General features: G+C 39.4%; 1 protein-coding gene and 1 long non-coding RNA gene across 9 annotated transcripts; one reads left to right on the top strand and one right to left on the bottom strand.

Annotated features, from left to right (window-relative positions):
- Positions 1-13,319: 13,319 nt before the first annotated feature.
- LOC135187587 (uncharacterized) lies at positions 13,320-15,585 on the bottom strand. Its single transcript, XR_010307380.1, has 2 exons — positions 15,149-15,585; positions 13,320-14,828 (listed from the first exon to the last, which is right to left on the bottom strand). It is a non-coding gene; the product is annotated as an uncharacterized LOC135187587 (long non-coding RNA).
- Positions 15,586-15,804: 219 nt separating this feature from the next.
- SLC35F5 (solute carrier family 35 member F5) lies at positions 15,805-52,131 on the top strand. 8 transcript variants are annotated; one of them, XM_064156186.1, is made up of 17 exons: positions 15,805-15,864; positions 18,815-18,882; positions 20,929-21,002; positions 26,204-26,356; positions 27,484-27,627; positions 30,673-30,735; positions 32,221-32,302; positions 33,602-33,792; positions 34,410-34,491; positions 35,227-35,314; positions 35,828-35,892; positions 36,253-36,357; positions 36,835-36,994; positions 41,095-41,185; positions 42,288-42,442; positions 43,435-43,558; positions 44,331-52,131. In XM_064156186.1, the coding sequence occupies exons 4-16, from the start codon at positions 26,222-26,224 to the stop codon at positions 43,514-43,516; spliced, it is 1,443 nt and encodes a 480-aa protein (XP_064012256.1). In that variant the 5' UTR covers positions 15,805-15,864; positions 18,815-18,882; positions 20,929-21,002; positions 26,204-26,221; the 3' UTR covers positions 43,517-43,558; positions 44,331-52,131. The 8 variants fall into 8 exon arrangements, with proteins under 8 accessions (XP_064012256.1, XP_064012291.1, XP_064012281.1 ...); XM_064156221.1 differs by having other exon boundaries at positions 15,810-15,864; positions 18,812-18,882; positions 43,435-43,523; positions 44,336-52,131; XM_064156211.1 differs by having other exon boundaries at positions 15,810-15,864; positions 18,812-18,882; positions 43,435-43,523.
- The last annotated feature ends 1,056 nt before the right edge of the window (positions 52,132-53,187 follow it).

Raw genomic sequence — 53,187 nt, 5'->3', positions numbered from 1 at the left:
CAGCCTGATGTGGGGTGGTACTGTCAGGCCAGCTGAGCATGCAGCTTTTCCCAGCCTTCTACCAACGCTGGCTGCATGTACCTGGCTTTGCCACCTGCTAGCACACTGCCGCTGCTGTTGTTTCCATGCCATGCTCCCACGTAACCACAGCAAAGAACCATGGCCCTGCCCTGATCAGACATCCCAACACACCTGCTGATGGGCTCAGTGGTGTCTATCACTTCCTGAGCTCAGCCTTGGGCTTCCATCCTCTTTGACGGGTTTTTGGCTCCCAAGGGTGCAAGGGTATGTGCTGTTTGGACTCTTGTGCTTAGATGAACAAAATAAACCCCTCCGTTTTCGAGCTCGCTTTCTCTCCACCTTTCAGAGCCTTTGAAAGACAGGCTGCTGTGCCGACCAGTCCCTCAAGGTGTGCCACAACTACGTGTTATTTTGTGGATTTTTTGCGAGTATTTAAATGTTTTAACAGTTCTAGCACTGAAGCTTTCAGGTATTTTCAGTCCTGCGCTGCTACCACCTTGGTAAGGTGAGGATGTTGGACGTGGCACTTGGTGCCATGGTCTAGCCTTGAGCTCTGTGGTAAAGGGTTGGACTTGATCTGTGAGGTCTCTTCTAACCCTGATGATACTGTGATACTGTATAAATACTGTGATGTGTTTGATGCTATAATCCATTATCATGCTAAGGACAAATGCTGTAGTCCGCCAAAAGGGGTAATTGTCAGGGCTCAGCATGCACTAATGGGCCTTAATGGCCCTAATCAACCTCGCTGCGAGCCTCCACCCCACAGTCCCTGCTCAAGAGCACAGAAGATCCATTTAAACTCAGCCCTGGGCCTTCAGCTTTTGTCTGACCTGTGCCTTGGGTGTGTGTTTTCCTAGCCATGCTGCCTAGTTTGCTAATAGAGTTGTTTTGTCCCTTTGGACCTCTTTAGTTGCCATTAGGGGTCGTTGTCCTGGTTTGCAGACTGGTATCCTGGCTTCATTTTGAATCTCTTTCACCACCGTGTACTTGTTTGATGGCTTTGACTCTTGGTTAAACCTGACTGCTATATTTGGGTCTGCCCACCTCAGTCTTCTATTGTGGGACGTGCCCGGGCCTTGCTGAATATGTTACTGTAGGTGGCTCCATGTGCCTTAGGGATCCACCAGTTCTCAAGGTATCCTCAGAGGTCTTCTTTCTTCAGGCTCTTCAAGCATTGTTCTTCCTTACTTAGTTTAATCTGTCTCTAAGTAATAGGCTCATTCTCTGAGTTCACCGTAGGGCCACACAAGGGCAAGTGCCGGTGCAAAGGACTGGGTACAAGCCCTTCAGGTTGAGGTAGGAGAGGGCAGGAACTTCTCTTTTTGTAGCAGCAGCTACAATTCAGTTGTGAAGTTCAAGCCACCATCTGGCTTCTGTGGGCTGCCAGATCTTCCTGAGAAACATAATGAAGGGAAGGAGATATTGAGAATAGTAACATTTTTATGTTAATGCCAAAGCCAATTATGTATAGGACATTATGAGGTGGTTTACAGATAAAAAGATTTCTGTAGGATCTTGTCTAACCTGTGAACTATGCTGTGCTAGAATATGAAAGACAAATATCTGAAAGCCATTCAGAGGAAGTGCAAATAGCTCTTTTTTAAATGTACATGCCCATGTATGCATAGGTACATATTTATCTAAAATAAATACACTTAGTATATAAAGTACTATGTGGACTTTTCACTTTACTCTTGGTTTTATAACCTGGTATTCAGGGTTACACATGCAGCAGGTTCAACTACTGTGTCTGGCAGATGGAGCTCTGGAATGAGAGTGGTTTAGCACTCCCGTTGTAGGAGTACAAGTAACCCCCTGAGGCACATAAGCCAAGGGCCAAAACACTGGCATGCAGAAAGTGTGGAGCTGGCAGGTCTTGTCCCGGCTATACAGCTCATAGAGCCATCACAGAGATCAGCTCTGCTGAGTATGCCCAGCCACAGTGAGTTCTGAACAGTGTTATCACAAGTGTACCCTACCTGATTGTTCTTTACTACCGAATATTTCCAAATAATGCTCCCGATTGGTCTAGCTAAGCTTTAATAGTGAAGTAAAAAGACAAACAGTAGGACAGATAAAAGCACAATGCTGACTTTTTGCTAGCGTTTCACTTCAAAACAGTCACACTCACAAGGATTTACTCTAATGCACTCTACAGAAAATACCCCATGGCTGGATTTAATTTTTTCCTTGTGGGTAAGAGTTTTTTTCTGTGAAATGACACTGAGCAGGAACAAAAATTAGTGCTCTTCATATGGAAAGTGAAACAAATCTGTTAAGCAACATTGTGATCTCTTGCGCTCAGTTTGTGTTATTTCTGAGTCTGCATTAAGAATGACACTGGAAAAGGGCAGTGCTGGTACATTTTATTTTGCTGAATTATATCGAAATTTACACTTGAGGACCAAAAAGCATAAGATTTCTCTCAGTACCAAGATGCCAAGTTATCGTAGTTTTGCTAGGGAAGGATTTGAAAGACAAATTCCTGGCCACTTCCTGTTTCATTTTATTAGTCTTGTCAGATCATAGAATCACAGAATCAACCAGGTTGGAAGAGACCTCCAAGATCATCCAGTCCAACCTAGCACCCAGCCCTAGCCACTCAACTAGACCATGGCACTAAGTGCCTCATCCAGGCTTTTCAGATCTTCAGATGCAGATCTTCATGTGGCTGTGGACCCAGGCACCAGTCCAATAAAATGAAAGTGCAATATTTCTCTTTAGGCAATATTATCTCATGTTGTTGTACCATAAACACAAATTTGGTGTATTATTGAAATTCAAATAGCACAATCTAAATTTCAATGCTGCTTCCTCTGTAGATTCTTTATAGTTTTGTGCATTGGCTTGTAGATTATCTCAGCTAAAAACATTGTGCTCAAATTAAATATCTGAGCTTAGAATACTAACATTCAGCTAGATTCAGCAGGACTGTAGTGTTGACTGATACATTTCAAAACTTCCTTGCATTGAAATGTGTTCCAGGCATTACTTAATTTCGTCAGCACAGGATCAGTAGGAAGAGCCTAATGCTTGTTTTCATGGTGTAGTTTTCTGAATGTTTTTGCCCTCACTTGGCCAGAAAACAGTTCCAAAATTTTCACTATTTCATAGTGTACCAGAAATCAAAGTTTTAACATGTAGAGGTAATATCTTAGTATGTTTTCAGTCTTACCAATGGAATAGGAGAGAATAAAACCCTAAACTGCCTTTATCTGGTACCATCCTATACAGCATACATCACCCAGCAATATCATCCTTCTGTGATGCATCACAGTCCGTCTTTTATAAGCACAGTTGAGTTGCAGGTGGTTTTTTTCTTGAATACCCATGATAACCAAAGTAATTACCATTACAGGGCATCCTTCTTCTGTTGCCATGTGCCCCCAGGCAGTTTACAATGTAAATATAAAAGAGGAAATGCAGATTAATACAAATGCATAAGGAATCAGAACAAAAAAGCTCACATGGAAAGCATCTCTATTGGTCAGCAAAAACACAGGAGTCCTCTAACCATTGGACTCAGATGGAGGGTATTTTCAGACAAATTCCCATATTTTTTATCTAAGCATCTTGGGGTTCCATACTTTTCCATGATGCAGGTATGATTGACTAGCTCCAGTGATACTATATATTAAAATTTCACAAGTCCTTCAGCCTGAAGAAGTGCATAGCTAGACAAAAGCATTACAAATCACTTGCTGAGCTATGTGAGAAGCTTTTCAGCGTCGTGCTCATTCTGGATCGTTTTCATGCAGTTAATGGCCTGCCCTTGAGCATTCGGAAAGAACAACTCCGTGAATCCATATATAGATCAAGCCCTGGGAAGCACAGTCAAGTGCAAGGAACAAGGTAAAACAAAAGGAAGTAAAAGTTGCAGGGTAAAGGGACTTTGTAAATGCCAGTGAGGGTTAAGAATATGATCTTTCCTCAATCCTTGTTGCCATTTATACTGGTATAAACTGAGTTTAAAAGGTAGGTTAATATCCAGTACATCACACTGAACATCCCATAAGCCCAAGTAAAGCTGAGAATGAAGCTAGAGAAACAGTTAACGAAAATCAGATCTAGGATATTGCAGAATTGCAGAATGCTAGGGGCTGGAAGGGACTTCAAAAGATCATTAAGTCCAACTCCCCTGTCAGAGCAGGATCACCTAGAATAGGTCACACAGGAAAGCATCCAAGTGGGTATTGAATGTCTCCAGAGAAGGAAGCTCTACAACCACTCTGAGCAGCCTGTTCCAGTGGTCCGTCACCCTCAGTGAAAAACATTTTCCTTATGTTTATCTGGAACCTCCTATGCTCCAGCTTGCACCCATTGCCCCTAGTTCTGTCATTAGAAGAGAAGAGCCTGGCTCCATCCTCCTGAGACTCCATTAGATATAGCCATTAGTCAATATTCACCATTTTGTATTGTTTGTATTATTGTAAATATTTATTACAGAGTAATAAATTGCTTAGTCATCCATCATATTCTGATGGATATATATCTTAACATAGATAAATGTTGCCAACTAGTTGCTGGAATACTACAGAGAACTAAAGAAGAAAACCTTTTGTCTACCTTGATATATGATGTATGTAGATATCTTCCAGGAAGGGCCACAAGCAATAATAGTGTTATTGGTTGCTTTTGGCATAGCTATAGCAACAGCCATATGGGAAGCATGTAATGTCATGGAGCTGCACATGGTGAAGTCATGGCAGATTACCAGGATCTCATTTGATGTGGCAATGCTCCAACTCTTCTGAGTTAGATCAACTAAAACAATTAACTTTCAAAATATAATTAGTACATGCCTTTTTGGGGTTTGTTTGTTTGTTTGTTTGTTTGTTTTAATAAAGGAGCAGGGGAGGGAAACCAAGACCAAACAACTACAATTCTTTGTACACTGAAACAATATATGTGAGGAGGGAGGGAAACTTTTACACTGAGGTTTGTTTATATCCTTGGACTATTTATGATGATAACAACAATGCTATGATGGCAGGCACCCACAGGTGCTGAAGGAGCTGTCACAGGTCGTTGCCAGACCACTCTCCATCATCTTCAGTAAGTCATGATGGACAAGAGAGGTGCCTGGGGACTGGAGGAGGGCAAGCATCACTCCAATCTCCAAAAAAGGGAAGAAGGAGGATCCAAGTAACTATAGACCAGTCAGCCTCACCTCCATCTCTAGAAAGGTAGTGGAAAAATTTATCCTTGGTGCTGTCCTTAGGCTTATCAAGGACAGTGGGGCCATTAGGACCAGTCAACACGGTTTTACCAAGGGGAAGTCATGTTTGACCAACCTGATAGCCTTTTATGAGGACATAGCCAGGTGAATTGATGATGGTAGAGCAGTGGATGTGATTTCTCTTGATTTCAGTAAAGCATTTGACACTGTCTCCCATAGTATCCTTCTGGCTAAACTGAGGCAATGTGGCCAGATGATCAGGTAGTTAGATGGATTGGGAGCTGGTTGAGGGGAAGAAGTCAGACAGTTGTGGTCAATAGGATGGGGTCAAGTTGGAGGCTTGTAACTAGTGGGGTCCCCCAGGGTTCAGTGCTGAGACCAGTTCTGTTCTATATACTCAACAATGACTTGGATGAGGACACAGAGTGCACTGCCAGCAAGTTTGCATATGACACCAAATTGGGTGGAGTGACTGCCGCACCAGAAGGCTGTGCTGCCATTCAGCCAGACTTGGACAGGCTGGAGGGCTGGGCAGGAAGAAATTTAATGAAATTCAACAAGGGCAGGTGTAGAATCTTGCACCTGGGAAAGAACAACCCCAGGGATCAGTGTAGGTTGGGACTGATCTGTTGGAAGGCAGCGAAGGGGAAAAGGATTTGGGGGTCCTAGTTGATGGCAGGTTGACCATGAGCCAGCAATGTGCTCTTGTGGCCAGGTGGGCCAGTGCCATTCTAGGGTATATTAGAAAGGCTGTGGCGAGTAGGTCGAGAAAGGTTCTCCTGCCTCTCTACTCTGCCCTGGTGAGGCTCCATCTGGAGTACTGTGTCCAGTTCTGGGGACCCCAGTTCAAGAGGGCCATAGAACTGCTTGAGAGTGTCCAGCACAGAGCCACAAAGATGATCAAGGGAATGGAACATCCTTAAAGACCTGGGGCTGTTTATCTTGGAGAAGAGGAGACTGAGAGGTGACCTCATGAATATTTACAACTATGTAAAGGGTGAGTGCCAGGAGAATGAATCCAGGCTCTTCTCAGTGATGCCTGATGACAGGACAAGAGGCAATGGGTGGTAAGATGAAGCATGGGGAGTTTCATTTAAACATGAGGAGGAATTTTTTCACTGTGAGGGTGACAGAACACTGGGACAAGCTGCCCAGGGGGGTTGTGGAGTCTTCCTCTCTGGAGATATTCAAAACCTGCCTGGATGTGTTCTTGTGTGATGTGGTATAGGTGATCCTGCTCTGGCTGGGGGGTTGGACTGGATGATCTTACAAGGTCCCTTTCAGCCCCTGACATTCTGTGATTCTGAAACACCATTATTGCCCATTATATTTGCTAGGAATAACAGGAAAATATGTGAAAAGATAAACCTAGAAAATATAAAAGAAGAATTTGACTGAAAATGGGATGATTTAAATAGGAACTTGATCTTCTGAGCAGAGACAAACTCCACAAAAGTCATGCTGTCCAGAGAAGCACTGCATTCCCATTTACACTTGCATTTCCATACAAAATTGTTTATGCTGCAATTCTGTGGGGTTTTTTTCATAACAAATCTTGGTCCTTTATAAAGCTTCTAAAAATGATTTAACAGAAAGCTGGTAGCAGGACTCCTACTCCAGCAAAGCAGGATACAGACCTTTGCCTTTTTGTTGTACCTGTACTGCACAGGCTGCACAGTCACACCTAGGAGGCAAGTTAACATATATGACAGCTTAGCCATGATCAGAAAATCTGTGCTTTTTCTTGTAATAGAAACATTATTATTTGTTTTCAGTTGTCCCTGTCTACTTTCTTGCTACCTTTTTTTATGACTTATTATATACTTCAGCAGAACAGAGAACCTAAATCAATCACAGCTGTAAGTATTTGACTTGTCTTGGCAGTTGTGCTTTGGCATCAACTTTCATGTTCACCATGTCATGAACCATTAATTTGAGTAAATATCCATGATAACTCGCAAACATATGTAAACCCACCATTTAATTCAGTGATTTTTTTTTGGTTGTTGTTCAAAGAGATCATCCATGTGCTAAATCAAATCAGTATGTCACTTAGTTGCAGTTTAGTAGCTAATTCAGGTATCTGTAACCAGTGAGGCTTCCAGCAGAGCACAGTTCACAGGGGTAAAATCAAGACTTAAAAGCAAGAGCAAGAAAAGTACGATATTAGTGATACTTAGAGTGTCAAGATGATCCAGATGGGTTATTTCACAGAAGTAGCAGCAAGAAGAATCACAGAGCATCCAATGGTTCCATGGATTTTTGAACTATTCAGGCATTTCAAACTGTTATCTATGTCATGTAAGCAAATTATCTTCTCTTCTGAGTCACTTGTTGAGGCGTTAGCAGATGTTTACCAGGTTTTGAGAGAGTTATGGTGCTAATATTTTAACTTCTCATTCTAAGTGGCTTTTCGTAAAAGGAATTTTTAGAAACATTTGTATTAAATATTAATTACTATTTACATGTTATTTGTTTTTGTGTATAACATTTCATATATGTCTACATATAATTATATAAGTATGATTAATTGTATGCATTATTTATGTTTTATGTATTATAATTTATGTGTTATTTTATCACAGTATCACAGTATCATCAGGGTTGGGAGAGACCTCACAGATCATCAAGTCCAACCCTTTACCACAGAGCTCAAGGCTAGACCATGGCACCAAGTGCCACATCCAACCTTGCCTTGAACTGCCCCAGGGACGGCGACTCCACCACCTCCCCAGGCAGCCCATTCCAGTGTCCAATGACTCTCTCAGTGAAGAACTTTCTCCTCACCTCAAGCCTAAATCTCCCCTGGCACAGCCTGAGGCTGTGTCCTCTTGTTCTGGCGCTGGCCACCTGAGAGAAGAGAGCAACCTCCTCCTGGCCACAACCACTCCTCAGGTAGTTGTAGACAGCAATAAGGTCACCTCTGAGCCTTCTCTTCTCCAAGCTAAACAATCCCAGCTCCCTCAGCCTCTCCTCGTAGGGCTGTGCTCAAGGCCTCTCACCAGCCTCGTCGCCCTTCTCTGGACACGCTCAAGCATTTTGATGTCCCTCCTAAACTGGGGGGCCCAGAACTGAACACAGTACTCAAGGTGTGGTCTGACCAGTGCAGAGTACAGGGGCAGAATGACCTCCCTGCTCCTGCTGGCCACACCATTCCTGATGCAGGCCAGGATGCCACTGGCTCTCTTGGCCACCTGGGCACACTGCTGGCTCATGTTCAGGCGGGTATCAATCAGCACCCCCAGATCCCTCTCTGTCTGGCTGCTCTCCAGCCACTCCGACCCCAGCCTGTATCTCTGCATGGGGTTGTTGTAGCCAAAGTGCAGCACCCTGCACTTGGAGCTATTGAACCCCATCCCATTGGACTCTGCCCATCTGTCCAGGCGGTCAAGGTCCCGCTGCAGAGCCCTTCTGGCTTCCAACTCAGTCACATCTGCCCCCAGCTTGGTGTCATCTGCAAACAAGCTGATGACTGACTCCATGCCCTCATCCAGGTCATTTATGAAGATGTTAAAGAGGATAGGGCCCAGCACTGATCCCTGAGGGACACCACTAGTGACAGCCGCCAGCTGGATGTGGCACCATTCACCACCACTCTCTGGATCCGGCCCTCCAGCCAGTTCCTAACCCAACACAGAGTGTTGCCATCCAAGCCATGGGCTGACAGCTTAGCCAGCAGTTTGCTGTTATGTATTATTATTTATTGATTAGATATTGTTTTATATATATATATATATATATATATATATGGATTTTTTTTCCTTGTATTGTGAATTTTGACAAAAATGTATTCTCTTGAATTGATTCAAACCATTGACTCCTCACTTTAGCTTTAGAAGACAATAGGTGTTAAGGGCTTGTAAATCACAACTGTGATCATTGCGCTATGTTAATCATTGTATATGTTTACCTCAAGGTAACACAGGGAGGAGATGAGAACCAGGAGAATTTGGAGTTCACACAGACAGATGTGATCTCTCCATGCAGCAGCATGCTGCTGGAAAATGGTACCCACTTTTCTAGTCAGCTGGATATTATAGCATGAATAAGCACTCCCTAACTGTCTCCAGAAAAAAATGTTACATAAGTAAAAATATCATCACTGATAGGTTAAATTGTTTGGCTACCTTCTTTCTAGCGGGATAAGGAATGTTTCTTCTAGCAGAATAAGGAATACTCTCTCATCAGAGCTGGGGGATAGCAATGAGCAGCTCATGCTGTATCTTTTCAGATTATCACAGCTTTTTTCAGTTGTCACAATCTGGAGCCCAAGCTTCTTATTAAGATGCATGGTTTATTTAGAAATAATGAACAATAATAGTCAAGTCAGTCCACAGAGGAAGCACTTTAAAAATACTGTATTACTAAATAGATAAATAAATTTCTAGTGATAATACTGCATACATTTTGAAAAATGAAAGCAGTTTCAAAGTACTGTTTCTGAATGCTGGCTACATCCACACTAGCTTTGTTCAGTCTATTCAAAGACAGCATACAGAGAAAGAAACTGTTGACTCATTTCTGTAAATCTTGGAATCCTGCTGAAAAACTATAGGAACATTTTCTGAAATAACAACTTAATGGATCATCAAAAAGCTGATTTATAACTCTCTCAGGCGCAGTAAGGGTTATATGGATATCTGCAGAAGACCACAGTTTGTGAGGTGTGCTCTTCAGATGCCTAATATCAGAAATACATCAAAACTAACAGAAAATTGTACCTACATGTTTCAAGCACTCTACTGCTTTGAAAAACCACTAAAAGTAAACACTGGCAAATGATGCTAATGAATATGTAAACTGGGAAAAATCTGATAGAGATTGCATGAATTGCGTCAGTCCAGTTCTGGGCTCCTCAATTCAAGAGAGATCTTGAGATACTGGAACGTGTCCAGAGAAGGGCGATGAAGCTGGTGGAAGGCCTTGGAGCACAAACCCTATGAGGAGAGGCTGAGGGAGCTGGGGTTGTTTAGCCTGGAGAAGAGGAGGTTCAGGGGTGACCTCATTGCTGTCTACAACTACCTGAAGGGAGGCTGTAGCCAGATGGGTGTCGGTCTCTCCTCCCAGGCAACCAGCAACAGAACAAGGGGACACAGTCTCAAGTTGCGCCAGGGAAGGTCTAGGCTGGATGTTAGGAGGAAGTTCTTTACAGAGAGACTGATTGGCATTGGAATGGGCTGCCCAGGGAGGTGGTGGAATTGCCATCCCTGGAGATGTTCAAAAGACTGGTTGATTGGCTAGGGCTGGGTGCTAGGTTGGGCTGGATGATCTTGGAGGTCTCTTCCAACCTGGTTGATTCTATGACTCCTTAATGTGAGAAGAGGGGAATTCAAGTACCTGTTTGGATGTCTTTTCAGATTGGTGTGCCATCCTAACAACACAACTTGATGTGTGAGGATGATGTGTTTTGAAAGCTTGCTATGAAAAGCACATACTGCAAAGTCCAAAATCAGTAGCTCTGTCAGTGTACCTTCTCACCCGATAAACTTTCTTTTCTGGTGCAGTTTAAGAGCACCTGCACTGAGTAGACTGTATGTATTTGTTAGCATTATGACATGTGTAAAACAGAAACTTTCCCTCCTGTAGAGTAACTTCCAGTTTAATTCATCGGGATGCTCTCTATATAGAACCTGTATGTACACAGTACTCCTCCCACACCAATACTGTAAGAATCAATGTGGGAAAATTGTTCCTTTGCTTTAGGCCTTTCTTATGAGAATACATGACTTATCTTGAACATTATGCATGCCCAGCAGGGGACCAGTTAACGATTACCATATTGGGCAATACTGCCATCCACGTTGAATAGTACCTTATGTTGCAATGAGCCTCGCTGAATCATTGTGATTATTCATACAGGAATGTGAAAAAAAGTAGAAATATAAAAATCTGTTCTGTTCTTCTGAACATACAGGGTCATATGACATGTAATTCCAGCTGCTTAGCCTTATGCTGGGAAAACTGACTGATGATCTTTATAAAGTTGCTTTTATGGGAATATTCGGTTTGAGTAATGCTTACTTTTGACTCTGCATTAAGGCCTGTTTGTCTTTTTTGATTGCACCTTCAGATAGAGCAGGTACTCATGCTCACACATGCATTTCTGCTAGCTATGGCACTCAAATAGACACTCTACTTGTCAACACACATGAAAGTTACAAGGGCAGTCCCCTCTTGAATGTAATTTTTTGCAACACCATGTTAACTCTGTAATTTGGAACACTTCTGAAGGTTTACTTTCCATTTACTTTTGGTTTTGCTTGTACAGGCTTCCAAACTGTTTTTTAAATTGTCTTAAAAAAAAAAATATGACCACAGTTCACCTACTGAAAACAATTGAGCAACTGCAATTTAGTAATTTTCATCCTGAGAAATCCCCTTGCCAGATAAGATTCCTGTTTTCTTTACCATTATAAATAAACAAACTAAAAGGACTAAAGTAAGTGATGACAAGTTCCCCAAATGAGTTGTTTTACTAATCTGTGATCTTATTACAACCTCATATTTGCAAGTAATGTTCAGTAGGGAGCAGAAAAAGCTCTCAATTCTAGTCCCTTCTCTACAGCTATTAAAAATAATGATTGATTTTAAAATGCATTGCAAGAGTATTTGTGGAGTTTGCATCAAATAAATTTGCAGTGTAGCACTAGACCTGTAAGTACTGGTAGTTTTCATAGTAATCAGCATAAATTTAATTCAAAATAACACAGTTTTCAGCACTTAGGTTTGTTAGAGCTTTGTCATAAAGTAAACCAGATAAGAAACCAGTCACAGAACAGCTCAGCGAGGGTCAAAAATACAAAATGTTTCTAAATACACAAAGGAGGTCTATGAACAAAATGGAAATTGTAACTATTGCAGTCTAACTCATGATATACCCAAATTTTGATGTTTTTGCTTCAGCATCTCAAGAACTGTATTGGGAACAGGAGAAGGCATTGAGGATAATCAAACAACAGAACCATCCCCACAACCACAAGGGCAAAGCAAACTTAGTGAGGACATTCTGAGAGCAGCTGAAGGACAACTATAAAACACATTAAAACTCAAATGGTGCAAAGAAGGTGAAGTGGAACCACTGTTAAAAATTATGTGATAAGATTATTAACCAGAGGGCTAAACCCAAGCAAAATTAAATACTGCTTCAAGACTTTGCCAAAATGCCACAAGACCTACCCTAAATAAATGCTTAACAGCTTATGTTTTACAGTGCAACTGGGTTCACAGAAGCTGTTAGCCAAGTTCATAGGTCCATCAAGAACTATTAAATATACTGGCTGAATTACAGCCTTCTGGGTAGGGATGCTGTTAACCATCAGTTTCTAAAAACCACAAGGATGTGCCATAGAAACAACTACTCTGTAAGTGCCTTGTTTCCAGTACACTTTACCCAGACATCCATTATGACTTATCATGGGGATACAGTTCTGAGCTAGATGGACTTTAGGTCTAACTCAGCAGAACAAGGAAAACTGTTGTTGGGCACTCTACAAGTTGTCTAGTCCTTTAACACTTAGACTGCATCCTTCCATAAGGAGGACAGAAGTTGATCAAAAGTGACTCTATCAGTTTAAATTGTAACATAATTTCCTTTGCTGCTTTGTCTTGTTCATTGTTCATCAACATCTTGTTCATAAAAAATTTAATCCAAATCCCTCTGAAGGAAGAATTTCTCTAAAATTAGTAGATTCAATTCCTTTGCAAAGATCTATTATGACACCTGTGAATTTCCTTCTTGGGATCTGATCTGTTTCATCCAAATCAGCTATTACATTCTCACAACTAGAATATACATGAGTAGAAATGAAATTCTAATTTTATCAGTGCCTTTTAGTAGGTCTGTAAAATAAAACTGAAGATCTTTTCTCACCTGAAAATATTACAGTGCTGCTGGGAAGTAGATATAATTTTGGTTTGCTTATAAAAGTGATATTTATATTACTAAAATGTTCACAGCAAGAAAAATAAAGCTGCAGTATATGTTTATATGCAATATAGATACAAGGCAGGGGAGTTTTCACATATGATTACTGAAACAAATTCTTAAAAAAATAACTTTAAAAAAAAAAGAGGGAAAAGGAATTTCTTACAAGTTTTTTTCAGAGAAGACACAAGATCATCATGAGAACTTTTACTAACAAATTACTTAATGAAGAGGTAAAAATACAGGAGTCCTGACATATTTCTGATTGTAAAAAGTACAAACTTCTGGACCTCTGACAATATTGCCCCATTTTTCTTCAAATGCCTCAGGAACCATGGGATAAGTGCCTTCTCCTGTGATGCAGAGAAGCTTGGTGCTCCATCGTAAGAACTGTAGTTTTCTCCTGCTGGCCCTCCTCAGTCATGATGTTTAAAATCAAAGCATAAGGAAGTTGGATTTATCTGTGTGACTGCATTGAGAGGCACACTTCATAGCCTCATGAAAACTAAAAAAAGCTCACATACAAGAGAGGACATGTGGAGCTACACTCAGGAAGAAGGTTTTGATTTACAGTTGGGAGTTCATACGCTTTCCACAGTTGAAAGAGTCTAAAGGTAAAAATATATAAAATCTGCACAGCTCCAGATATTTTGTCATCCTTAGCTGCTGCCTCGCACAGTGGGACAGCACTTGCCAGGGCAGCAAGAATAAATGGCCTCTGGTTGTGCCAGGGACGATTTAGATTGAATATTAGGGAAATTTTCTTCACCAAAAGGGTTGTCAAGCCCTGAACAGGCTGCCCAAGGAAGTGGTAGAGTCACCATCCCTGGAAGGATTTAAAAGATGTGTAGATGTGGTGCTGAGTGATATGGTTTAGTGGTGGACTCTGTAGTGCTGTGTTAATGGTTGGACTTGATGATCCTAAAGGTTTCTTCCAACTTAAATGATTCTATGATTCACCTTTCCACTCATCTGTATACATCACTATTATTTCTTAGCAGTTTTTACTTTTAAAAGTCCTGAAATAGGTAATAGCTGACTTTTTCAAAAAAGAGCATCTATGTTAGCAGTTGAATACTGAATAACTGCTATTAAAAATGTGTCGATAGTAAAGCAGACCTCTATTTTGACAATGTAATTAGTTGCCAGTTCTCCGTCCTGTGGCATTTTGTGTTGCAGTATAAAAATTACAGTAACTGTGAAACAAAGATTCCACCACCACTACATGTTAGGACGTTTCTCACGGGTTTTGTTCACTTGGGTTTTTCTTTCTTCCCCTTTTTTTGACAGACTAGTTTCGAGCTCCATCCCACTTCTCTATCTCCAGTTCTTCAGCTTTTCAGCTTTAGCTCTCCAGCTCTCTTCCTCAGTGTTCTCTGTTCCTCCATATTTTAGGTTTATTTTTTGACTGGCTTATGTCATTGCTTTGAAAAAGACTGGCAAAGGTAGGAGATGGCTTGTCTGTCCGAAGGAAGTTCTCCATCACAGCTACGCTATCCACCCTCGTTACAGATGGTCAGAGCAGACGGCACAGCGGGTGCTGCTGCTGTGCGCTGCCGGAACCGCTCCGTAGAGCCAAGGCACAACTGCCCCACCGCCGGCGCATGGCTGAGGCTTCTCTTGAAACCGGCAAACCTTCGGCTTTGCCACATTTCTTCCCAGCCCACTTGCTGCTTTTCGCCATTGTAAGGAGCAGTAGTGCTGTCGAAAGAAAAGTGTTAAGTTACAGAAATTCCAGGGTTTGCCCAGGGCGAGGCGACGGTGGGGTGGGGGCAACGAGCCTTGGTAGCGCCGGATCTATCTCAAACAAGGATAGCAGTCTGGAGGTAAGAGAATGGGCAGCTGTGTCTGGGTTCCTATGTAAAGCTGGGTGTGGCAATGACTAACCACTCCTTTGGTTTAGTTTCTCCTTCGTTGTCACTCAGTATGTGAGACCTGGCATATTACTGAAGAGGTGGCGCTAGCTTTGCCAGTTATCGCCTCCCGCCCTTTTCTGCCCAGAACCGCAATAAAACAAGTACCTCGACTCTGTGCGACGACTGGTTTTTTGTACACCGGGTAAATAACACAGGGGCGCACGACAGTAACCACGCCGGTGACAGCCCCGGTGCCCTGCCCTCCTCGGGCAGGACCTCGCCGCCGTCTACCAGCGGCTGCCTGAGCTAGCAGGGTTCCTCTGCTGCCAGTCTTCTGGAGGCCAGCCCAGCCCAGCACCGGCGTGGTCAGCAGCGGAACGTTCCGTGTTTTCCAGTGAGACGTGAGGCGAGTCGCGTTCCGCCGCCTCACGGCCCTAGGGGTTGCTCATGGCCGCGGAGCGGGCCGCCGTGGCCACCTACACGGCAGCGCGGGCAGCAGCACCTGGTGTCTGTAAGCACTGAACCCCCTAGGCTCAGTGTCTGAACAGACGTTATGGGCTGGAAAAGGGCAGGCTGCCCCTTACCAGACCCCCCAGGCGTCCGGCCGTGGGGCAGCAGCACCCGCCCGGTGAGGGCCGGGCCGGGCCGGGGCGCGGCCGGCAGGGGTGGCGAGCGGCTGGCCGAGCGGCTCGATGCGGCCGGCCTGCGGGCGGGGCCGGCGCTCGCTCGCGGCCTCGGGGATGGATTCTCGGTGCGCGGCGTAGCTGGCGCCGCTCGCGTGCGCCACCATCTTAGAGGGCGGGCGGGAAGGAGGGAGGGGAGGGGAGGGGAGCGGGCGGTGCTGCCACCGGACGGAGCTCCGGGCCCCTTCGCGGCTTCAGGTACCGCCGACGTCGCGGGAACGGGGCTGTGGCGGGCCCCAGGTGGCCGTACACGGCGGGAGGCGAGGCGCGGGGCCCACAGCCGCTGCCCTCTCAGCCCCGCCGCGCCTGTCAGCCGTCAGTGGGGGTGTCGCGAGCGGGAGGCCTCGCCCGCCGCGGCCCGTGGGGCTGAAGTGGACGAGACCAGCCCCGCCTTGCCTCGGGCCGGGAACTTTGCCCTCTCACATCGCGCGTGGGCGGGGGTCGTGCCTGCTTGTGCCGGGGAGTGCCGTGGTGGTGCGTCCGGGTGTATGGCCAGTATCCTGCGGCCGTTCCGGCGTCCAGTGGTGGTCGGAGGCAGCGTGTGTTGCTCCCTCCCTTCGGTCTGCCGAATCTCGGCTCCGTCCCACGCACGTTTGTGGCAGCGGTGCGGGAGAAAGCTCCTTTCTCTTTTATCTTCAGTTGGGAAAGAGGGGGATGACGTGCGTGGAGGGATTCCGCTTTCCCGGGACCAAGCTGGCAGGTGATGAGCTCTCCGTCCTGCCTCGCCTGAGCGAGGATGTTCATGCTTTGCCCTGCTTGGGCTGCGTCTCTCTTCTCCACGCTCTCCAGTGCTCATTTTATGTGCTGGTGCTGGACGCGTACTTAATCTTCTTCCCCTGTGATCTCCAGGGCTTGAACCATATTTCTTTTCCCTGAGCCATCCACTTTATTTTTTATTCCCCGCCCCTGAGTGTATTAAGGAGATTTACTCATTTCCTACGCTTCTTTGTTCCTGCTACACTTTTCGCAAGCTATCTGTCAGCAGGAAGGAGGGAAGGAAAAGACCTCATGCGCTGTGAAAGCACGTTTGTGAATGAGGTGGTTTTGCCGTTTTCTAACATGCCTGGAGGGCTCAGCTTCCAGATGCAGGAGTGACGGGTAGATTTAGAAGCTGCTGTCCTTGTTCTTATCAGGGATCTCTGTCTGTTTTAAATATATCACGCTTTGTCACAAGATAGATCTTGCATTAGACAAGATTAGATGGGTAGCATGTGAAACAGGTGTCACGTGTAGTGCTTAGCTAATACTAAATATATGGCTAAGAGGGTACTCTGTACATGGTAACACTTAAAGAGGCCTTAACAGCTTGACATGAGGGTTGTTTTTGTAATGTTACTAGAAGAGCATACGAAAGAGAGCAGTGTCAGTTTCACTTCTCGACTTTCACTCTGCTAAACTGAAACTGGACTGTAGTCCTAACTGGGATGTTGTATGAATGAATCCAAAAAGTACGTGGTTAGGTGCTCTGGTAGCTGGTAAAGACTTCAGAGTATGCAGTAGATTAATATTCTTTATTACTCTTTCTGTATAAGAAATTTTGTTAGAAACTTTATTTCATGAGTTCTTAAGTGATGGAAAGGAAACTTTAAAGTATTCCTTTTAGTCCTTAGATCCCATGGTGCAGCTGTACAATGACAGTTAGCTACTGTGACTGTTACATTACGTGCTGCAAGATTCCTAAAACATATCTTTATGCTAAGCTAAACTCTTATTATTTTGGTGCTGGAAGACATGTGTTTTCTCTGCAGATTTTTTATTTGACTAAGAATGGTGATCTCTACTTGTAGTACTTCAGCACTGATAGGAAGAATTTGGTTTCAGTTTCTTTTGGGTCATTTGTTTCACTACATTCTGCATAAAACTTGAGTAGAGATTACAGGGCTGTAGTGAATGCAGTTGTCACTTTTCCGTCTCTTCTGAGGATTCTTGCTTTTGTTCTTGCCATGTGATACCTCATGAAAATTGAGTGGCATCGGAGCAAACTAACATTGCTTTAATGTGCGTTTCCAAATTTAGAAAGATGAGTGTAGAATGTGTCAGTTCCAGCTTGTTACTGGTTAGAGTCAAAGCACTGTCTATCTTATCTTGAAAGCAATATGAAATGAGAATCACCTGATGATGGTGAAGAAGGAGGAAAGTAGTGATGTATGCCAAAACTTGTATTATTGGAGCAGCTGGTATAACTGGAAAAACTAAACCTATTTCTTCTGTGTGCAGGCCTTATCTTGGAATGTTGTCTTTCAAATTGCATATGAAATAATCTTGAGTAAATATAAGGAAGAATTTCAAGTTGCCTTGCTTGCAGTGTGGTTTGTGACTGAGCTGCAGTTCTGGTTTTCTTGTTATTCCTGTTATTATGCCCTTTTTATTTGGGGTGTGTGTGTTTTCTTAATAGAACAGCTGGAAGCAATACTCCTGGTTTGCAGTGATTTAGCAGTTTTTACTTGCAGTGTTCTCTAATTGTCAACACAGTAAAAGCTACTTTGTGCTTTGTGAGCTTTGTGTTATTTTTGCTTTTTAGATTGGAACATTTAATATGAAAAAAGGTGATAACCTGCACATTTAGCTCTATAGAAATTATTGTATATCTTCATGTGTGAGTATCGATGGTAAAGGTACATCCTGGTAGAGTAGGACAGGACATTGAGCCTGTTTGGTTTGGTGTAACCAGCTACATGTGAACATGCATTGTAGACTTCATAGTGAGACCATTTTTTTACCTTTTTTGTGTATCATAAAGTGGTGACTCGGCTAAAGTGATCTAGGATACTGTAACGTTTTAAAACCAAAATAGAGTGTCATGGGAGTCTGTAGCCAGATGAAGGTTGGTCTCTTCTCCCAGGCAACCTGCAACAGAACAGGGGGACACAGTCTGAAGTTGTGCCAGAGGTCTAGGCTGGATGTTAGGAGGAAGTTCTTGACAGAGAGAGTGATTTGCCATTGGAACAGGGAGGTGGTGGAGTTGTCATCCCTGAAGATGTTCAAGAAAAGCCGGGATGAGGCACTTAGTGCCATGGTCTAGTTGATTGGACAGGGCTGGGTGTTAGGTTGGACTGGATGATCTTGGAGGTGTCTTCCAACCCGGTTGATTCTATGATAAGGAAGGTTAAGTGTATTTTTCTTTTTCTTTTTTTTTTCTTCCCAGTAGATCTTCGTGTAACTGGCTGAAAAATGGTTCTACAAGATGACAGCACCAACTGTAACACTGTTAAAATGGTAAATAAACAAGAGAAAAAAAGACTTGGAAAATCCCCATTCTATTTGCTGAAGGATGTAATGATACTAATAAGTGCTTTTAAAATGAATATTCAAATTTCAACTGGTATAAAGTTACATGATGAAGAAAGTTCTATTTATTTCCTGATAATGAAAACAAAAGGCTGATGTTTCTACTGTATTTGTTAGAGTATTATTGTATTTACTTTTAAACCATTATTTCTCTTTCAGCTTAAATGCCTTCTGGTGCCTGTGCACTTGATTGATTAAATGTTTTGTAAGAGTAAAGCCATGTTCTTAGAGAGAAGTGTCTTGTACCGTTCTTGTTTTAGGTGTCAGATGTTATATTAATATGCTAAGCTTTCCTGAAACGGGTTCATTGTTGGCAGTAAGCATTGAATGGGGTTCCGTGGCATCAGCTCCAGTCTGGACCACAGCCCACAGCAGATCTGCCATGCTTATAGAGGGTAGGATATACATCTTGTATAATGAAGTGCAAATTCTGCACCAGATTACTTAACATATATGGATTAAATAAGGGCCAACAGTAATCAATTGAATCTTTATCTTAGTGCTATTTGATGTAGTGTGCATGGAGAAAAAGAAATTTTGTTCATTATTGTTATTTTCAGTTATTTTAGATGCATAAATTAGACATGCATAAACTGTTTAGACTTTGTATGGGTAACAGTTGTGGTTTAAGTTTTGGCTGAGACACTGATCTTAATCTCTGGTTAGGTTGTTGGCATAAGAAAAATATAACCGACAGCAACAGTTTGCATGTAAGGTCACTGAAATAAATAGATGTTCAGGATCTACAGTGTGCATGGGCTTTGTTGTATAGAGGATAGCCACATGCCTGTGTCTTAAAACTACATCTTAGTTTTTTTCTTAACCAGGTACAGTCATTTGATAAACTATGTGGTAAAGGGCTTCAACTTGTTGAATGTTAAGCAATGTGTAAATCTTGATGAGTTCAGTGAGGATTGAATCATAGGCTTGCTTGGTCCATCCTATTGTCTAAGTCTTAACCTAATTTGCAGTAAGTGTAAAGTATGGGTTTAACTTTTAACCTCCTATTCACAGTTTCTGAACTTTCAGCCTTACTTGACAGGTAATCAAAGGCAAAACGTAGGGTAAGCACTTACGTTTGCACTTGCTGTTACCTCTGTGCACTGATTTGTGACTCATTAATACAGGGTATGACTCCCATTGATATAGGATATTGCTAAAATAGAGCTTAGTAAGGTTTCACATAAGAAAAAAATCCATCTCTTTCAGACAGTAGAACTCATAGCTTTATTTTTTATTTTCAGTTCCATTTTTGTTGTGTTGTCTTTTGGAGCACTGTACACCTGCTAACATCTGAATTTACAAATAGTTGCTGATTAGATGGGTTTCCAATCAATCTACTACATAATATTTTTCCAAAGACCCTTTTGTAACAAAGTGGGGGTTATTGAATGCCTTTGTAGGATCTGAGTTTAAAATAAAAGAGAAAAATATGTAAGGTTTTATTTGGATTGGGTGGTTTGTTTGTTTTTATATACAGTAATAATGCTGTAACAAATTAAGAAAGATACTGGGCTTCCACAAGAAATAATGTGGAAGTCTTCTATTTCTTTCTGATTATTTTAAGACCAAAGAGTCTACATGCTTATCCACTACCTTCATAATTCTAATGTTTGAATTCTTTGTTTAGGAATGTAGGCTTAAGAATTAAGGTCTTTCTCTGCATACTTTAAAAAAGTAGAACTTAGCATCATCAGGCTCTTCTTTCATACAAGCCTCTTACATTCAATTAGATAAGGAAGGGATCATGTTCTTTGAAACATCAAAACTAGTAAATGATTCTGTGTTCTTGCAATTAAGTGCCATCCTGCTAGCATGTTTGGTATGAACTGATTCTCAAGGTTCTATATCTGTATGTCCCTAGCATTTAGGACTGGAACTACAGCAGATGCTTTTGGAACTTAAAATGCTTTACAAAGATAAGTCCATAATATACAAGGTACATAATTTTTCTGCCTTTTTTTTTCTTTTTAGGACACTGTCTTCACTTTGACGTGATGTGTGAAGTTTATTAGCATTTTTTTGTTTCTTTACAGTTATTGTGAAAGGTATGTATGAGAAAAGTAAATCTTGTTCTTTCTGTGTTTGTTTTCATCAGAGCATGTTGCTGTCAATGTACAGAAACCAAATAGAAAGGTGTGGAACTGTATTTCAAGACAAGTTCATGAGTACTGCTACTTTGTCAATAAGTGGGATAATGTATCTGTCTAAAAATTCTCAAAGTCTTAGCTCCTGTCTGCGTTGTGTCACATTTTATAGGTTTGAATTCTGTCCTAAAACTTAGTATTTGAGTTTCAATGGAGGTTCTGTTTTTCAGCATTTTAGTATTGCTGCTTTATAACTTTTTTAGACAGATACTAGCTTGAAGGTGCATTGCACTGCATGATGGAGATGTTGTAGTCACTTTCTTGTTAAACTTTTTTAATAGAATAGGCTAGTCAAGGACTGTATTTGGCACACAGAAATGTTAGTAGTCAGATAACAAAGCAATAGCTGCTGTTGCTGTAGCACATAAAAGCCTTCAACTTCAAGACATAAGTATAGGCTCTTAAGTTACAATTTAAAAATCTACTCAGGTAGGAAAGAAATGTTGCAATGTGTACTTATGCTCTTAACTTGATGTGTAACCTCTTATCTAAGAAGTACTAGATATTTTGTCATCCCTTCCTGCTGAGGGATCTTAAAGCAAGGGATTTGTACAAGCTTAATATAGACAAGTTGAGTGTAATATTAAGCAACTACAGAGTGTGCACAGTATCTGTGCTATATGGTTTGAAGCAGTTTATGGTGAGGACAGAAGAGCTAGAGATTTGAGCATCAGATGTAGAAATGTTAAAACTATTATAAAATGATAGAATCACAGAACAAGTTGGGTTGGAAGGGACTTTAAACATTTCGTGTCAGTCCCTCTGGGGCAGGGGGTTCCTTGGGCAGGGACATCTTCCAGTAGACTAGGTTATTTAAAACCTCATCCAACCTGACCTTGAAATCTTCCAGCAGTTGAACATCCACAGCTTCTCTGGGCACCCTCTTTGAGTGTCTCACTGCTCTTACAGTGGAGAACTTCTTCCTTATATCTAATCTAAATCTACAGTCTTATCAGTTTAAAGACATTACCCTTTGTTCTATTTTCCATGCCCTTGTAATAAGTCTCTCTTTAGCTTTCCTGTGGGCCCTGTTTAGATACTGGAAGGCTGCAGTAAGGTCTTCCTGAAGCCTCCTGCATCTGAACAAGACCAACTCTCAGCCTGTCTTCATAGGTGAGGTGTTCCAGCCCTCTGATCAGCTTTTTCAGGCTACTGTGGTTCCCTCCTGACTCCAGCTACTTGTACCCCTTCTGCCTGCAGCATGTAACTGGTGGAAGGCTGGGATGGTTTCTGTTTCTAGTGTACCTTGCTGCTGTTTATGCATCATGCTATAGTAGCCTGAGAAGAAATGAGATTTCTTCCTTCTAGCTCCTTTGGAGCTCTTGTGTGCAGCTTCCATTTTTACCATGTTGTGCAAAGACATAAGCATTTTTCTAGTCTATATATAAAATATAACTTAATATAATAGCTGTAGGCTATTAGTTTTAATAAAATGAAGGCAAAATTTGTAGAGCATAATATGTAGTCTCTATTAGACCAATTCAGAAAAACTTAAAATCCCAATAAACCCTACCTTTGTAAGCTTTCATGCATGAAAACCTTTCTTCTAGCTTACTCAAGTTGAAGATAATATCGCTGTTTATTCTCTCTTCGAGAATAAACATATCTGCCTTTGTTCTGTGTCAAATATAAACTCCAGTTCCTTGCTGAGCCTTTCATAACTTTGCTGCTCCCTGCTTACAGGCTCCTGCTTTCTTTTGTCAGTCCCACTATTTTATCAGAAAAGCAGAATAATTATCCAGAACTGATGCCCACACAGGGAACACATCAGCACAGATCCAGTGGTGTAATTATACTTCAGAAACTTTGCCTTTTGATTTTGCTTTGGAAAGAAGTAATTTGAGAAATGGAGGAAGAAGGGTCAAGATTTGAACATGGCAGAGATTGTACTGCAAAGAATGGAGGAAAAAGTGTCAACATTTGAGCACAGCAGAGACTCTACTGCAAAGGAGAGGCATCAGTCAAAGGCAGGAAACAGGCTAGTGATCTCAAATTGACTTGTGCATATGTAGACATTTAAATCATTAACCTAGGGAACAGACTAGTCTGGCAAGAAAACGTAGCTTCTACACTGAGACACTGTGCAACTGTCTCATAAATAATTTGAGAAGACAGTAAGTGTTTGCATGTTGACATGTGGAAAAAAAAACTGAATTCACCAAACTGGATTAGCAAAGCAGATCACCTCTGTTTACTGAGAGTCAGGAGCTGCTCCATAAAGGTGAATTAGATTTCAGTCCCTTGAGGAATTGTCTCAAATAGGGTGAGTGCTTCAGTTTGTAATGATAAATAGAAGATATGTTATGTGATCTGTAGCAAATTAACTCTTAAGTATATATTTTAAAAATTAATGTATTAATTTCATGTGTATCATGAGCTACCATATATACATCTTGGGCTCATCAGAGACTGTGTAAAATATTCTAGTACAAATGGAGCCATTAATAAGATATCAGTCACTATCACTTGTATTTGAGCCTTTTTAATCATAAAATTGAAGGTTCTTCCAAATTTAGATCTTTTAACAGGTAATCATAAAAAGCTGTATCAGAAATCTGCATCCCCTTTCTAGTAGCATTAGTGGGTACAAGGGCACAGGTAGGTCTGATGTGCTTGTGGTTACCACTTTCTTAGAGTAGGTACAGTGGGTATTGTAATTTCTTTGAAGTTAAAAAGCAATGTTTTAATAAACTTTTTTGTCTCACCTTTCTTACTACTTCAGAATTATTTTAGTTACCTCCCTTATTAGTTTTTGGAAAGTAGTGGTCTCTTAACATAACTTCAGTGTTCTCAGTAACCTTAATACTTATTTTGAGTGCAAGTTCTGCAAAGTCAAGTCTCCTGAAGTCACAATGTACCACTTTTTTGACCCACCCAAACAATATCACTTCTGTTCTCTTGTGTTTACTCTGCACATTGAATAAAACAGAAGTACTCTGCCTACTGAAGGAAAAGAAAAGAAACTTGGTCATGAGCTATTTACACACTGCTGTAGTGCTCATCATAAATGTTAATGTTTTAACTGCAAATAGACTTCTTCCTAATGGGAATTTTTACAGCTTGAGCCATATCTTCAACATTTTCTGTTGAGCAGTATATTCTTACTTCTCCAGTGAAAATAGTTGGTTATAAGCATTTGAACCCAGCTGTGCTTTTCTGGTAATTTGATAGAATTGCTTAAATTGACACCTTTTTATTACAGCCTTGAACAAAGACTTCTAGGAGCTGTGAGGTCTTTATAGGAAAAGGAAAATAGTTTTGGGTGTGTCAAAATCTGAACTTGTTTGTGTTGTAATTTCTGGCAAGGCTGCATGACTTCTGTACTAGATGACAAGCTTAAAGCTGGTTTTCTGCTGTAGTCTTGATTTCTTAGAATATGAAGTTGTCTTAATTGGTTGTTCCTCTGTGGAGTATACCAAGGAACAGTCAAAATCTTTATCAGTGTTTTGGGTTAACAGGCAAAGGTTTCTACTGCCAGTCACTAGTGGTGTTCTCCAAGGATCAGTGCTGGGCCCAGTCCTGTTCAATATCTTTATTGATGATCTGGACGAGGGGATTGAGTCCAGCATCAGTAAGTTTGCAGATGACACCAAGCTAGGAGCAGATGTGGATCTGTTGGAAGGTAGGAGAGCCCTGCAGAGGGACCTGGACAGGCTGGATGGGTGGGCAGGGGCCAACAGGATGACATTTAACAAGGCTAAGTGCAGGGTTCTGCACTTTGGCCACAACAACCCCAAGCAGCGCTACAGGCTGGGGACTGAGTGGCTGGAGAGCAGCCAGGAGGAAAGGGACCTGGGGGTACTGATCGATAGTAGGCTGAAGATGAGCCAGCAGTGTGCCCAGGTGGCCAAGAGAGCCAATGGCATCCTGGCCTGGATCAGGAACAGTGTGGCCAGCAGGACAAGGGAGGTTATTCTTCCCCTGTACTCAGCACTGGTCAAGCTACACCTTGAGTACTGTGTCCAGTTCTGGACTCCTCAATTCGGGAGACATGTTGAGGTACTGGAACGTGTCCAGAGAAGGGCAACAAAGCTGGTGAGAGGCCTGGAACACAAATCCTATGAGGAGAGGCTGAGGGAGCTGGGGTTGTTTAGCCTGGAGAAGAGGAGGCTCAGGGGTGACCTCATTGCTGTCTTCAGCTACCTGAAGGGACATTGTAGCCAGGTGGGGATTGGTCTCTTCTGCCAGGCAACCAGCAATAGAACAAGGGGACACAGTCTCAAGTTGTGCCAGGGAAAGTATAGGCTCGATGTTAGGAGGAAGTTCTTCACAGAGAGAGTGATTGGCATTGGAATGGGCTGCCCAGGGAGGTGGTGGAGGCATCATCCCTGGAGGTGTTGAAGAAAAGCCTGGATGAGGCACTTGGTGCCATGTTCTAGTTGACTGGATAGGGCTGGGGGATAGGTTGGACTGGATGATCTTGGAGGTCTCTTCCAACCTGCTTGATGATATGATCTGTGATCTACTGGATATGTTGTATGCTTACTCTTAATTTGATAGGGTCTTGCTAGAATTGATGCATGTCTGTGTTTTGTAAATTACTAAAAACATATGTATTTTTTTTTGTGTTCAGGTGCATGTGTAATTGAATTTTATAAGTTTACAGCTAAATATTCTCTAGGTTTTTCTTGAGTAATTCTATGCTTTGAAGGATCATCATTTATAACAAATGTCTTGGTGTGTCTTTGGAAATGTTTGTTGATTGCTTAACTTTAAGCATGTTTTTGTCCGCCTTTGGTAGAATTCTCTTTGACATAATGCATCAAAGTGATTTCTGCTGTCAGTTTACAGTATCTGAGTTTACCAGAACAGAATGGTATTGTAGCAGAGACATTCCAAAAAGGCACTGTATCTGTTACCTACTTTTATTTACTTCAGTGATAGAACAGATGATAGATTTTTGAAAAGTTTTCTATTTGCCCCTAATGTCTCTGAAAATCCAATGCCAGATTTGTCAAAGATGTGCTTTTAAACAAACATAAGCGTGTGTTTGCTGTCAAACTGGCTTCATTTCAAATAGGTGCCCTCGCCACACACACACAGAGTTTGGGTTTATTTTCTTGTTTTTCTTTTGTCACATTTGGTGTTCATTCCTTTATCAGTCTTGGCACAGGTTACAAATGGTGTGGGTTTTTATCATGAATCGAATGAGCTCCCAGAGCAGTTCAACCGCTCAGCGTAGGCGAATGGCTCTAGGAATTGTCATTCTTCTCCTTGTCGATGTGATATGGGTCGCCTCTTCAGAACTCACTTCTGTAAGTATGGCTTCATGCATCTTAAAAGGAAAATAAAGTCAGATTTAAGAGAAATATGCACCAGAAACATGTTCAATGACTCAGTGAGTGTTCTAGTGTAACCTCTAACCATCTTTTCAGTAAGGGAAAATTATATCCTTTGGGTTAGTTTGTATCCACTAAAAGTTACAAATAAGCTCAACTCCACCACGCTTGCTTTCCAAACAGAAGGTGTTATTGATGACTTGAAAATTAAACAGCATAAGTTCATAACTATGTGCTCTAATTGGGGAGTTAATTTTGTTGATTTCCATAGTGATTAAAATAATGTCCATATGTTTCCTCAGTAGTAGTGGTAGTAAATGAACTGTAACATTGCAGACTCAGTATGGCAGATTGTAATTCAGAACATCTAGAAGTCTAGAGCAAAGGGCTTGGGGTCATGGAGTTCAAACCTTAAAACTGTGGACAAGTTTATGATAATATAGTTCATATATTCACCATCTTGAAACTGATCTAGTCTTTATTTTCTGTTAAGTTTTAAGTCTTAAAACAGAGCTTTAGCAGTGGAAATTGAGTTCTAATGTATTGCTATCAAACTCAGGTTTTTGAACTGTCATTGAGTTGTTACATTATATATTAGTTTGGAAACTAAGAGCATTTTTTGTGCTTAACATGCTTTTTATTAATAAAACATTTTTTCCAACAAGTTGGTAGAGTCATTATCAATACTGACATGTTATTTAAAGTAATCTTTTCTGATTTGTAATTACTATGCTATTGCATATGAAAGTGGTCTTTAACTTAGAAAGTATTTGCATTTAAATGTATTTTCAGTCCTGTTTGAGTTCAGCGGCACATCACTTGTGTTGCATGCTTAGATATAAGCATAAGTAGCTTTTCTCCACTGGTATTGTATCTTAAAAAGTGGTTCAGTGCCTCCTTGTTGGAACTGAAGATAGCTTGGCAGGGGATACCCCAGAATAGGTAGGACCACTTGCATCTTTTGATCATACGTTCCAGTACCCAAAACCCTGTCCTTTTGTGAACCAGACTTTGCCGGAATGTATACTTAAATCTGTTCATTCATTTTGTGAAATCTCACCTAATTGGTAATTTTGGATACTGCAACTGTTTTCTTTCCACAGTATGTTTTTACAAAGTACAACAAACCTTTTTTCAGTACATTTGCAAAAACATCCATGTTTGTTCTATACCTCTTGGGATTTATTGTTTGGAAACCGTGGAGGCAACAGTGTACTCGTGGATTTCGTGGAAGGCATGCAGCTTTTGTAAGTATTTTAACTCTGTAAATGTTTTGATAGTTGCTGAAGTTTGTAGAGAAAAAAAGTTAAATAGGAGCAAGAGAAAAACAGAGTCTACACATTTGTGAAACAGTGCTTTCAGAAATGCAGTTCTAAACAGAATCATAGTATGGCAAGACATGACAATCACAGTAGTTGCCCTTGAGAGGAATCCTAAGAAATGTTGTTCTGGACCAGACCATTGACCCATCTAGACTGGTGTTTTATCATGGACAGTTGCAGAGAATATTTCTTTTTAAAAAGCACTTATGAGCCTCACTGCTGTTGGTTCCCTTTTACATCCCCAGCATCTGTAACAGTAGAATCTGAATTTGAACTTGGTAGTTGATTTTTATTACTGACACTTTGTTTCTCGCAGAAGTATCAACTGCTTACTAAGAGATTTTGAGGCTTTCAAAGCTAAGTTTAGGAAAAGTGGCAGAATTAAATTTTTACAGTTGTTAAAGCCTTTATTAGTGAATGTCTTTCTGTTGCCTATTCAATAATGAGACATAATTTGTGCTAGTCTAAAATTATTGTCATGTTACAGACGTTTTTCTCAAGGAAATTAATAAGAGATGCTGGGAAGAGCACTTGTTCTGTGCCAGTGTTTCAGAATGCTGAACAGCAGGACTCAGGAAGCACTAAGGCATTTGGCCTAATACTTATCACACATTAAAGTAGCAGAAAATGTGATCCAGGAACATGCGGTTAATCAGTGTGTCTGCAGAAAATAGCCTGTGCAAAAGGAACTTACTTCAGTTCTTCTGGACATGTTAGATTTCACTGATCCTAACAGCTGTAGGTGTTAGGTATTTAAATTGAAGCACTGCATGGAGAAGAGGAGGCTCAGGGGTGACCTTATTGCTGTCTACAACTACCTGAGGGGTGGTTGTGGCCAGCAGGAGGTTGCTGTCTTCTCTCAGGTGGCCAGCACCAGAACGAGAGGACACAGCCTCAAGCTACGTCAGGGGAGATTTAGGCTCGAGGTGAGGAGAAAGTTCTTCACTGAGAGAGTCATTGGACACTGGAATGGGCTGCCCGGGGAGGTGGTGGAGTCGCCGTCCCTGGGGCTGTTCAAGGCAAGGTTGGACGTTGCACTTGGTGCCATGGTCTAGCCTTGAGCTCTGTGGTAAAGGGTTGGACTTGATGATCTGTGAGGTCTCTTCCAACCCTAATAATACTGTGATACTGTGATACATTAGGATACATTTTTTTAATGTAAAATACCAAAAAAGCAACATAAACTCCTAAAACCCAACAAAACGAACACCCCCAAATTAAATCTTTGCTTTTCAAAAAAACTCAGAGTTGTCTGATATCTTGAAGTAATTTTTGCTAGATCAGCCTTTAGTACCGAGTGTCTGTGTATAGTATGGCATGTCTTAGACTTGATGCTCTTCAGGATCTTCATGTGATAATTAGGAAATGAGCAGAGTTTACAGGTTCTTTCCTGACAGCAATGACAAATGATGATGATGAGAGGGCAGAAGGATGGTTAGATGTACACAGCAGTTAAGCTGACCAAATTAATCTGAGCAGATGTGTGGAATAAGTGGCTATTGCCTATTGTGAACTGCAGTGGTTGATCAACTGAACCTTGTGTAGGGCTGTGTTTGAGAAAGAGATAATGGGAACTCATATGAACCAGACAGCAAGGAGTGCTCAATCTGTGGCATTTTGTGCGTGGCACTCAGTGCACCACTACTGGAATCCCATTAGTTTTTCCTTCTAATCCTGTAAATTTTCAAAGAATCAATAGGCAATATCCATTACTTTTTGATGTTTGCATATTTCAGAAGAACACTGCAGAGACAGGACTCTCATGTCCAGTTAGAATTTTTTATTTATTTTTAATTTGTTCCTTAAGGAGTTTAGTTAAATATTCAAATGCTCTGTTACTACCAGTGCCTTTAAAATGTTGTGATGGTTTGGGTGTTACCCACCCCTCCCCCACTTTGGAAATCACCCAGACTAGACTCAGCTGGCTCTGGAAATTGAATGAAGCTTATATTTACAGCTTAGCACAATATACACATGGGTATTTACAATATATACAGTTATATACAGAAATATACAAGGTAAAAGGTAATACAGAAACACAACAGCCCTCCCAGAAACCTGAGTCCCCAGGAGGGGCTCCCAACCACCCTTCCAGCTTCTCCCACCCCTTTCTAACTTACCCCAGATGTTGCCTTGTGCCCAAGGAAGAATGGAGGGTCAGCCAGGGGGGTTAAGTTAGAGAAATGCAGCCCACAGCCCAGACAGAGAACGACTCCCTTATCTCTGTTTGGATTCTTGCTCTTATACCTCTCAGCAAGCCTATGAGTGAAGTAGACATCACCATTGTTTCCCTTTCACAGCCTGTAATCTAGTTCTTCTCACCAAAACATTCTAGCTAGCTTCAATTTAGGACAAATGTCTTGGTTTTATCAATCTAGAATAAAAATTATACACTTATAGAGTTTTATTCCAATAATGATTGCTTAGGTAGTTTTCCACATTAGAGGTTTTGCTTAATGGATTTCTTACCAGCATGGTAGAACAGCAGGCTGCAGGCCAGACAACAGGGGTGGTAGTGATTATTAAGATGCAGAAAAGAAGAAAAATGATGCTTAACCTCGTCTTAATTTAAGTCTTGTTAAAAGTGAGGCAGAGTTCCAAGTTTTCATGCATAGGAACTTTGCCTCCGTGAAATGAAGAAACAAGAAGCTCATTGTTAATACATGCACAATAATTTAGTGAATCATGTTTTACTAAGACTGAACTTTGTGGGTTTTGACATTTTAGCAGCCTGATCCTGCACTGCTACCTGAGTAGCTGAATTCAGTGGGGTTCTCAAAGAAGTACAAGGAATTACTGAAATTATTTACTGGATATGTAAACCCTCTTGTTTCTTGGGGAAGAGGGCTAGAGGGAGAGTGGAAATTGTGACAAAATTGTGGGAAAAGGTATTTAAAAAACTTCTCAACAAATTTCAATTATTAATAACTCTGCCTGGATAGATTACTACATTTAAGATTCTGTAATTAGTTTGCAGATGCTGAAGGTTATTTTGCTGCTTGTACAACAGATAACAGTGTAAACAGTTCTCTGGTAAGTGCCTTTTAGTTTGTGAAGGTGAATGCATTACAGCAGCATGACACCATTGTCCTAACTTACTGTTTTTAAAATAGCAATAGTTTTTGGCAAAGGGGATTGGTAACCTATGTATTATTAATAATAAATGTTGCAACTAATGACATTGCTTATCATGAGAAATCCAGGTTCTCAGCTCAGTTAAAAACTTACTTGAATGTTTCTGTTGTGGTTTGTGAAAGAAATGTTCATGTCATACAAAGGAAATCTTTACATATTTAGCTCAGCGGCTACCAAAGCAAAATGGAAGAGCTAGCTAGAGATAAAGCCAAAGAGTTGTCAGGACCAAAATCCACAATAGAATCATTCAGTTAGTTGAGTATCTTGTACACTGTGATCCTGCACTGCATTTTGAGAGAGGAAGTGGGCTGCCTTCTTCCGTCCAGTGGATGGGGTGACTACTGTGTACTGAATCAAATGTCAGTACTGGTGTTCTTGTGATAAACTCCATTGCCAGATGGTGTTTTTGTGGTGATTTTCATCATCCATAAATGATGGTTTGTTATGCCCCTTTTGATCACAGATTGCTGCTTAATCTGCATATGTAAATCAGAGGCCACATGCAGAAATAGAAATAAAACATAGAACATCTAAAGTTCTCACTGTAATTGAGTAAGGGGAGGCAAGTGAGTGTTGACAAACTATCATATTGGTATTTTATAACCAAACAGGGAGTGGAAGAGAGATTTTCCAGAAATACTCTTCATTCCATTCTTTGTGGGCTTTTTCTAACTTTATGTTTAGGAATAACATTTCCTTCATCTACTCAATTCATTAAGATCATCTGACTCTGGTAGCAGGATTTATTGTTAACCATGAATAATTTTGCATTAATTTAAACATCCACAAAAATTCCAGTCATAAACAGGGAGCCTAATGAAAATGCAGCTACCAGATCTTTTTCATTACTTCACTGTTACAGTTTATTCATTTAATTTAAGCAAGCAGCTTAAAACTTGTCTTGTTTATAAGCATTTTAAGCAGTTAGAAGTTCTGTTAAGTGTCTTAGATCTTGGAGTTCCTTTCCCAAAGTTTTTTGACTTCTTCTTTAGTGTCATGGGAGGAAAAAATGAGTATGGGTTCAATTTTGTATATGTAATCTGTTTTTTATGTTCTAGTTTATCATTTGGACAGAAGCTGTAGATCTAATGAAATGTTAATCATTACCATGATTTCTTTTAAATAGTAGGTTTTAGTTTGAGTTTTATGTGCCTGAGGAAACACACAAAAGTGAAGTTACTTGTGAGTTTTAATAGTATGTTCAACATAAAATACAGATTACGTATGGATATTTGCACTGTGAACACAAACTCTTTGTTAAATGTTATCTTCATATTCACCAAGCATTTCTTCATTTAATTTTCTAATTCACTAAATTATTTCTATTGCTTATGATTTAAATATCCTGCTTAACTATTTTTTACTTATACTGATTCATTTCAGAGTGAACCTTTATATGTTCCTGTAAAGTTTCATGATTTGCCAACTGAAAAAAATGGCAGTAATAATAGTGATGCAGAGAAAAGTGAGTAAAGACTTTTGGAATGCTGGAATGCCAGTTCTTTGATGAAGGAATTACCTTCCTCTGTATTGGTGTATCTGTTGTCATGTTGCAGGACTTGGCTCTTATTATTATTTTTTTCCATCTTATTTTTTTCTTCCTAAAATCTCTTATTGCATGAATTGCAGTCTCATATTTACTTTCAGGTAGAGAGAACATAGGCCTGTTGTTCAGTTTACCTTTCTTGGTCACTACAGATCCAGCCTATGTTTATCTCAAGGGACCAGCTGGGTTCAATACTTGTGATTCTTTCCTTCTGGCTTGTATGACCAGCATCAGTGAGTCAGCCTCTGGAAAAACAAGCTATTGTCCTTTTTAGAGCAGGAGCAAAGCAGTCAAAGTAAGAATTTTAACAGTCTACGTGCATTCTGATTTTATTTAAGCCTCACTATCTTGTGATAGTAGCTGAAACAGGCCTTAACTGCCCCAGACAATTATGAAAAAGTTGGTTGTCACAAGAGTCCAATTGTCTGATCCTCAGCAAAAAGTCCCTGCTTAGAAAAACAAGTCTCTTAGGTGACATGTCTTAAGAACCACGTTAGTAGTAGGCTCTGCTATCCTGTGTTAACACACGTTAGTCACTTCAGGCTTGTTAGAACTGCAGCTTTTCCCTTTGCTTTTTTTAGGAAATTAGGTATTGTTTTGTGCTGAATTAGGCTGATATTTATATGTGGTGTGTAATGGTTTCCTCTCTCAGGAGACTAATGATAGTTATGATACTCTTATAAATAAAATCTGATTCTAAGATTAGTTAGAGGGTAGATCTAAAGTGAGCAAGTGATCTTATGATCTCTGCTAAGCTTTGAGGTCTCTCAGACTGTCTCATCCTTTGAACAAAGCACTGCAGTTAGGGAAACAGCTTTTGGCTCTTTTGACTATTAAACTTTGTCTTTTTTTTGCTCTTTGACTATTAAACAGTTAGATCAATTCTTACATGTAGTACTTAACAGAATTCCTACCTAAAAAAAGTTAGATTTTTTTTTACAAGAGGGAAGGATGAAGATTTTCATAAGGTTTTTGTGGGTGGAAAACTATACTGATTGAAGACACTCTTATCAGTGGCCTATCAAATGCCCAAATGCTAGATTAATAAAGAAAATGACATATCTTCTGTTTCGATAAACCCCTGTTATTTGTGAAGTAACTGATACTGTCTTAAAACATCCTAGTTTTATTTGCATATTGTGTCAGCTTGAAAAGTTCAGTAGTAATGTGCAACTTCTTTCTTTTTTCCCTTTTCTTTTCTTCTTGTTTCTTTCTAAGCTCCCAAAAAGCCTCGAGTAAGGTTCAGTAATATAATGGAGATTCGACAGCTCCCATCAAGCCACGCATTGGAAGCAAAGTTGTCTCGCATGTCGTATCCAACAGTTAAGGAACAGGAATCAATACTAAAAACTGTAGGAAAACTCACTGCGACTCAAGTAGCAAAAATCAGCTTTTTCTTTTGCTTTGTGGTATGTGCTCCATTCCTTTACACTTTAGAGAGTGGTAACTTCTCTGAAGATAGATCTGAGACTTTATTGTTTATATTTCAATCAAGAAATACACCTGCCTGCAGTATGGAGGAACTAACAGACAGGAATCCTTCCAGAGTATTTTGGAGATACTGAATAAAAGTAATATTACTTTTCTGGGTATGCCAATTTTAAGTACTCTCAAAAAAGCCTCATTAGGCTGACTAATGTCCCATGTATCTCTGAAATTTCCTTGCAACCCTTGTGGAGTTGTCATCTTGAAGCAGTTGCAAAACAAGTTAAAAGTACCTTTAGTTAATACAGAATAGCTATTGTAATGCCTATTTAATTAGTTTTAAGTTCCAAAGCATGTTATTTCATTATTGAACATGTAGTTGAATGTGATTGCCTTGGACCAGTTCTAATTTTGTCTCTCTCTTTTAATGTACCTGCCACTTTAGTAGAAGTTAGAAATCTGTTTGAAGTAAAAGCCTTGTTCTGATTTTATCTTTGGATAGATAGGAGGTTGGGTTTTGTTCTTAAAATAGAATTTAATTGCACCAAGAAACTTAAACTGTATTGTCACTGTTTAATCACAAAATTATTTTTCCCCCTAGTGGTTTTTGGCAAATTTCTCTTACCAAGAAGCTCTGTCAGATACCCAAGTTGCCATCGTTAATATCTTGTCCTCAACCTCTGGTAAGTTTAATTTAGCCACCAAATGTGCATTATAAGGCTGTTTATAACATAAAAATATTTTGGTTATGATGAACTTGTGTAATTATTTACTTGTGGTTTTAGGGGAACAGTAATGCTTAAAGCCATTGGGAGTGCATTTAGAAATTCCATTATGTACTTGTAGGAGTTTAGGCTATATTCATCATGACCCAGCACTTTTCAAGCTTGCGTGTCTGTTCTTCTGTGGTTATACCTGTGTATTAAGGAGTGTGATTTAAAAGAGAGATGGTGTAACTTCTCTCCAAATAGGCACAATTCAGAGTAAAGTCTTCTTGTTCATTGTTTTTTATTTAGATGTGAAAAACCACCTGAATATTTTTATGTATCACTTGCTTTGCAGGTTTTATGCAAGGCTCTAATGTGAGCTTTAAAGTATTTAAATTATGTGACAGTCCATGTTTTGAGGAGTTACTTCTGTTCTTTTGTAAATCAGTTTTAAAAGAACATTTATATTGCTTCAAGCTTATTGCCATTTATTTTGCTAGTATGTCTAGCTTTTCTCTAACTTGGCCATGTATTTGCCATCAAAGGATTCACCTCATAAGGTGTTGGTTTTTCTAGTTAAAGATGGAGTTGCTAAGGTCAAGTATTTTAAAACAAAATAGTGAAATATGAAGCAGAAAATGTCTGTGCAGTTTCCTGACCAAACCAGTAGCAAAACCTGACTGTATAAACTCTTCTTAATTTCTCTTACAGGGCTTTTTACTTTAATCTTAGCTGCAGTCTTTCCCAGTAACAGTGGAGATAGATTTACCCTGTCCAAATTATTAGCTGTTATTTTAAGGTAAGGTAATGCTCTGAAACTCCCTGATAAAGTGAGAGGACAGCTCTATGTACTATACTTGTGGCAATAAATCACACAGTTTTTTAAAACTCCCTGTTTCACAGGTAAATTCAGCAAATTAAAGTCTTCATGTCATGAACTGTAGGCAGTTAGATTAATCATGTTGCTGTTGGAAATAATGTGAATTTACTTCCTTGTTATTTAATTATGGTATCTTTTTTTGGTTTAAATTTTGGGCGAAAGGAAGAGGCATGACATTCAGTCTTGTTCTCCTGTTTTCATTAAATGTCTTGTGTTTTACTGAGGGGAGTTCAGAGGGGGTTCTTTGTTTTTTAACTTAGGATCAGGCCTTGGTGATAGAGAACTCCTTTTGGCTTCTCCAAGACTGGATTTTGAGAGACAAAAATTACCTAAAGATAGAACTGTATTTTAATATTTTTCTTCTTCTTTTTCTGTCTTTGTAAAAACATTCTTAACTTCAAGTAGCATTTTGTATTTCTTCTTCTTTGCTAGCATTGGTGGTGTGGTACTTGTTAACCTTTCTGGATCTGAGAAATCTGCTGGAAAAGATACAATAGGTATTTACTTATTTTTTTCACCCTAAACTATACAGTGATGTGTACCATCTTTTGACAATACTCAGCAGGTCACATAGCAAGTCATATATTTCTACTCACGTCACATTTCACAATCTGACTTTACAGTTCCAAGTTCTAAAACTGGACACATGATGGTTTTTTCCCCCCTACTTGTACACTTGAACTAGGAAAACACTAACATTTTATATCTTTCTGTATTTTTTTCATGTTTTTCATATAGTAATGGATTCTGTAATAAACTGTCTCTGACAGTTTGCTAATGGGTGTATGATTAGGATAATTGATCCTAATGTGCATCAAGTTTGGCATGTCTTGAGATGTTTTCTTTCATTTTTGCAGGTTCCCTTTGGTCTCTTGTAGGAGCAATGTTGTATGCTGTCTACATAGTAATGATAAAAAGGAAAGTAGATAGAGAAGATAAACTTGACATACCAATGTTCTTTGGTAAGACTAAAAATAACTATTCAAACTTTTAATTCAGAGCTTTATTAAACTGTTTGCTTTTGGACACTGTACCACAAGTGGTAAAGAGATTCAGGAATGCCAAAGAAGTAGAGAAAGCACATTGCTCCCATGGTTCTGAGCACTTTGGGGACTGGTTGTATGAACTGGTTTTTGTCTACAGTTTTGACAATGGAAGATAACAGTATGTGTAGCAATGCAGACAGACCCTTTGGCCTCACTGGAAATTTGAAATGATTTGGGTTGTTCTTTTTTTCTCCAATTTCAACCCTGTAAATATCTGATGTAGTTATTACTTGTGAATTTGAGGTAAGGGTTTCTTATATTCCTTTCCTTTTAAGAATTTACAACATGGCTTTGTTGCAGCTTTTATGTGTTCATGTCATTAAAATGTCAGAGTTTGGATGAGACATTGAAGGATGTTTCTTGTGATTTACTTAATGTTGTGTTTATACTCAGGTTTTGTAGGACTGTTTAATCTATTGCTGCTGTGGCCAGGATTTTTCCTGCTTCACTATACTGGGTTTGAAGCATTTGAGTTTCCCAATAAACTGATATGGATGTGCATTGTCATTAATGGCCTTATTGGAACAGTTCTGTCAGAGTTCCTCTGGCTGTGGTACGTACTACATGCTTTGTATACATTCAACCTAAGTTGTCTTACCTGCATTCTCAGATGTTCAGATCTCAAATTTTCTTGGCAAGTTTTTTGGCTCTTTGTCTCTCTTCTTTTTATGCTTTTTTCTTTCCATATAGGCAGTTTGAGTTAGAGGATGTCATCCACCATGCCAGTGTCCTGTTTAAGACCAACAGCTAACTGGAAATTAGATTACGTGATCTTGTAGTATTTATTGGTACCAAGTGCTTATATCATCTTAAGATCAACATCGTAAGAGGAAAAGACTACGGTATATGATTACAGGAGTAAGAGGAGAACATCAGTTTCTGTTGTAACTCTTCAGATTCCAAGGCCTTGTACATGCTTGGTATATAGGAGTCAGAATCTAGTATTCTGTAGTTACCTGTTTGTTTAAATATTCAAAGGACTTAATGAGCTAAATCTCATTAGACTATTAATCATGAAGATGTAGCAATTCACAAAGGAGTCCAGCTTTCATTTAATAATTTAATTACGTGATAGTATGGATGGGCTGACAACATGAGACTTGTGAATGAGTGGCTCAAGAGCTGTAGCTGACAGACCTTTGTATACCTCTTAGAAGGACAGTGTTATTTGTGAACTCTTTGAATCAGGCTTCCCAGCCTGAGCAAACTGAGTCTCTTCTGGGACAGCATTAGGTTAAAATAGGGGCAAAAATTCTGCAGGTTCAGAAGTTCCATTTATTCCAGAAATGCTTAGGAAGTGTTTTCAAAACCAGGCATGCTTTCATTGCCATACGGTTACTCAGTGGACTAGGTCAGTTTCAGTGTTGTCTTTTGAATAGGCTAGTCAGTTTCTGAGCTTTTGCACAAGAGATTTTGACCTTCAGGCTCTCAACTCTTTGGCAGAGACTGGAAAAGCTCATGAGATAGATACTCTGCAACAGGGACATTTATAATCCTAGGATACTAAGACAGTATTACAACAAAACACCTCCCTAGAGTTCCATGAAAACGTGGTTGTTTATTTGCTTGTTTGTTTTCAGATAAAATGTTAACTTATTTAGGAAATGTAAGCATGAAGGTTTTTTGTTTGTTGATAGAGTATTTTTATGATGTTAATGCCATGCTGTAAGGTTAGCTGGTAAAAACGTTAAGTGCAATTACATCTTATGGAAAACAGACAAACAAAAGACCCAAACAAACCCCCAAATTAACAAAACCTCACCCCCCACCCCTGCCAGAAAGCCCGAACTTGGCTCCTGTCTCAAAATCAAATGCTAGCATAGAGTTCAGTATATCAGTGAGCATAGCCTAATTTGTACACATGCCATTTGTGTGATTACTCAGAATGATAACCCAGTCAGTTGAAGAGCCATTTTTATTCAACGTTCCTTTTCCCTAGAATTTTGGAGTAGGACTAATTTCAGTAATCTCAGTTTGTGCCAACATCATCCTTTTACCTGTCCAGGTCCTCTTTCTTAGGAAGCAAATAGTGTTTACTCCACCCGATCACATGCTGCCAGCCAAACAGTGTAGTAGTAGCTGTGACACTGAATTAATTCTTTTTTACCCCTACACATCCATTGGATTCTGTATCATTTATTCATTTAGGGTGTTCTTGTGGGTAGGTTGATTCTATTCAAGAAGCAATCAGTGCAGATATATAGAAGTATTCTCTTATGATATAGAAGAATATTTGAAATATTGGGGAGAAAGTTTGCAAAAGTGCAGAGTACCTGAAATGCTTTATTTCCTTTTTGTTCCTTTCTCATGTGTGGATATAATTCTTAAAGACACAAAACACTGCAAAGTTAATACAAATACACTGGTCTGTTTTGTTTGTCACATGGGAGGACATGATGGCTTAGTTTGGGAGTCTTTTTCTGGTTTAATTATAGAAATACATGCATGAAGTCGTGTTCCAGAAAATGTTTTCCAAAAGTGGTTTCAAATCTACGTATTTAACAGATGTTAACAAACTTTTGTGAGATCACTAAGAAATAGTCTTCAGTGAATTGCATTTCACGAACATAGTTTCAGTGATGCTGCATCTGTTTAATTTTTACAGTGACCAGCATAAAGTTTGAGTAGGTAAAAGACAGATTTCAGAATTCTATCAAACATTGCAGTTCCTCAAGAGAGCATAAGCTGGTACTGACTTCACTACTGGCCAAGAATGAGATTTTCCTTTGTCTTAAATGATGAACATTTTTAAAATAAGAGGCTGACTCAGTAGCTAGGCATTATTGATCTGAATTGGCTAGATAGCACATAGTACTTGGTAGAATAGCCTAGTTCATAGATGAGTATTTACTGCAAGTCTCCCTATGCCTGGTAACTGTTGGGGAGGGGAAATCAATTGATGCGAGATGATACTTTCCAAAACTAATACTGTTTATTAATGTTGCTGTTCAGAACTCTGGCCACCCCTGACCACTAATTTTAATAATATTTCCATTTTTACACGGTCATGGAAACATTCTATGGAAAATACCTAGATCTATTAATAACCAGCAAAATATATCAACATTAATTGAACTGGCAGAGAAGGTTCCACTGTCAATGCCACTTGTGGTCAGTATGTCGCTTGCCCAGTAGCTGGGCTCAAGCTCTTCCTGCTCTATGGCAGAAGGCAGTAGAGAATTACAAAGAGGCATTAAAGCATTTACTCACAGATTATTGTTACTGCCCTCGCGGGGGCTAACCACAGTCCATACAGTGCCCAAATGCTTTCAGAGGACTCTGTCTTGTTGGACACTGAGACTTAAATCTTCCCAGCTTCTGGGGAAACGACACAGACAATCTCTGACCTTGTCTCCTGGCTTCTTCTGGACTATCTGTGTATATGTCCAGGGATTCTAGGCAGGACCTTCAGGTGCCGAAGAGAGGATGTCTTGCAGTCTCAGCATGATGTCACCCTGGCCACACAGGCCAATTGCGTGCAGGCATCCAGGGTCTGCTCCTGGTATCTCCTGTCAGTGGAGTTTAGCAGGCAAGCAATAAGGCAGTGTGCAATAGCAGCAGGGCTGGGCACAGCAGAGAGAGCAGGCAAAGAGCAGGGAAGCAAAGCAGCGAAGCAAAGGCACAGTGTTCACCTGCCTATCTCCCTTTATCAATGTGGGCTGAGATTAATTACCCTTTGGACACAAGAATAGCCAATCAGGATGGCAGTTAGCCAAACCTTACCATGTTAGGCAAAGCCACAGGCTCACTTTTCCCTAATTTGGGAAAAGCACAGGCCTTGCACTAGGCAGGCACAAGCTAAGTGTGTGTACCTTACAGCACAGGACCCTGGGCAGGCCAGACTCTATGGCTCCAGGTTTTGTGTCCATTTCCTGCACTTGCCTCTCTGGTGGAGCAGAGAAACATGCCTAGGCAAGGCAGGACATGTATAAGCCTAATTTTGGGCCTATGAAGCCTACCACAACAGTAACTTCTGCCTTGGTCAATAATAAAATGAGAATTGCAGGATTTCGTGTTGGCTGTTGTGCTTGTCGCTTGATAGCAAAATGGCTCAGGCTAGCCAAGTTTCATTTATAAAGCCTTCCATTTATATCAAAACAGCAAAGATCTCAGGAGCTCACATGTTGTCTCAGGTATGTCCTACATAAAATTTAGATTCTCTGGACTTTTTTGTTTATTTCTTTCTTTGATTTTCAAACTCAAATCTATTAAATTTAAGAATTTGCCAATTTGTGAAGAATACTGCTCTTTCTTGGAAGGATTTATAGACATCAGTCACCTTTCTACATTTAATTCACCAGGCTGGGGCAAAACAGATTCAGTTGCTGTAAGCTGGTATTAAACTTTGATTTTGAAATGGAAACAAAACAGACTTATGTAGATGAAGTTGTTACATGGGAAGTAGGGAATTTTCTTTCATCTCAAAAGGTTTGTATGGGAATTAGTCCTTACTCCAGAAGATTGCAGTAGTCTGGTGAAGAATTTTATGCAGCTTTGTGGGAGGGGTGTGGCTACCTCCATTTTTTTAACTATTAAAACAATCACTAACTGTTTAGCTTGGGTAAATATCTTCTGCAGTTTGGTGTCTTACTTTAGTTGCCTTTTAACTTTAAGACCTTTCTTTAATATTTTAATATTTTTATTATATTTTAGGGGATGCTTTCTTACCTCATCACTGATAGGCACACTTGCTCTAAGCCTTACAATACCTCTGTCCATAATAGCTGACATGTGCATGCAAAAGGTAATGTACTACTAAGTTTTGAGCATTACTGACAGAATTTTTTTGAATTAAATGGCAGTGTTGCTTTTAACAGTGTGTACAATGACAAGTATTTTACTTCTCTTACTTGTCAATGATTGTTGGATTGCACCATATTTAATTCTTTCTTGATATCAACAATTACAGTAATTTTACACTTGCAAGTATGCACTTGCACACTTAAATGTATTTGGTTAAGATGAAGCTTGTGGGAAAAGTACTCAAAGTTATCAGCAGTACCTGGTCAGATGCACACGTTAAATGAAGTCTGAGTCTTTATAGTTCTGTAGTAGCCTGTCATAAATCTAAATGTTAAGAAATAAAGATTTCTAAAAACTACTGAAATGTTCCTTTGGGTAACTTCTGTGTTAATGAATTTACTTTAGAAGTCAGTGAGGGTAACACAAGGTTCTGGCAATAGGCAGTTGTTTAGGTTTTTGAGAGGTAACGTTGGTGCTAGGTAACAAAATTACCTTTTTTTTTCCCTCGAAAGTCTTCAATTTTGGAAGTTTTCTCCACACGGGGGAGCCACACTCACAGGTCATGGCTCTCTTGGCCTTAAGGGAGTTTCAGAAAGTAGTTCTTGTCCTTACACCCTTGACTTTTTCCGCTTTCTATTGTTTTTGCAGTCTTAGATGACCACTTCTGAGTGTAGTAGTATAAATGCAAGCAAAATCTAGTTTAAATCGGGCAAATTACATGCCCTGCCTTTTTTAAAAATGAAAAACCTAAACTATTGTACATCTCCAGTAGCATAATGTGAGATCTTTTATTCAAAATTTTTTAACTGTTCAGGGGACTTTCTCACTGGTATGAGTCAGACAACTAAAACCTAAGAATGAGGCTGGTTGGAAATAGCAGTCTTCATCCACACCAGAGTGCAAACAGTATGGTCTTGTATGGTCTTGCTGTGTAGCAGCAGCTATAGCAATTGTACCAAATAACTTACAGAAACACCTCTAATATTTCATCCACTTTAAAAGAACTGACACCATATCCCACACAATAATAATTATTTCAAACATACAGTATGCCAAGTTCTTTATTTACTATTGAGTGAATGATGCTTGTGTTTTAATTCCAGGTGCAGTTTTCCTGGTTATTTTTTGCAGGAGCAGTGCCTGTATTTTTTTCTTTTTTCATTGCAACTCTATTATGTCACTATAACAACTGGGATCCAGTGATGGTGGGAATCAGAAGAATTTTTGCCTTTATTTGTAGAAAACATCGAATTCAGAGGTAGGGCAATCACAAGGGATAATCCTATCTTTTCTTTATCTTTTCCAATATTCTCTCTTTTCTAAGCCACAGTACTCATGCTGGATTTATGTTCATCTAATTTTATTAGGCATATGTGATGGCTTGGGTGTTCCCCACACCTTAGAAATCACCCAGACTAGACTCAGCTGGCTCTGGAAATATGAATGAAGCTTATATTTACAGCTTAGCACAATATACATGCAGGTATTTACAATATATACAGTTATAGACAGAAATATACAAGGTAAAAAGGTAATACGGAAACACAACAGCCCTCCTAGAAACCTGAGTCCCCAGGAGGGGCTCTCAACCACCCCTTCACCTTCCCCCTACCCCTCTCAACCTTAACCCAGTCCCAAGGAACAATAGTGGTTTGGCCAAGAGGTTAAGAAGCAAAGTGGGTTAGCCCAACATGGAGGGTGAGGTTAGAGACATGCAGCTCAGCCAGCAGCCCGAGCGAGAGTGAATGCTGAGTGATGTTATCTAATGTTTTTGTTTCTTGTTCCTATACATCTCAGCAAGGCTGTGAGTGAAGTAGACATCACCATTGTTTTCTTTTTACAGCCTGTAATCTATTTCTTCTCACCAAAACATTCTAGTCTGCTTCGAACTAGCACAGGCATACTAATTTCATAGTAGTAGTAATTGCCAATCCATTTATTAACCTATATAATAATCAGAAAATAGAGAGAGATGAAGTCCATTTACCTTTTTGAAAAAACTTTCCCAATGACTATTACAGGGCTTTTGTTTGTTTGCTTGTTTTCCCCATAAGGCCTCTGTGATAGTTTCTATAACCAGAACATGCCATGAAATCCTTCATGCTTGAGTATACTTCATGAAGCTAAAGGATCTTTATGTTTTCAATGATTGCAGTTCAAACAACTAGTACTTAGTACTTATGCTGGCTTCATAATAACCAATGTAATATTACTGTATAGCTATAAAGAAATAAATTTGTTTCTTTTAAGAATGCCAGAAGAAAGTGAGCAGTGTGAAAGTCTCATTCCTATGCATAGCGTTTCACAAGATGGAGACAGTTGCTGTTCATAGACAAGAGGTATGCTTAATAAGCATCAAACGTTACAGAGAAAGGTGAGGATTGGTTTTTCACTATGGCATTTGTGTTATATAAGCACACATTTTTACAGAGTGTAGTTAATCTTGTTCTGTGTTGGTGGATAGAATTTTAAAGGTTATCTTCAAAGATTCTGTTACTTGTTACCAAGTGTTATGCTCACCTTGATACAGTCAATGATTTTGAAATGCAAAGTAGTTTTCTTCTTAAGAGTTCATAAAAAATTGGACATGAGTCGATAAACCAGAAGAGGCATACAGCTTGTTGGTATGTGTGATATGTGTGGAAGAGATCTCAAGTAATTCTTTCACTCTTATTAATGCTCTTGAGGTCTCAGCTTGTAGTACTGCAGCTCATGTAAAACTATTTTTCATTCTATGTATAGGGAAACCAGAGCTGGTTTTATTTAGGGAGCTTGCAAAATATCCCTCTAAGGAGGGGTTGCAAAACCTGTAACATGAATGGAATGTTACATGGTTTGTTGGTACTGTCTTGGAGCATATAGATGCAGTTCAGGACTCTCTTAACCCTATGCTTCAGGGCTTTAGTTTCCAAATAATGCATCTGTAATTACATGAGGAGAAGTATATTTGTATTTTCCAATGTTGCTTGAGTGTAATAATGAAATGGAAAATATTCTAACCAGAGCAGTAACTGTGATGTTTTGAGCTTAAGACACACGAGTTGCTTCCTCTGTTGATAAGATGGAAGCAAATATATATGGTGATGCCTTTTTTTGTAGTCTTTAATTGTATAGTGCTGATTTGTTTTTCTTCTGTTTCTTCTTAGTTTAGAAGTGGAATTATGCCCAGCGAAGAGACAATCTTCTGAAAAGGTCCCTAAGGAATCATGTTTCAGTGCCTGTTCTGAATTTGTAGTAAAAATAAGAAGTTTCAATTCTTTTGAAACTCTAAACTTTTCCTTTTTCTTGCTTTCATCTGGTTTTATAAATGAACAGATTTACTACATGCCTATTACCATAGGGAGTCTTAGTCCATCTGAGCAACCAAGTTGCCTTATGACAGTGAGCTGGTGAAGCTACTTGACAAAATCAAGAATACAAATGCTATTCAGTGATTTCTTTCTTTTTTTTTTTTTAATTCACAGTTTTGTTAAATGCTGGACAATATTTTTGTTAAAGTACTTTCAAATGAGTTCTGTAAATAAGTTTGCAGGTCATCAAGTCTCACAGGCTTTCAGATGAAAAGCTAAATAGATATGTTACCTGTACTAGGTAGCAGATTAACTTTTTTATGTTGTATAAACTATTTGCATATTAACAGAGGAAAATATAAAAATTAACTTATTAAGTGCATTCTTGTAATTATTGATGCAGGCTCTTTGTATGGTCTTGGCACACTACATAGGTGTTGTCTTGCACCATTTTGAGAAGCCTTGCAATGGGTACCGATGTTTAAAAATCTTCTGTTACATAACAGTCTGGAAAGTTTAAAATCGTAGTGAATGGTAAAATATTTCTAATTACAGCACACTTGGGTGTGCATTCTCAAAATCAATTATCTCACATGGAAAATGAAATGGGTAAGCTTTCACATTAATGGCTGCCAAGTTATGGAATAGATCAAATTAATTGGGAAAGTTTGCAGTCAGTGGGTTGAGGCTGTGGTACTCTGCTGAACAACATGAAAGATAAAGATAGTTGCATTGATTCGTCTTGAAAGTTTTATTTCCAGTCACTTTATTACATTTATTAAAAAATTGATAATTTTCTTTATAACCTACATCTTCCTTCCACTGAAGTGCTGCTGCCCTGTGTGATTCTGAAGTTATGGATAATTGTATTCAACAGTATTTGAAATCAGACAGTGCCAACAGTTTCCAGCTTCTGGCCTATAAGACACTTATATTAAAATTAATTTTGTCTTTTGATGGTTTTTTAAAAATATTTTTTATTGTTTTTCTTCTTTTTACAATGAATGTAGAATGGATTTTCAGTGAACAGTATTCTCTTCTGTATAAGATTATTATTAATAATAACAATCATCCTTCCACACAAATCCTGAAGGATGACATTACACAAATGTCTTTCTGTGTTTTGACATTCAGTAATGATCCTTCCAAAAGACATTTTGATGCTTTGGTGATACAACTACTAGATGAGAGAATGAGGGAAAGCAACCTATTAGTTATACATTTAGAGGGATTGCCTCTGCAGTTTAATGTAAAAATCAGTAAGCAGAGAGAGAAAAGAACCTAGGAACCATTCTGGTCAAAAATTGCACCTTTATAAAATTTTTCTTTCCAGTGTTGAATATTGGATTACACTACGAGTTTCAGTGATCTGAAGTGTCTCTTTAAGATGAGACAGTAAGTCCTCCTTCTTTGGACATCTGAAATAGGAATTAAAAAGACCCAATACCCTATAAACAAAGATGAACCATAAACACGAACCAAACAAAAAGTTTCTTACGTTTATGTAAGCATTCAGAGAAACTTCACATTTTAATTCCCAAGCCCTGTAAGTATAGGAGTTGAAAATGCAGTGTGCAGGACTAATTTTACATTCTTCAGTAAAATTTTTTCAGGATTTTTTGGGGAAGTGGAGTTTCCTTAGTTGTGTTGTTTGTGTTTTCTATTTTCCCCCTCTAAATGACAAGTTGGAGGATGTTAGTTCCAAGAAACATGAAGGCCTATTGGCAATAAAAAACTGTCTGTTTTCAATTAATGATATGCTTCATTGAGGTCATACTGAATATATAACACCAGGCATTAACTATAAATTTGAATCTGTTGGGATTTGTGCATCAGCAAACTGAGCCTGGGAAAAATGTGTATGCTTTCAAATGGGTAATTACTGTATTGTGATCAAAATGTTCTGATACTGACTTTGAAATTGGCCATACTGATAAAATTGGAACTGTAATGAGTAATGGGCAGTCATTGTTCATATTTGTCCATACGTTCATGGCTTAACATGAAAGATCCATCATAGTCCCTGATGTACTAGCAGAATATTCTTCTGTCTCTGACCCCAGGAATGTTGAAGAATGCTTTTGTTCAGGAATCTCAAAGTTAGGGCCTCCTTAATGTGTTAATACAATATTGCATTTGTTTGGGTTTTTTTTTAATTAAATATACTTGTCTTATGCCAGTGGGTAGCTTGAGCAGTCTTCTTGCATTAAATTGGAGTTCTTTAAAGAATAGGAAATAAAGCAAACTGGCCTTCTTGAAAGGATTTTTAAACAATGGTGCCCTTGTAAATACAAGACGTCACACTTTTAATTACAGAAGCTATGACCTGTAATGTTGTTCCTGCATTTAATAGAATGTGATGAGCTTTTTTCTATAAAACCTTGTGATTTTTAGTACAATAATATTTTATAAATATAATGTCTAATATGAAATGTAAATTGCGTAGCTCTCTAATGGGTGCTTGGTAAATGCACAAGAGATTTAGCTTTGATTCTCAGGTACCTCTGACGTAATGGAGACATGCTGGGTTTTTCTTCCTCATGACACAACTGGAATGTGAAGGAGCTCTCTCGTAAATGCTTTACCTCTGTGTGCTAGCATAAACTGTCATTGCTCTTGCTTTTCCAATTTCAGAATGTCTTTATTCTGGCTTATTTCTTGTAGGAAGCACATACACTTTAAAAATAATGAATTTTGTCAAGCGTTTCTTTGAATGCCATTAGATGCTTAAGTAGCAGTGATTTCCTGTGCCTACAAAATGGAAAATGAATACTACATGTGTTGCTCTGTCAAACAGTTGAACTAATTACTGTAATCCTATGAGACAACCAACAATTTCTTTTGTGTGTGATAGAGGTTATGGAGCTGTTCAAGTTTTATATGATGATAATTTGCTGAATGCCACATAGCATGGCTTCGCTTCTGGGGTTTTGATGAGTCTCACATAGTGTGATGTACTGTGTACTGTGCTCCAGAACAAAAGGAGGAAAGAAGTTCAGTTTCCCTGGCTAATGTCTGTTAGGTTTCAGTCATACTGAAAATGTTTTCACTACAAGGGGCTGCTGTTGATGTAAAACTAATTCAGCAAAGGACTGTAATATGTGTAACAACAATACTTAACAATTACTTAGAAAACACGGGGCATGTGAATGCCACTGAAGACAGTGAGGACCTGCTATTTCTGTTGCCTAGTGCACACTACATCTTGCTCTTTGTCTTTTTGGCTGTGAAAATCCATGTAAGGGGATAGAGGCTGTGATACGTGACTGATTTGGCTTGTCATGGAGTTGGGCTAAAGTGGACTGCACACTGAACCTCAGAAGCAGGGAGGCTAAGGCAGTGCTTGGTCAACTCACTGTGGTGCAAATGCGAAAGCACATGGAGTTAGCAGCAGTGTTCTTCAAATGACAAACTGTGGTGCTGCATGTGATACTTGACCCAGTATGCTGGCATATGCATTACATACCTCCTTGTAATGTATTAGCAAAAATAGGAGAGCCTCCAAATTACTTTTCTTGGTGTGTGTTGTAGTTGTCATTCTTTTTTTATGGTCCATGTTGTGCCTAGGTACTGCTATTTACAACTACAGTTGCTTTAAATAAGATGGTAAAATGATTTCTTTGTAGTCCTTGATTCCATATCTTCTTGTTGAATGTTGCCTGTTCCCTACTAAGGTCCTCCTATACTGGGGAAATTAAGTTACTGAGCTAAGCTATAGGAGGAGGGGGAAGCCAGTTACATTTTACACTTAGGATAAGTTTATGGACACACTTTCAGATTTGGTATGAAAATAGGCCTCAGTAAGGCAAAGTGTTTGTGTGTGTGGTTAAAAGGTGCCATACTCAAAAAATCAAGAGACAGAAACGAATGCTAATATCGCAGTTTTGAGTTACTTGGCTAATTATAGGATGGTACTTTTGATGAGTTTTTCTTTATTTGGGAGAAGTTTTGCATTAGTTACCATTTTTCTTATGACTGTCTTATGTCTGCAATTTAATACTAATCATTGCAGTAGCATTTGAATGTTGGCTCATAAACTGTTGTTTTGTTTGTTTTTTTCCCCCCCATTATCTAATCCAGGATTGTGTTAATGCTGTTTCCTGTTTTACCTGGTTATTGCAGGGCATGATTTCTCAGGGAAATATGGGTAATGCCATGCATTGCAAGAGCTGGTAACTAACTCATGCTTTTAGAAGAGCTACAGATATTTTCAGGTTTCACTCAAATGTTTTGCATCATGTAACTTTCTCATGTTGAGCTTCCGTAGGCTTACAAAGTAAACCATGCTGAGAATGTTAAGAGCATTTAAAGGTGTCAATAAAATACACTCTGCCCAACACTTTTTGGACAAGCATCCATTCTAAGCTGATGCTGCATGTGTGTGGTTTTTCTGCTTTATTGTACTATGCTCTGTATAAATTAATAGTTGCACTCTGATTTTGAAGCTGCATTCCGGCATGACAGTGACATTAAATGTCAGGGTTAGGCAATGCTACAGTAATACATAATGTGACTCTGGGGTAGAGTACCAGTATAAATCTTCTAACATATATATTCATTTATTTCATTAAATTTTTACAAACTCTGTTCCTCTTGGGGATTTCTGTTTGTTTTCCCAGTAAAGTTACTTTGGCTAGACTGTGATTTGATCCAAAGCCCATGAGGATCATAGACAGCATTAATAAAGTAAAACTTTATTGAAAAGAAACTCCACAGTGAGGGTGACCTTTATGTCTTTGCAATATTTCTGTCTGCAGCATACATTTGGAGTGGTTTGCCTTAAAACTTCAGTAATATAAATGTGAGGGATTTTAGTGCTGGTAAAAATGTTAAATATACTACTGTAACTGGTCACAAAAAAATATTTCCCTGTAGACAACTTGTGGCTTAATTATTTAGAAGGTGAACTTCTCTTGATAAGGTAAATTTGTCTTGCTACATGACATTAAAATCAGCAGTATAAGAAATGCTGACCATTTCACTTAGTTGTATGCTTGTAGGGGATTTTTCTATCTGTGGTGAGAATGTGATCATAGTCACTGTAGCCTTGAGGGTCAGCCTCCTTCTCTTGCTTTCTCATTTGGAACTCCCATTTTCATGTACTTTGCAAAGAATACAGCAGGACATTTTCTCTCTAGGTAAAGCTACTCAAATTGTGTTTTGATTGCTCTGGTTCTCTGTACTGTTAGAAATCTAACATAAAGCATAAACCTAAGGTGTAAATGTGACTCTGCTTAGTTATCTGTGTTCTCACTCTCCTCTGACATAAAGTATCACATCATTATATCTGGTATTTATAGGTAACAAGCTTCTGGAATGCCTACTGTGATGTGGAATGCATCCAGAATTTCATCTAGCTTTCACTTCGTACTTTCCTACTTTAAAAGCATAAGAGGCTTTTCTCTGGGGATTTTGGTAGAGAGCAGCTGTTTCATTCTACAAGTGCAAAGTTCTTTAACTGCATTTCAGTTTGTGAAGTTCCATCCAGTATTCTTTTTATTTTTTAATGAACTTCTGACTGTTTTATTAGGGAAAGTGCACAAATTTTCATAGAATCAACCAGGTTGGAAGACACCTCCAAGATCATCCAGTCCAACCTATCACCCAGCCCTATCCAATCAACTAGACCATATAGATATGTTGCACACAAGAAATACGACAGATTGGAATGGCCTCAGAAGTAATAATTCAAGGATGTTCTGGTAGTTCTTCACATGTGTTCCTGAAGTTTTTCCTTCTTTTTAAACAACCAAAAAAAACCCACACTCCTGGGCTGAAGTGAATTAGCCATTTAGCTTAGAACTAATTTTGTGTTTTCATTAGGGATATCCTTCAATATATTACTGATATTGCCAGCCCACAAGTCTTTTAATCCTGTCTGTATCTAGGTGGTGCTTCTCTTCTACCTAAATCTGACCTCTTGTATGCCAAAAACAAAAAAAATGGAGAATAGAAAAAAAGACTTTCAAAGTCTCAATTGAAAATAAAGACTCATACTGGGCAGCATGTGGAATCAGCTGTAAAATCATTAGAGCAATTTCTTGCATAGCACAATTACATATAGAAGGTGTGTAGGCAATGGGTGCATTGAGTTGATCTCTCTTTGGTTGATCTTGATTTAATGTAGAATGTAATTATTTTAAGTAATCATTTCATGCTGAAGCTGAGTGCTTAAGATCTGTGATTGTAATCATGGAAAAAAATGTATTTCAGGAGAGAGTGTATATGCTAAGGAGTTTCTCCTCTGCATTTGGGGATTTGTAGGGGGGTTTGTGAAGCATTAAGTCCTGCAGTTACAAATGAATGCTCTATTAACTGAAAATCATGAGAGGCTGTTCACACAAATCTATATTGTGAACTTAGCTGTTGTTCATGTTTAATATTATCTGAATGGAATTGGAGTAGTGAATGAGCACATGATACAGCTTCAGCATTGAGCAGCTGAAGGGGCCCTTACAATTTCCTAAACCTTGAATAAATTCTCTTTGAAGTGAATATTATTGAACCAAAATTGTTTATGAAACTTTCTTAGTTGCTTATATAAATTAATCTGTGAAACTCAAAGCGTTTGTGCATTAAATGATGCACAAGAGTTTCAGTGGTCATTTTGGTGTTAACTTTTGTACCAAGCTTCAGCAAATTCTGAATAACTTTCAAAGCAGAAGCTGCTTTAACTGAAGAGCCTTCAGCTGAATCAAACTTCTGTTTGCATGAAGTCTGTGTGATTTGCTGATAATTCAATTCAGACATTCTGAGAGCACAGCTAGTTCCAGGTATCTATGCTCTATGAAACATCTTTATGCATTGTCTTTTAACCATTTTCCTTAGTGAGACCAGAACCTGAGTTGCTGGTGCGTACTGCATTTGCACTGAAATTCCAGATTTCAGAGGGTGTTAAACATTGCTCTATTTTTGATAAAAAAAAGAAATGTAGCATTTTTATCTAATTTCTGTTGAATGATAAGTATGTTCATGCAGAGAAAAAGCTGTAATTAGAGCTTGATGCAGGGATTTTAAGCCAAGAAAACAGCAGGATGGCAGTGGTAAATCTGAAAAGAAGATTTGTGTCTCTTCAGAAACTCTGGCTTCTGGTTTCTTCCTCCTTTCTTTATACCAAATTGGTGTCTCCATTATTCCAGAACTATACAGGTGAAGCAAGGACCTGAACTTTTACTCTTTGTTTTTAAGAAGTGAACATTGTTTTTTGCGTGGAGTGTCTTTGTCCTGTCACTTCATTTTCAGAGGAGGGTCAGTTAAATGAGAAGTATAGAATGAGTATTTTTAATTAAAATCAGATTTAGATGATTAATTATTTTGAAATTCTCTATATTAATAGAGATCTAATGAATGGAAATTAAAGGCCTATATTGCAGATATCAAACAGTGCTTATATATTTTTAACAAAATCACTATATATATATATATGAAAAATTGAAATGTGTGAAGGTGAAAATAGGAGGATTATTCTTGTGTGTTAGTAGGTTTATAAATTGAAATTCTGAAGATCCAATACCAAAACCCTATAAAAGGGCTAATGAAAAAAAAAAAGTAATGTATTCTGATGAACAGCCTGTGTAATACAATCAATGGGTGTGATGTTTTTTGTTCTGTATTATATTTATTATATGTAAGTAAACAATAAAGGTTATAAATCTTATTTTCTTAACAGGAATAAGTATTTCATTGGGGTTAATGCTTAATGTATTTTATACCATCAATTAGAAAAGAAAAAAAAAAGGCCACCAAGGGTGGGCTGCCTCAGGAAAATATTAGGGATTGGAAGGGACCTCAAAAGATCATCCAGTCAAATTCCTCTGCCAGAGCAATATCACCTAGTGTAGGTCATGCAGGAACTCATCAAAGTGGGCTTTGAATGTCTCCAGAGAAGGAGATTCCACAAGCTCTCTGGGCAGCCTGTACCAGTGCTCCATCACTATCATAGTGAAAAAGTTTTTTCTTATGTTCTGTTCTCCAATTTGTACCCACTGCTTCTTGTCCTATCATAGGACATCATGGAAAAGAGTCTGGCTTTGCCCTCCCAACACTCACCCTTCACATATCTATAGATGTTAATGAGGTCAGCCCTCAAGTCTTCTGCAAGCTAGAGAGACCCAGCTCCCTCAGCCTTTCCTTCTAGAGGAGATGTTCTGCTCCTTTTTAATCATCTTTGTGGCTCTTCACTGGACTTCCAAGCAGTTCCCTGTCCTTCCCAAACAGAGGGGCCCAGAACTGGACACAGTGTATTTGCCACATGTGGTCTCAAGGACCTGGGGCACCTGAGGACAGTCTCCAGCAGTATGGGTGCATTTAGTAGCTCTGTCTACACATTTTAGAACAGCATAGTGGTAAAAAGGTCTTGAACTGATGCACTTAATTCCTCTCTTCCACCCTTAAAAGTGAGTCTGTCTTCGTTTACCTGGAGTCATTTGGGGTGCCAGAGGGTTATACTTTGTTGTCAGATTGGTAGTACAATACCAACTTTATTAATACGTTTTCATGGCTGCAGGTGACTTTGACTTGCTTATACATGGATTACAGAAGGTACAAGAAGACTGTTTCATCAGCAGGGGGAGCTACCGTAGTATCCATCTATCGCTTCCATTCCTGAACTCCACTATATGAATTTATATAAGCAGCAAAAAGACAGTTAATATATCTGTTTATCATCCTCGATTCTGGGAGTTAACCAGGACTGGATACTGACCTTTCCTTA

The sequence above is a fragment of the Pogoniulus pusillus genome, chromosome 2 (assembly GCF_015220805.1).
Source record: "Pogoniulus pusillus isolate bPogPus1 chromosome 2, bPogPus1.pri, whole genome shotgun sequence".
Taxonomy (NCBI): domain Eukaryota; kingdom Metazoa; phylum Chordata; class Aves; order Piciformes; family Lybiidae; genus Pogoniulus; species Pogoniulus pusillus.
The sequence above is the reverse complement of the archived record's forward strand: the minus strand, read 5'-3'. Positions and strand labels throughout refer to the sequence as shown.

Bases quoted from the DNA above. Each gene is read 5' to 3' on its own strand.
- SLC35F5 (XM_064156186.1), top strand. From the start codon at position 26,222: ATGGTGTGGGTTTTTATCATGAATCGAATGAGCTCCCAGAGCAGTTCA. The intron at 32,303-33,601 runs GTGAGTAAAGAC...TTTCTTTCTAAG, and splicing joins TAATAGTGATGCAGAGAAAA to CTCCCAAAAAGCCTCGAGTA. The intron at 41,186-42,287 runs GTAATGTACTAC...TTTTAATTCCAG, and splicing joins CTGACATGTGCATGCAAAAG to GTGCAGTTTTCCTGGTTATT.